This window comes from Bactrocera latifrons, unplaced genomic scaffold, assembly GCF_001853355.1.
Source record: "Bactrocera latifrons isolate USDA-ARS-PBARC rearing strain unplaced genomic scaffold, ASM185335v1 scaffold_92, whole genome shotgun sequence".
NCBI classification, from domain to species: Eukaryota; Metazoa; Arthropoda; class Insecta; order Diptera; family Tephritidae; genus Bactrocera; species Bactrocera latifrons.
Genome location: NW_017537623.1, coordinates 343215 through 411148, shown reverse-complemented (window position 1 = coordinate 411148; position 67934 = coordinate 343215). Strand labels below are relative to the sequence as shown.

At 37.0% G+C, this 67934-nt stretch overlaps 2 protein-coding genes across 9 annotated transcripts; one reads left to right on the top strand and one right to left on the bottom strand.

The window, feature by feature from the left end:
* The first annotated feature begins 11350 nt into the window (after nt 1–11350).
* On the top strand, nt 11351–48280 carry LOC108977609 (alpha-protein kinase 1-like). Of its 8 annotated transcripts, XM_018947374.1 has the most exons (7): nt 12617–12856; nt 14312–14762; nt 16255–17892; nt 27063–27183; nt 42546–42769; nt 45833–46278; nt 47708–48280. In XM_018947374.1, exons 3-7 carry the CDS (start codon nt 16465–16467, stop codon nt 47826–47828), a joined length of 2340 nt encoding a protein of 779 aa, XP_018802919.1. In that variant the 5' UTR covers nt 12617–12856; nt 14312–14762; nt 16255–16464; the 3' UTR covers nt 47829–48280. The 8 variants fall into 8 exon arrangements, with proteins under 8 accessions (XP_018802917.1, XP_018802916.1, XP_018802915.1 ...); XM_018947372.1 differs by lacking the exons at nt 12617–12856; nt 14312–14762 and adding an exon at nt 11351–11463; XM_018947371.1 differs by lacking the exons at nt 12617–12856; nt 14312–14762 and adding an exon at nt 11351–11526.
* Nucleotides 48281–53473: 5193 nt separating this feature from the next.
* LOC108977598 lies at nt 53474–54849 on the bottom strand. Its single transcript, XM_018947345.1, has 4 exons — nt 54311–54849; nt 54035–54242; nt 53860–53973; nt 53474–53787 (listed from the first exon to the last, which is right to left on the bottom strand). The coding sequence occupies exons 1-4, from the start codon at nt 54844–54846 to the stop codon at nt 53515–53517; spliced, it is 1131 nt and encodes a 376-aa protein (XP_018802890.1). The 5' UTR covers nt 54847–54849; the 3' UTR covers nt 53474–53514.
* Between the last annotated feature and the right edge of the window lie 13085 nt (nt 54850–67934).

Below are 67934 nucleotides of genomic sequence, written 5' to 3'. Positions count from 1 at the left end.
AGTACTGTAAAATATGCCGTATTTTCTCTTTATTTTGCTCCATGTTTGCGACGCTATAACTCACGAACGACTTAAAAGAAACGACAATCAATCAAGCACGTGTGAGCTTTCCAAAAAGGAATAGCATGACCCGATGCGACGAACAAAACAAGAACTACGCGCTCTCAGCGCCAATTACCGAAAATACCGCAAGACTTTTTTGACAACCTAATGTATTATAAGTGTTAAGTAAGAACAGATTAATTCAGTTCACTTATGCAATAAAAGAGTAGGCGCGGATATCCACATTGCGCCCTTCAGCCTTGGGTATGACAGTTTCTTAAATTTATACTAGTTGTGTGTTCGGTTCACCACTCTCTTAGTTGGAGAAATGTAATTCTATGTAATCTTAGAAATATTCTTTCGGTTTTGATTTCGTTTACTTCTAATAAATCAGTTTCGATCGATCACTGTTGGCATATGTATATGAACCATATGAACTATATGTAGGATATATGTGTATATATAATAAATGTATATATAGTATATGTACATATGTAATATTTTCTAAGCCTACGGAACTTTTTTCATTTTCTACCGCTTGTCACCGCAGCACAGCGATTTATTACTGGTGAAATGCTGCAAGCTTTTGTCTGGCAATCAGTTTCAATTAAATGTGTGCTTATCATATGGTCGCGAGTTTCATATAATTTATTTGTAAGAACTATTTGTATCTAGAACTTATATCAACGATTGTAACAGCTAAAAAGACACAGAAAATCGCGACAATAGTAAACAATTTGATAGACATATGGAGCAAAATCGATTGGTTACGTGACGGAATGTTTGGCGGTTATAAGAGAGTACGCCCTCGAAAGCAATTCTAGATATAAATGTATGTATTATGTATGTTAGTACATATATATATTATATATGCACATATATGTATCTACATCTGTGCTTTGGCTTTTGTTGAGAAGCCCGCCAACACGACGCATGATGTATGACACGTCGCTGGCTATCGCGACTTATCGACAATTCACGATATCGCCTGACACTGGGATGGTCATGGCACCTCAATCAATGCTCGATTGCATCTTTTAACGCGCATTCACTAAATACATATTTACACGCCGACATTGTATGCGCAGCGGCTGACGTTTCATGAATCAATCCATATTGTTCGCGTCCGTTGATTTGTTTGGAATGCGTTCGAATGTATGGAAAACAGTTGGCTGACGGCAAATCTGCATAAAATTATGAATAATATGTTTAGAAGCAACATGGCACATTGGCAGTAAACAACAACAACAACAACAACAGTAACAACATATTGGCAGTGGCAATGGCTGTGACTGTGTCGACGATTGGCATGTTGTTTGGTGTGACGAGACAAACAAATGTGTCGCAGCAGCATCAGCAGCAGCAACAACGGTACCGTTGACGACGAAGCCGGCAGCTATGTTGGTGGCTAAGAGACAAATGAGCGCCACACCAGCCGCAACACCGGCAACAGAAAAACCATCAATATTAGCAGTGTTGTCACTACCGCCTCGACTGCCACCAGCCACCAAGTGGCTGTGTTGCCACACACACATATATATATGTATGATTGTCTGTGCGTTGCTTCCCAGTGACACTCTATTGTGGGGCATGCAATTTTGAGTAAGTTGTTGCAGGCGACGCAATGAAAATTAATGATAGAGGGTTTATTGTCTGGCAGTCGGTTTGATTGTTTGTGAACCGGCGTGTACATATATACGAGAGCGGGCTGATAAATGTTTGGTTTGCGAAAGAAACGAAGGATTTGTTCGAAGTTTATTTAGGAAACTGGATATTTAATTCTCACCATAGTATCCATATTAATTCGATACTCTTTCCTCAACGATTCTTGAGTTTTTTGATCCGTCTGAAAAGTATCTTTTTGGAGGATTTTGAAAGTAAGCCCTCTGGTGGCAATACCCTCAACCCTAAGCGTCTCAAATTTTTTTGTAACGATACTAACTGACGACTAACCAAACCTGGAGTATCCGATAGATGTTGTTCCCACCACTCTCGGGTTTAATTAACCGGAACGGACCTGTACGCAACAAGCAAAAATCTGTCGGTGGGTTAACAGCTCGTAGCATCATTCAGCGAACTTTTCAGTGCTGACGTGGGCTATGGAGTCCTCATGACGGAAGAGCACTTCTAGACCAATTCGGGTTCAATAATTCGTCTCAGAAAAGCTTTGGAACCTTTTTGACCTTCTCTAAGAATTCCATGTAGATCATACCTTGCGAGTTTTAGAAGACCGAGGCACAATTACTCGAAATAACTTCAGAAATGTGTACCGTCGATACTACAACAAAAATCCAGTAGATGAGAAGCAACAGCTCGTAGAATAGTTCTGCCAAATTTTCAGTGCCGACTGTGGAAACCAATTCAGACCGGTTTTTCTGTATTTCGGATTCAATAATTCACTAAGTATTCCAGTAAGTTTAGAAAACCGTGGTCATCACCTTTATGGCCACTTTTTGACTGATTCTTTTTCTCTAGTGCATACAGATAGAGCCTTATTTGGCTGACAGTCATGAAACGATGCCGAAACTTCTTCAGGTGACACCCAAAATGCGTAAGCCCTGCCGGGAAGCGGTCTCACTATTGCATTTGTTATTTGGAGAGTGCAAGCGCGACTGACAGCCAACGCAGGTTGAGACTAAATATTTATTGGACCACCCTCGTATATGTTAGCATGTTTGTAGGACCAATATTTATATACACAAATGTAAAATATATATTTTTCCGCAGACGTTGGCGGACAGAGACAAATTCTTCGCTATTGCCTTGCTAATACCAACAACACCGACAACACAGCAAAATACACTGTGGATATTTCTTCATTATTCCGCGTTGCTGTTATTGTTGTTGGCTCATTGCAGTGCGCGCATTTGTTTAACAAGTTTATGCAGGAATTCAAATGACACTTGGCTGCCACTAGAGCAAACAGCGTCACTCAAAGGCAAACTAATTTTTGCCACACGGTCCAGTCGCATCGTTCTTTGTGTTCTTTGCCTTGTGGCAATACTCCACACGACGACGCTGACGCAGACGCAGCGTGCTTGCCCTTCGCAGTCTGTGTTGACTTTACATTTGGAAAACGACAAGCGCTCGGGCAGACACTAGCGCGTTAGAAACATTATGCTGAATGACACACTATCACGCAATGTAAGCACGTCTCGCGTTAGACGACAGTGACACCCACAATGCAACAAGCTGTTGATTGTTGCAACAAATTGGCCAACATTAACAATTGACTTTCCACCAAGTGCTGAACAGTGCATACGAATTTCTATTGCTCAACATCAGGCGAAACGCAACTGGAGCGATCATGCTTCAATTTGGGGCATCTATAGTGCTGCGGTATTCACGTTGCCTTTTTCACGTGATTAACAGACAAATCAATTGTGTAAACTTGCCTTAACGAGCGCTGTACTATAGACCTATTTTCATATACCTAAGCGTGTGACAAAAGAACAATCGCTTAAGCATGGTACAACAACAGAAATTCGTTTTTTTTTTCAAGATTTCAATGAGGTTAGTTAAGAAATAGCTCACTTCAGGTATAATTTGCAATGTGGGAAAAATAAATAGCTAAATGATTTAGAATGGAAAATCAACAAGAAACCAAATAATGTAACTGTTTGACATCTGCTACCGTCAGTTAGCAGTGTTGTTTAATATTATAATTTGTTTTAGTTGTGTGTTCTTTTGCAACTCGCTTACAAAAATGGACTTCTTAATAAACATATTTGCAGACGATAACCCAGAAATGGTAAGAAGAGTTAATAACGAAATATTATCAAAGCCTATAAAAATAAAATTTTACTACAAATTCTCGGCACTCGAGATAGCGAAGACATTTTTTGAGCTCGACTTTTTTTATTCACAGCATTTTTATTTGCTGATTCGTTATTTTCGTTTAATTTTTTTTTACTTATTAAGCGCAACTAGATTAGGTTAGATTAAGATACCGATCTTAACAGGGTTCTCAGCTTGGAATGCCAATCCTATAAACTCCTATATAATGGATCATAAGATCCTTCCAAGTCGAAAAAGCTTTCTGAACCTATCATAAATTTATTGAGATGACCAATTTGAGCTTTGTCTACTGGTTCGCCAAGAAGAAACTGCCGATTTGCATCATCCTCATTCTTGCAAAGTCTGTACAATGGAGAGGAGAGTGTATCAGACTCAGATGCATTCCTGCGTTCCATCCTAAGCCAGAAGGAGCTTTCAGTCGCCCAAGAGACGTCAGCCAGCACCTGCTAAGCGGACGAGAAGTCCTTTAGTCCACGGACCAGACGAAAAATGCATTGGCATGTAGAATTATCTTTTTGGACTTGGTTTGTATGAAACTTAACTCTTAAAGCTTACTGATCAATTTCCTTTTATTAAAAATAATTTATCCAACTGCCACGAATGTATGCATAATAAACACCAAATTCATTCATTCATTCATCACTTAAGTAACCAAACGTTTAAATTGGCGGCTTGGTATTATTAATAGACCACTTTGACGGTCATTTGGTATAATTGAACGTTTTGACAGCGATTCCGTGAACAATGAGTTATGAGAATATGAATGGACTTCGATTTCAAGCGGCACAATTTAAAATCGATTTATTTGAATAATGAGTGTTGTATAAACAGTTGATGAGGGATTGCCACAAGGGCAGAATATTGAGATGTACTGTGTGAATCGTTTCAACACGAAACGACCCAAAACACAATTCGAAACCAGTGGCAAATCGGTCAAAATATTAATGTCCTAAAGTGACGAGCCCAGTCGCCGGATCACAATCTTTTTGAGAATCTTTGGTATATAACTAATAGAAAGATAGATAGAGAAGGAGTGAATGCATATTAAAACAAAATGTTCGAAGCTGAAAAACAAGCCTGGTAAAGCCAGTAGCTAAGTAGTTATACCCAATATTATAGATTCTATGCCAAATAGATGAAGTGAAGTAATAAAAAATTATGGTTATGCTATAAAATATTAAATAACAATCATTATTCCAATATGTTTTGTCGCACTGAATATTAAATATTTTTAATTTTTTTCGTATAAAATGGCAAGGAATCAAATAATTTCTACGGTTTTGTATGTTTTCACAAAATAAATAGTTATTCTTCAAATTTGAATAATAATTATAATATATAAAATGATAATTGCGAGAATATTAGATGATACTGTAATTGATATGAGTCCAATATGTTTTGTCCGACATTGTATATAGAATTTATTAGACGGGCACATGTCATATATGTATGTATACGAAATCTATTCGATTTCATAAATACATAATACATGTAATAATATTAATACTAAAACTATATCAGGATTTTTGTGTAAACTACAAACTCTGATTCATCCCAAACTCAACTCGTCCGTATTTTTTACATATTCAAAACAAAATTCACCCATTTAGTGAACAGATTATATACTTGTACATACATATAATATGTAAATAAACACTCATATATTTACTAATCATTTACATATCATGAGTGCTGTGAGCCATTTGATTAATTCTCGGAATCCACGATTGATTTCAATTGCATTTTATGAGAAATAATTGTTGCTATTTTTGTAAACATGCGTTTATAAAAGTTTGTTTTCGGATCGATTTCCTATTCGCACATACTTTTCCCGAGTCTGTATGAAATTATAATTTTTTGTTAAATTTAGAAAATTGGATATAATGGCAAATTATGTTTACGAATATATAAATATTGAAATGCATTATTTTTTAATTGAATTCAAGGTTATGTTTAACAAAGTTAGGATATCCGATTTAATTGAAGTAGGCACTGTTTTATTCTATAACTTAAGGTAATTTCAAATTAATTTGAGCAGGTTCACTCACAAGAACCTTTTTGTTAAAAAACTAAAACAGCCGAGCCGAGTTTCTCACGAGGAAAATTATTTGCCAAAGGCAGAGAGAGTAATCTTATGATGGCAGGTCCAAACTATGAGGTGGATGCATAAGATTATCTCAATCACCACCACACCTACCGATGTGAGTATTGGGAATGCTAAAGTTTTGGAGACACAGTGTTAAAAAGTTGCATCTAGAAGTCAGCTGTGTTTTCAAAGTCGTTTGTCAAGATTTGCCGCGAACTACTCAACTAATCTAAATTAAGTTTTCGAGATGGAATTAATGGCCGCGTTTAATATTTTTTTGTATCTTTGTAAAAATAAAAAGTTTGAATTAAATATTCATTTTCTTATATAAAACCAAATTGTTTAAAATAGGCCACTTTTTGCTTGAGTAAACCCAAATAACCTCTTGAGAGTTTGGCCTTAGCGGTGCAGCTCAAAATAAATTATTTCCTGACAATCCCACCAGGATTATAATAAAACATTCCTGAACGCTAATTCTGGCTTAATCACAATACAACACTTCGATGTTCTCTGATTTAATAATGAGTAAAATTACATATGAAAAGAATGATAAAGTTGGTGAGTTGAATTCTAGATAGTAGAATATGTGGGGCCTCAGCAATGTTGTTCAGAGTGAGCCACTTCGAGGTTCCCTACGTTTTTATAGAAAAAATTTAATGGGGCATGTTTCTAAACATTCAAAAGAACATTTGTTGGCATTTACTTTTTTAAGATTATCTCTTTCCAATATTGACCGTGACTACGTCTGAGATGGTCCATCCGTTTTTGACGGCTAGTTCGACCTTTTTGACTGGTGGTGTGGTGTGGTGAATGACACGCGTTTGCTCCAAGGTCTGAATCGAAGCGATATTGTTCGTATAGACTTTAGACTTTACATATTCCTGAAAAAAGTTTAACGATGTGATACCACACAGTCTAGGTGTCCAATCGGCCGGCATAAAACTTGAAAATGTCTGCTCATCGAAGTGTACTCTCAATAAAGCCATTGATTGATGCGATGTGTGGGTAGTGGCATTGTGTTATTGAAACCAAATGTCGCTGAGATCACAAGCTTYAATTTCAGGCATCAAATAGCATGTCAGTTTGACAACTGACGCTTGATCTATCAAACAATGCTACTGAAAAAAGTACCTGCACTTGGATCACCCTATATATTCGCTAGGTATTCTTTCTGGTACTAATGTGGATTATACTATGTGGTTGCTTTTAAACAAAGTATAGGGTTCCCACATACCCTCATTACGGTGACATTATCGCTTGTAATTCAATTTATATCCGATGAAGACAGTTAATTTAATTGTGACTAGTTAGTTGGTCGATTGGAAACCTTATTTTCTTGTGATTCCATAATAGCGGATTTTTAAGCGATTTTTACCAGTTGTTTGTTCGATTCACGCCTTTATAAAAGTTTAGAAAAAGTAAAAAAATTAATTTTTAATGAAGCCAGTATATGCCATTTATTCCAACCGTCTGTTCGATTCGCAACCAGACAAGCTCAAGCAAATGGTAGAAAATATATTTCATTATGCCTTTTGTTGATATTTATATTTCTATCAGTTGTTTGTAGGATGTGCTATACCGTAAGTATTATTTAATCAAATATATCTATGAAAAAAAAAACTTGCATACTTCATAGTCAGTCTAATTTATAATGAAAATCCGCTAATTAAATGCAAGATCACACTTGGTAAATATACTTTCATATAAGTAGTGTCTCTAAAGCATATTGTGAGGTGTGCATTTTGTCAGGTACGCATTTGATGCTGAATGAAGTTTCTGGTACAAATTACCTTCAATAGTTACATAACTCTTTGATAAGTGCGGATATGAATGCGTATAGGAATGTGGATTAAAACGAATACTAATGAAATAAAACTGATATTCATTTATACAAAAATTGGCAAAAACCAACAAAAAAATATATAAATTTCAAAAAATTCCTTCTACGAAATAATTGCATACTTGCAGCCAGTTTCATGCTCTTGCTTTCAAAGTGTGAGAAAAGTCATAAAAATACACGAAACTAATTTGTAGCAGATAACTCGAATTGCATAATTCCACGTAATGCAGTTCGCTGCGAAAGCAAATCCACTTTGAACTGAAAACCATAATGTTCTTGCCGATTTGCTCCCTCATATAAAGGCCATGCCGACGCACTTAAGCATGCAACACGTTGGGTTTCTGGGAAAAAAAATGATTAATTCACCGGTATGTGTGCGTGTGTGTGTGTTTGTATGAATTGCATACCAACTGACTTTAAAGTAGTGCCACAGCTGTGGCCAATATTTGCCCAGAAATATTTCTATGGCGTCTTTTATGGTGGAAGTGGAAAAGGTGTTAACATTCCCCAAGATTGCACGTGTGAGTTCAAAGATAAGTTCTATGGCGGCATTATGCTTGAATCATTTTAATATCGCATATGTTGCTCTATCTCTATTACAATAATTTTACTTGTCAGAACATACATATATACATTCACATACTTTTGTAAAAATTTCAAATTCCCAAGCAAATTTATTATGGATTTATTACCGAATCGGATTCTTATTTATAGTAGCAAATCATAAAGGACTGTTGATCAAACAGTCAAAGAAAGGAATTCGGTAAAAGTTTAAAAATGGTTTGACTTTTAAACAAAAATTGGAGACGAGTTTTTTTTAGCATCGGTTATCTTTAGTTTTTTTCATTTTATTTGAAATGAGTTGCCATATCGAATTTTTGAGTTATCAGAACCCGAAACTATATCTGTCAAAAACGTAGACTGAGCAATGAATTTTGTTTATGTTTCTTTCTCAAACATACTTGCTGCGATCTCTTTTCTTCAAAAAAAAAAATGCTAAGTGAATAGTTTTTTCAACGAATATCAACAAAAACAAATCGAATCCATTGAAATATCAATTTTCTAAATTTTTCAGTGTTTTCGTGGTGGAAACCCGACTTAGTATACATGAAACAATTTTGCAAAGATCTAATGAAATTTAGCCATGTGTAGAAGTTCGCGCAAGTGAGGAAAGTTCTCTGAGCTCCCATTAGTTTGGGAGGTGCCAGGAATCGATTCTTTTACATGTGACTCAAGCAGCTCACGACTTCCTGTCTTAGACCAAGTATTCTCTGGTTAGCCAAAAAACATCTGGTGTCTTCGCCAATAAAGAAAAAAGATTGATAGTCACTGAATCCGTTTTAGTACCAAAATTACTTCGTTCCCAGTAAGATAGACCATTAAAATATATACGTATTTAAAAGTCCACAAATCCAGCCAGAACCAAAGATTTACAAAAAAACGAAGCATTAGCAACTTTTTCAGAAAATTGTTGCGTCCTAAAATCGATTGTACTCTTCACACATCATTTGATTTAACTAAGTTAAGCTTTATATGAAATTATGATCTTAAAACCTATGTCTTCGGTCTACTATTGTAAAAGAAATTTTTTGGCAAAATTCATTTTTTTATTCCATATAGTTCCTCAAAGGGTAAAACAATTTCCAACTTTTCCATACAAATTTTGTAGTCGGATACGTCGTTTGCTTCAAAGTACGCTTCAGTTTCATCGATCACTTCTTAACTCGACGAAAATTTCTTCCCAACGAACATTCTTTTGAGATCTGCGAACAGGAAATAGTCGCTGCAGTCCAGAAGTGGAGAAATTCCGTTGGTAAAAAAGAACTTTAATATTTTTGTCAATGCGGACGTTTAACGGCGATTTCGTCTCAGACTGTCCAATAATACTAGTCTTTCTAGCCGACTCTTTGGAGCGGGTTCAGCGCTTGCAGTCCACTCGGATGGCTGTCGATTGGGCTTCGTAGTGAAAAAAACTGGGACCATCTCCTCTCCGATCACTGCTCCGAATCATCAACTCGTTGTTGTTGTTGTTGTTGTAACGGCAGAATTCTGCCGAGTTGACAGTCCTTGGCCGGATAAAAATCCAGGTCGGTTCCGGTTTTCGTAGACCCGACTGCCGTGGGAACGGTCATCAACTCGTCGTTGGGTTTGGTCAAAAGAGAACTCATACGACACCTATTTCGTATAAAGCTTTCCCATATCCTAATGTTCGTTAATAATATGATATACAAATGTACAGTTGACATCTTTAGAGCCCCTCCTTTATCGAACAACTTCGCTTTACGGACATCCAAAATTAATTTGTTGTCTTTTATGACCTTTTCATCCAGTTTTTTTTTCAATAACAAAAGTTGCTTCACTCAAAATGCCACAATTCACAAACTAATCATTCGACAGCTGTCAATTTTATACAAGCGCCCTTCGAAGGTTAGGGGCAACTAAAAATCTTATGGATTTAATTCAAGTAGCGCCATCTATGAGTTTTTTGATTTACTTGTTATTTTTCTAGAGCTGAGAATTTTAATGTTTTTTTTATGAGACAACTTTTACAGCCACAATTGAACATAAGGAACACATAAGTAAACCGAATCATAAGATTGAGATCATTCTCTCGAACCGAAAAATTGCGATATTTGGCACGTATGGCAAATATTGGAACGTGATATTTATTAAGTAAGTAACCAAAATTTTAGACTGGTTGTAAGTCATCATTTATGATGACCGCCATTGAAAAAATTTGATGAAATTGAACGTTTGGACGGCGAAATCACGATCACACACAAATAAGGAGCGAGCGTATACATTGAATTAAATTTCAGCTCGTGGGGAATTCCTAATAATTTTGCTTATTTATGAGTAGATAAGGAATTTATATGAGAAATATGTATATAATATATATGTATGCATATACATAGTTGTGTTGTTGTGTATATGTATGTATACACATATATATTCATAAGTACATATAATCACATTGACGTGGAATAATTAAAGGGTGTAAATGCTCAAATTGGAGCAATTCAATACCGATTCATTCATACAACGACTGTCGCAGCTGAACAGATGGTCTGATGAGCTATCAATAAGACACATTCATAAACGCGTATGTATGTATGTATAACGTAACTTCATTATTGAAAAAATATTTTGCAGGATTTCACCAGCGACGTTAATTGAATGAAAAAAGACAATGCCAGCCAGCGCAACAGCTGTATCCACACGCCCTACGACGGCGACGCAGAGAATCCAGCGAAAACACCCGAAAGAGTTAAGACAAACTTAAATAATGCGAATGTTGTTGGTGATCATCGTCGTCGTTGATTATGACGATGACGATAATGATGATCATATTGTTGATTATGATAATGATGGCGATGCGTCAACCGTAAGCACGACGGCCAACGCAAATAACACACAATATTCGGCGACGACGACAACGCTGGCGCTCATACCGGCTCCGGCACTGACTGTGTATGACGCCGGCAACGATGGACGACGACGACACGATCAGCAGCAAGACTGCTAGCTGCCTGCCAGCTTGCGGCAACACATGCGCCGTTGCGACAGACACGCGAGAACAGCGAGCGAGGCAACAACGCGTACAGCGGATACGGTGGAACGCTTAGCGAAATTCGAAATTTATTAAACAAATTTCCCTACATACATATGTATTTAGAGCGTCCAGATTTTTTACAAAGTGTGTCTTATTGTGTTGTTTATGGCACTTGACCAAGACTGGGTGACTAACATATAATACACGGTATTTTGATTCTGTTGTCGAAAGGATTCAAAAATCTTACGGCCAGCTGTCGGGGCTTGTCAGACCTGTGCAATGAAAGTGAAAAAATAATATATGTATGTTTTTTTTTTTTTTTTTGATTTCGTGAAGATTCTTGCACGCGATGTGAGCAATATAAGTGCGCTATATGACGGTATGCGAACGCGTCTATCCGCAGATCTGAATGTGCCGGTTCACAGTGCGAATTCGAGCGATTCCCCGCAGCTGAATGCAAAACTCGTAAGCAACAACTAAACTGATCGTGCCGATTAAAAATAAATAAAGCAATATTGTGTAGAAAACAAAAAATTAAAAAGATTGTAGAATGCTGTGAACTTCACCTTAACGTGCAATAAATATCCGCACATACATACACACACACACAAATGCAGGAATTTGCATGTGCATCAGCTTTGGCGAGTGAACTTGTTCTGCGTTATTATTATGAGTGAATTGATTGCAATAAGCACATACGTATGCATTTAGTGTAATTGTAGTTGTGTTGTTGTAATTTTAGTGCGTCTTCGCGCAACGCACAACGAGTCTGTGACAATCAGGTGGCCAGAACGCGTGGTCAAATTGGCAACGTATGCCGCGGCTATATTTGGATTTCCCACCAACACACGCTGCCACAGTGGCAACTGACGGCCCATTACAAATAGATAAAACAGTTTGAGACTTGCCGAAGATGCCACTTGGTCGCAGTGTCCAGATCGCCTAGACATTTCATAAATAAGTGGGCGTCAAAAGGTGCCTTGACGTGTTCTTCGAACTTGGCAACCGACACGATATCAAAGTGAAAAATTATAATAAATATTTATGTGTGTGAATGTGAAAAGCGCGATGTTCCATAAATAAAAGAGCGCCGATAAAGAACGAAAAGGTTGAAAAAAGCAAAAAAAAAAAAAAAAAAANAAAAAAAAAAAAAAAAAAAAAAAAAAAATGGAAAATGAAATTTTTAAAAATTTACACCAACGGTTATTAGAATTTTTTATTTTAATTATTAAAGCTACAAAAGGATTTTTTTATTCAAGAATTATTTCTTAAAATAGTGTTGCGATGCTCATTCTCTTTTAATTCGTCCGATACATACGTTTTATTTTAAAAAATTGTGCTCCAACTCTTTTAATTCGTCCAAAAATACTTTTTCTTGAGATCTGCGAAATTCTCTGGTTAGTCGAAATAGATCCCAACTTGTGATTCATCGAAATTAGTGACCGTGCCCCATTCCGGCTGATAATTACAGCTTTCACTTTTTTCACAGCAAGTTTGGCGGGTTAAGTCGCCTATTTCGACTGTTCCTTGGTCTCCGGTGAGTACCATTCGATCCAACATTTTTCGACGTTGAGAAAATCATGCAGAAACTCCTTCGTTTAGCACTCAGACACTCAGACACGGCTGTGGTCGTCAACAAAACATGCAGTCACTGGTATAAAATAGAGACCAAGAAAGAAAAATCAACTTATGGTTCCTAGAAATCAGTGACCGCCCCCCCCCCCCCCACCCCCCCCCCCCCCCCCCCCCCCCCCCCCCCCCCCCTTTCCGACTGATAGTGTAGTTTCGCGTTTTTCGGAGTTTCGGAGTTCGCGAATTAAGTACAAGTTTTTTCGACGTTGAAGATCGTCCTATCGGCAAAATCGCCCTAAACCTTTGACAAATCTGCTTAGGTGTTTTATTTTTATTTTTTCCAACCGGATGTTCAAAAGTATGAGATCCGAGATATTTTTGCCATGATACCGACAGTCTTACTGCTTGAATTCCCGTAGGACAGTTTCTAGTTAGAAATCCTACAACCATTTAAAGATTAACCTTGCTGAGAAGGAAGAGTTCCCTGAACCGCTTATGATTTATCTTAGGCCAGAAGAACATTATGACTTCACAGCTGCTGGTAGTAGACCAGTGTTTGCTGATTCGGTCAGAGGCCCGACAGTTCAGCATTGAACCTCAAAATGACACCGGAGCTCCTACTCGATTTCATAACTGTTGAACCTGAAGTACCTATCCTAGCGAGCTGATAAGACTTACAGTTTCCTGCAATACTTTTGTTGCAGATAACCACCTAAACCAGTTTAATCATAAAATAACTCAATATTGAAGATAAGGAGTCTTGTCTCACAGTGGGCAAACTCAAGGCTGATATCGCTCCAATATCACTTCAAGGAGACTGCACTCCAGATTCACGAAACGAAAAACTTTGTCCGCTTGCCTTCAAACATTGTTGTAAAGTAATCTCACGATAGCGCTTGCTGGCCGTAATGAGTTTACACGGCACTGCTCTAACTAACAGCTTATTCATGCCCAATAATTTATGAAAATATGATCAACTCGGTTCTTTAAAATGCCTTCTCTGTCAGCAATTTATTGCACGCTATGTCGGTAGTCTCTATCAATAGAAGATAATGAGATTTTGTCCCGTTTGACTCATCAAACATCGACGTGCGGCAACAATATACGAGTACTACACTTGAGGCTAAGTCATAACTGGACCACCCTCGCAAGAATAACGAGCATATGGCGCCTGCCTTTCTGTTTATTTTCGCATCTTTTCCTCACTCACTGAATAGAAGCAATTAAAAATTAGCCCGAGAGCCGCTATTTGAGTGCAAAAAAATTATTTATAAATTTTTGGTACAAAATATTTCCCAACAAATGTTGGCACATGTTTGAGTGCTCGAGTCAATAAATCGAAAACAAGTCACATATTTTGCATTATCACAACTTGTGTCATACTAAACTTGTTCTACTTGTCGTTTATGTTTATATATAGAAACTAATATATACCGATATATTTACGGGGCGTTTACCGCTGCGCAAACACTTTTCAATCCCAGTCGTGCTAGAACAAGTGTTCCAACAAATACATATGTATATACATACGGAATGTATGAATAATTATAAGCTCATCTGAATGTGCCATAAACAACTTCCAAATGTTTTGATTATCTAATTGCGTGTGTTTGTCGGCCGTGCGCCGAAGATCCCCAGTGCGTTAATACGAGAGCGCAAAACTGATTAATTGGGTCAATCAGCAGCTTCACAGGCATTAGCCTACAGTCAGCCAAAAGCTAGCCGCACTAGCGATAAAAACTATCCATTTGTATTGCTTAATAGCGTGTTAAACGTGAACTGGACGCAACAGCAACAAGAACAACAATAGCAAACTGACAGCTGACGGCTGACAGCGCCTCTGACAAGGCAATTAATAAGGCGAGACTTATGTGTGTACAAACAAAGCAAACGCGTATGCAAATATTAAATGTAGAATAGTAGCCTCTAAAAGTCCACAGAAAGATTGACCGAGCGACCAACCAACCGACTGAACGACCAACCGATCGACCGATGACGTTAGACTCCTCATATATAACTTACATTAGTCGGTGGTGAGCAGTAGCGCTGCTTCACCAAGAGCCAACAACAAAAATGTTAATCAAGTGCTGGTAATTGGTGTTGTTAGACATTACTAAACATTGCCTTAATGGCTGCCACTTAGCAGTATTTAACGGCTGCTGTTCCAGCACCGAGTCTGCATTTTCTCGTCGGCCTAATGGCTTGACCGCTGCAAACAGGCGCAAAAGATAGAAGACTTTATAAAGTGTATTTTCGAACTGGAAACACAGTGAAGTGCACGAAATTGATACAAAACAGACACAACGTAACGAGGGTTGTGCATTAGGTACTTAGTCTAGAAGAGTAGAACGAAAATTATTGAAATTATTATCTGGAGGCCTGTAAAGTAGTTCTCCATGATGGTGTTCTTAAATCAATTTCTTTTTAGCTCGATACTCGTATACTAGGATTCTTCAACTTCTGTACGTCAACTGAAAAGTCCCTTATCTTGAGGTCTGTAAAGTAGATCTCTATGATAGTGTTCTCAACATAGTCGCCCTTTAAGTTGATACTTCGATACCAGGATACTCTAACTTTCTGTCTAGAGAGTGAGTTTTCTATGTATGGAAACAAAATGAAGTTGCACGTAGCCATATCTGGAGAATAGGGTAGTTGGGCAGCAGTTCGTAGCCCAGTTGGACTTATTTGTCAGTGTCTATGGTGGATCTGTGAGTTGGTGAGACGCCTCAGTGGAAAATAGTAATTTTTTCTTTGCCAATTTATATAGTCTTTTCTGGAATTCGGCATCCAGTCGGCCTGATAATTCAGCTTAGTAGAGTGGAGACAAAGTGTTGTAGATTACACTTTGTGAATCTCAGAAAATGGTGACCACATTTCAGTTTCAGCATTTCCGCTGATAAGTCCTCACCTTCTTTGAAGCAAATTCGTCGTGTGAAGTCCATTGCTGCGACTATTTCTTGGTCTTAAAAACTCTTTCCGATTGCTTCAGTGGATCCAAGGTTAGTCGACCGTCATGAAGCGACTCAAAAACTCTTACCGATTGCTTCATAGCACAGTTATGAAGTGGGCTTTCGGTTGCGCTTGCTGACCTGAACGGTCGGCACGGCTAAGTACTTAACGGACAGCACTCGTTAATACCTCACGTATTTAAATTTGAACTCACATCTTGATATGTGTACATAGCACCTCTATATAGGCTGCCCAAAGGGAGTCCAAAACACAAAGAGACAAGCAAATATAGGGACACACAGACCGACAGACTCGCACACAAGCAAACGAATCATTGAACCGGTATAATGTAGTTAATTTTGACATAAAAAGTTCTTGGCAAATATTTAATGTGTACGAACTGTATCCATTTAGGCGGCTTATGTATCCAGTGAAGTGAATGGTGTACGTCAAGTGGCAGCTGGAAGGTGTGAAAAAGTGAAAATTCTCAAACCATTTAAAGTGTAAAAAGTTAAAAGTGAACGAAGCAGCAATAAAAACATACGAAGTAGCGGCAGAAGACGAAACAGAAGAGCGCTGCGCGTTAAAACAGTATTTTCCGCATTGCGTGAAACGCCGAGTACAATGCAAAACCTATTGGCTGTTGTTGTAGTGCTAACCTGCCTGGGCGTGCAGATTGCACAGCCATTAGCCACCAGCTATGATGGGGAAGCGCGTCGTGGCCTGGAATTATTAGAAAATGAAAATCTAGTGCAGCAGCATCACGTGCGGCATAGAACCGCGCATCTGCGCACAGCACACCACAGCCGACACAGACAGCACGCTGACGTACGTGATGCGGCGAAAAGCGAAAGTGCCGCGGCGGCTGCCAGTGAATCAACGACGCCAGCGTTGCCGGATGATGCAACCGAAAGTCTGTACTTACAACGTGGCGCGCACAAACAACAGCAACAACACAAACTAAGATTACAATTAGATCTAGATAATCGTCTAGAACAACAACAACAACAAAAACAACAGAAGCATAATGCGCTGCACACGCATGCGCATCATAGGAACGCGCAAAAGTCAAGGACTACGACAACGACGTCAACCACCACAGCGACGGATAATGACACCGAAGCCGTTGTCGATGCCAGTGCAGAAGAACTGGTGAAGCCGACTTGGCCGCCTACGAAACACAACGAACACACAATTGCCGCTGATGAGGCGAACAAAGGCACGCAAAATTATTATCATCAGCCGATAATACGCCAACAGCAACCTCTAAAACAACAACAACAACAACAACAACAACAGCATCATAAACACCACAAACTGCAGCCAGGGGCCGATTTGAGTCGTACAAGCGCAACGCCGATGACATCTGTACCTCATATAATACAAGCTCCAGCAGCAGCAGCACCAGCAGCACCAACAGTGGACTTGCCTATGAAGACGCACATTAATAAACTCGTGCACGCCAGCAGTCAAATTAACGTAGACACTGATAGCAACACTACGAGCGCCGCCTTGTTGCATGCGCATCATTCAACAGTAGGCGGTCTTAAGGAGCGCATAGCGATTGCCGAAACGCATGGTGCTGGGCTCACGACCGAAAACACGTCCAATGACAAAGACAAGACAAGAGATTATGAGGATGATGATTTGGAGTATTATGATTACAATGCCGATGATGATGAGCCGAACGAGTCGAATGCGGAGCAACAGCCACTTGCTGTGCCCGATATCGGTTATGGCTACGGTTATGACAGTGGCATTGATGCTGGCATTGTAGATGTCGAGTGGCGGCCCGCGCATGTCACAAGCGATTATTTGAGAACGGCACATCATCAGCAATTGCGACATAATCAAGAGCAATGGCAAGCACAAATGCAATTACAAAGGCGTCAGCATTGGTATCGGCAAGAGCAACAGCAACAGCAACAGCAACAGCAGCAGCAGCAACAACAGTATGAAATTGAACACTCGCGGGTGGCACGCGATCATCATCGCGTACAATCGGAGGAGTTGCACAACAATCATTTGGCATATGACACGAGCGCGGATGATGTAAGTCGAAGTTAAGTTTAAGCAATGCAATAAAATGTTGTTTTTTATTGGAATGCCGTCACGACATTCACTTTAAGCCTACTTAGATCCATTGAGGGGGTTCAAAGTAAATCGTTGCGCATACTTTGTGCCCACACGAAGTATTAAAGTGTTATTAACATGGACATATGAATACAACTTAGAAGGGAGCAGACATGAGTAGCTATTTTTAAATCGCCTTAGTGAAATGTCTTGCAGCGAAATAAATTTTATGTAAAGTATCAGAGCTTACAACTTGTAGGAAATGTAATCTTAAAGGGGTCAGTATACTATCCTTTCTTCTTAAAGGTGACTGCTACTTTTGCAAGACGAGGCAGTATGAGCTGTCGATTGTCTGATTTTAGTCTGAAGTATAGCAGTCAATTAGTAGGTTCAATAGGAAAAGTACGAGTTGTGTTCAGAAAATAAAGTGAAGTTTAAAATTTTGCGGGTCTGAAGAGTCCAAATTGTTTTTATTATGTTGATATAAACGTAAACGCCCAAAACAGGTCTATGAGTGGCTTACTGGCCTACCAGATTAACCTAAAATAACCTATGTTGATATAATTTCCACTGCGCTACGAAAAAATTTTCTGTTGTATTCTTTGCTTATTTTTTCGATAGCAGCTGCTAAGGCTGATTTTTATGTGCTTGACGATTTTCGTTTAATAAAAGCACACAATTCGTTGCTTGTTCCTGAATTCTTGGATAAAATTAATACTGTAACGAGGCCTCCATATGCGCCAGACACGACTCTATTGACTCCGTCGATATCTTCCATCTGATAAGCAGCTTCTTGGAGAGACAAGAACGTGTGCAAAATTTTAAATTGATATCTCAAAAACTTAGTGACTGATTCGCACTCTTAGAGGCAGTAAGAATTGATCGATTCGGCTTTGCTGATCATTGATGTATGTATTTCATAGCGTCTCCGAAGCTCGCTTCTTGGAAAGTGCCAACTTCGTGGCACTATTAAAATTTTATTTTTATTTAAATATTTGCTCATGATAAAAAGAATATATTCATAACTCATTAAAGTTTACTATTTTAATTACATTTTGATTATACCAGTTTAATGAATTTATACCAGTTGTTTGTTCCATCCGATATTTTCTAAGTTCCCAGTGCCAAACCAGCATGTTTCAGACTGTTTTGTCCTTTCTTGGGAGGTAAATAGAAAATCTTTTTTTGGCTATATTATATACAAGTACTACACACTTAACCAAAGCTGTATGTGTCTCTAGTTGTTTTTTCTTTGCAATTTCTCTGCCCTCATGTTTGAGAGTTTGACTATCTTATTGAAAAACGTACATAAATTTGATAAGGAAAAGAAAGATATTCAGTACAAGAAAGTAAAGAGTTGTTTTAAGAGAACATTAATAGAAAAGATCAAGTGTATTCTACGTTAAAGTTGCTAGATCTATTTTGGTTCGAGTCACCAAAAATCTACAATTATTATAAATAAACAGCTCGAACGATTTACAGTACTTTGAGGTAACATCTTTCATATCTAAACAACTTATTTGGAAGGGCTAAGTTCGGGTGTCACCGAACATTTTATACTCTCGCATGATAAAGTGATAATCGAGATTTCAGGCGTGGTTGTGAACCGATTTCATCCATATGGTACATGTCATCAGGGTGTTAAGAAAATATCATATAGAGAACCTGAGATATGGTTTTTGGTCCATAAGTGGGCGACGCCACGCCCATTTTCAATTAAAAAAAAACCTGGATGCAGCTTACTTCTGCCATTTCTTAAGTAAAATTTAGTGTTTCTGACGTTTTTTGTTAGGCGGTTAACGCACTTTTAGTGATTTTCAACATAACCTTTGTATGGGAGGTGGGCGTAGTTATTATCCGATTTCTTCCATTTTTGAAATGTATATGGAAATGCCTAAAAGAAACGACTCTATACAGTTTGGTTGACATGGCTGTAGTAGTTTTCGAGATATGTACAAAAAAGTTAGTAGGGGGCGGGGCCACGCCCGCTTTTCCAAAAAAATTACGTCCAAATAATATATATTGATTTATGGCTTAGTTATGACGCCCTAATGCGATCCTTTGTGCCAAATTTCACTTAAATATATATTGATTTATGGCTTAGTTATGACACTTTATAGGTTTTCGCTTTCCACCATTTTGTGGGCGTGGCAGTGGGCCGATTTTGCCCATTTTCGAACTTAACCTTCCTATGGAGCCAAGAACAAGTACCAAGTTTCATCATGATATCTCAATTTTTACTCAAGTTACAGCTTGCACGGACGGACGGACAGACGGACAACCTGATTTCAACTCTACTCGTCACCCTGATCACTTTGGTATATAAGTATAACCCTATATCCGACTCTTTTAGTTTTAGAACTTACAAACAACCGTTATTTCACATAACTAAAACTATAGTACTCTCTTTAGCAACTTTGTTGCGAGAGTATAAAAATTAACTTCGTTAGAGAGGCCTCGAGTTATGGAAGGAAATTTAACTTCAATTGTCAAGTCAAGAGTTCGAGTGAAGAGAACTTCAAGTTATAAAAGTTCGAGTAAGGATGTTCAACTTTATTTTGAAGCTATAAGGGCATATATTTGGCCATATTTTAAGAACGCATATTCAGGAAAAAATTTAATTTTTTCGATTTACACGCAATCTGCTGCTATGATTCCAGCCTTCTCCATCCGTATTGTCCGTATAAGGACCCACGATCGAAAAAAAAAAAATCAAAAATAGACAAAATGACAGTGTTTGAAAATAAGTTTGCATTTTATGCAAAATATTGGTGGCTTTCAGTCAGCTAAAAGCCGATTTTCGAACAGATCAACAAACTGGTAGATCAATGTATGTAATGGATCACTAAGTGCATTCATTGTGATAAAAAAATTACCGGGAAATTGTAAATAAAAAGCAACGTAAATGTGCCTGAAGATAAACTGATTGAGTTAATTGAACTGGCTGCACTTAAGAGGGCTTTACGTTCGAGTGAAGATCGCAAAAGAATGCCTTGATTTCTTTGTATAAAGATATTCCTGGCAACTGTGAAGCAGAAGAACTAGCCAGTGCAGACTTTATTCAAAGAAGGAATCTATCTGCCTGTAGCTATGTGCACGATGTCTAGAAAGTTGCAAATATAAAACTTCTTGAATTGATGAACTTCATCTAAAGTACAGGGTAATACAGAGTACATAATTTAGTGAGTCCCCTCTTGCTATCAGTGCCTACTTTGATAAGAGTGTGGGGATTTTTTTCCAGGTGGTTTCACAATGGGTCCCCTAAAAGCCTAAAAGTCTGTACCTGCCTACGCAAGAAGGCTGTAATTCAAAAATTATTTGAGTTTTCGATTTATTTTTATTTATAAAGGACTAACATATCTAAATATGAAAATAATCGATTTATTTAAATTTTATACCAGGTGTGCGCTTAATATTGAGATTTTATTTTTAAAGGACTAACATATCTAAATATGAAAATAATCGATTTATTTAAATTTTAGACCAGGTGTGCGCTTAATATTGAGTTTTCCTATCGAAAGTAATGGTTCGTTTATTTGCTTCGTTTATTGCCCTTTTATAATTTTAGTGCCAGCGGTAGTAAGTACTTCGACTACTAAAGAAACATGTTTACAGTGTCAAGCAGTCTGTACCTTTGCAACGTTCCGATACACATACATATGTAAGTATGTACATATGCAAAGTTTTCACACTTTCATGCGATTTCTTTTGAACATAAGCGATATAAATGTCTGCGCATTTAGATACGAATGCCTTTGCATGACGAGGCTGTTCTATTCTATGCCAAATGCTTAAATTGCTTCCCACGCTAATGTCTGCACATGTTTTCGCATATATTTTCGCATTATCACTGTTATTATCAGTATTTTTAATTTTCATAAGTGCCATCGTTGGCCCAAACAAAAGTCTTGTTTATGCCATGCCAGAGCATTGTTGGAATGCGTAAAGAACGGCGCGAACGGAGAACGACGAACGCGTAGGTGTTGCGCGCTAGTGGGCTGTGACAGGCGGTGTGAAAAGACAGATACTGTGGCTTTTAGCAAAATTGCGCGAATGCGGCCATTTCCACTGAAGCGCAGAGGTGTCTAATAAGTGCGTTCGTAAACATTAGGTGCTGCCTTATTCTTCGATAAAAATAATATTTGGCTGGCATTAATTGAGTAATCAGGTTCTTAAAGGGTTACAGTTATCTCACTTTTCTCTTTAGATAGATATAAGTAAGGATGTGGAAATATGCTAAGCCACAATCGAAAGCGCAGCTGATTTTAAAAAAATTGCTTAACAAAGGGTCACAGTTGGGTATGCGCTTTCTACTTAAATATTCTGGTAAAATTAGGTGACGTCGTGCCCTAGTGTTCAACAGTTTTCGCATTTGACTGTCAGGCCTCTAGTATTTTAACTAGTTAACATCATACATTCGTGCTAGATAAAGGCTGAATTATAATTTTGGATGTATACTACCTTTAAGTCCGATTTTAAAATGAAACCAATGTAAACCAATGTGCCGAGGAGTGAAAAAAGAAGGTAACGAACCATATGATCCTTTCGTTGAGTCCAATTTTCGACTCGTTCGAGTATTTCGACTAGTAACTGGTGAATATCAAAGGTGGTGTTTTGTTCCAAGGCTTGAATTGAAGTCGAATTGTCTGTATATATTTTAGATTTTATATATCCGCACAGGAAAAAGTTTAACATGATCTTGGTGGTCAATCGACCGCTCACCGAAGTGTTCTCTCAATAAATCTATTGATTGATTCGATGTGTGGGAAGTGACGACGTCTTGTTGAAATCAAATGTCACCGAGATCACGATTTTCAGTTTCAGGCATTAAATAGTCTGTTTTCATGGCGTGATAACGGTCGCCTTTGATGGTTACATTCTCACCGGCATCATTTTTTAATAAATATAGACCGATGATTCCAATGGCCTCCAAACCACACCAAAACCTTTTTTCTGGATGGCAGAAATGGCAACTCTTGAATCACTTCAGGTTGCTCTTCGTTACAAATACGACAATTTTTCTTGTTTACATATCCATGGAGTCAGAAATCGCTGAACAAAATCTAGCACGGAAACATCGGATCTCCTTGGGAAGGTTGAGCGTCTTCAGTTCTTGCACAAGCTGTATTTTGTATTCTTTCTCGACGTAATTTGTTTCAAGGAGTCCATAAGTCCGAGGTGCTGCGAACAGCGCCGAATCGACCCTCCAGCGGTGTCGCGTACAGCTACGGCTCTCTATTTTTTTCACTGTGTACTGGACGTGATCTATTCGATCGAATATTATCCAATAATGAATGCTTGAGGCCCCCAGATGGGTGATGGTGTTGCGAATAGTACACTCAGTAAGCGCCGATCATGTTGACCATAAGTGCAGCGATGTGCGCGTGAGCCATTCCTTATTGAACGTGAATTCTTGAAGTCCCTATTAGTTTTCGGTTTTTTATTTTTATCTAGTACCAAAAAAATCTTGAAGAAATTCGGAGTACATATACTACATGCTCCTTATTTCAATGTATGTTAAGTTTGCCATACAGTTTTTAGCACCAAAATGGCCATCTCGTCTATCCGTCTGTCTATGTATATACGCGAACTAGTCCCTCAGAGTTTGAAATATCGATTTGAAATTCGGCACAGGACCGTTTCTTCCTAAGAGGTCGCAGAATTGTCGAAACCGTAGATATCGGACCACTATAACATATAGCTGTCATACAAACTGAACCGTCCGAATCAAGAGCTTATATGGAAAACTTTTTTATTAGATTAGATATATTTACGAAATTTGCCATGTACGAGAGAACGGTGTAATCTTCGAAGAGATTTTTCAGATTGGATCAAGTTCTTGTAAAGAAACTTTTGTATATGTGAAAGTTGTTATAGTTACAGTTTAACCGAAGTTTATGTTTTCTCTTGTTTTTCTTTCTTTTTTAAACAGTAAAAGTCCATCTCTGCTTTTGGTACTTTCCATCAAATGTCACCTGATCAGAACAGATGTTTCCTAAATGTAAGGGGCCGGTTGGACTCGTCTCACACACAACAAAAGCTCATATTGCATTAAAAGCTCATGTGACAGTACCAGTAAATGCTTTAAAAATGTCACACGTATACTACATATGTATGTATATATATGTGTATATTTGTATATGTGTGTATACATATATGCTACAGTTACAGTTATGCACCTATAAGGGAAATATCCTTATAAGTAACAACAGGTTGGTTGTGCAATTTTCGTTTTGAAGATGCTGGCTTGACTTGCACTTAAGTGCATACATACTTATGCACTCACAGAATCATCAACTACATATGTATGTATATACTAGGCATATGTATGCTTGCAGCCTTTCTCCGACGCTTGGCATTTCGGAATTACCGACCTAGAATCTTAATAAGTCCTAAAAATGCCCTATTGTGTGTCATCATCATCATCATTCCTGCAACAACAATAAAACCACCAACACCAAAAACAACAAAAGCCAGCGCCTATTGCAGCTCCGGATGTGCATACATACATATATAGGTATGTATGTATGTATGTATGTAAAAAGAATTGCAGCCAAAGAATGCCGTCGATTTTTGCTCATTGCTGTGGCAAATCAGCTTGTTGCAATCTTCGCAATTTACAATGTTAATTGCTGTCGCGCACTTTGCTGCACTTTCCCAACTACGCTGCACTACTACTCGGGCGGGCGTCCATCAGTTACATACGTCGCCAGCGTCCTCGTGTTGCAGCGCCGCCAACCGGAATGACGTTCGCCTGAGTGTCTACAGCAATTACGGCGGTGCGTTGTGGCCCCGTTTCGGTGGCCGTATGGTAAAAGCATTAAGCGCTGCAGCAAAAGTGAAACCAAGCAAAGTGTCCAGTCGGCAAGTTGCTTCACAACACACAATCCACATTGATATATCTGCAAGTGTGCGTGTGTGCGCGTGTGTGTATGTGTCGGCTCATATCAAATTGCCGCTGTGGTCCATGTTTAACACAGCTGATTGCATCCTATTATGAGTTACATCAGCCTGCAACATAGAATTTACTCGATTCTAGGTGATATTTAGGGTCTCGCTACTGATTATTATCAAACTTGTTTTGCCTACCAGTCAGCAAATTTGTTGGAAAAGGCGGCGCCAAAATGATTGAGCAAGACTGAGGTGCTACAATTAACTACTTGGACTAATGACTTGCATGGATATATGCGATGCTGGTGGGTCTGCATACACAAAAGTGTATATATGTATATGTAGATATGTTTGCATTTGTATATTTATAAAATGCGCTACATATACAGGGTTGCTCAACGTTTCTTGCGCCGAATCGCTACACTATCGAGTGAAATTTAAGAAGTTAACGATATATTGCAGTTTAAGCCACGTGGCTGCAAGCGAGTGATAAAAACGAAGACACTTACTTTATAAAGTATATAGTGCATGTGAAATCGTGTAATTTTCTGTAGGTTTATTAAAAATGAGTGTGTGCACGATTAAAATAGCTTACAAATGCTTTAAACATTAACAAAACCCGAAATGGAGGAAATAATGCCAGCTGAGATAGACTTCTTTTCTTTCTTAGATACTTTTAGTATAAGTTTTGTGTGAGCTGAGTGAGTGAATGAAGTACAAAGTTCCCTAAAATTTTACATAAGACGGAAAATATTTAATTATTCATTAATATTAATTTTGATATTTTTCAAAGTAGTCCCTACCAAATGTAATACACTTATTTCAGTTCTCGAAACACTTCGTCATAAGCACTTTTTGGAATGGCCTTCAGCTCTTTCAGCGAATTTTGTTTTATCTCCTCAAACGACTGAAAATCTGTTAAATACGGTGGTTGGTCAATGGCATTCTTTTCGTTTTAGGTTTTAAATTCGCACACAATCGTACTCTTTTTGAAAACAAAAAAAAAAAATAAATAAAAAATAAAAAATCAGCTGTTTCAGAATGAGTCGAGCAACAACGCGTTGCACACCCAAAATTTTCACCAAAATCATTCAAACGGACTGGCGATAGATATCGAGCTCTCTTGTCATCTCTCTAACACTTGCCTGACGATTTTCAAGCACCAAATTTTTGACTTTTTTAATATTTTCATTAGTTGAAGAGTTCGAAGGTCGTCCAGAACGAGGCATCTCTTCAACGGTACCTCGACTGTCTTTGAAGGCTTTGTACCATTCGCTGGCTTGTGTTATTGATAAAACTGAATCACCGTAAGCTTGTTCCAACGTTCGCCACGATTCCGCGTACGAAATTTGGTTACAAATTCAAAATTTGAGAAAAATTTTTGGTCGATATTTTTATCCATGGCAAACATTATATCGCGGTTTCTATGTTTTGATATGAAAATTTCGAAAATTGTGACCGCGTTTTACTTTTCTTTTCTATTTAAAGCGGAGTCAAAATTCCGCTGACAAATTTTATTGCTCTGTTGACCTTATGTAATTATACAATGATACCGCGGATTTTTTAAAAAAGTCTACATAGATACATATGTAGAAGTATACTCGTATGTATGCCTGAAACATGAACCCACCATATACGTATGTTTATGCATAAATTTATGAATGTATCAATATCAAAGCGTTAATAAAACCTCATTAAATCAATGAAAGACCTAATTAAGAGATTTATGGAAAACCATACGTTACACGTTATATCATGTACCATGGTCCCATGTGTAGCGTATTGTTGAAATTTAACGCGTTGAAGACAAACAAAATTATAATCAATTTAAGAAGGAAATGATTACGATCTTTTTATTGATTTTGAATTGGGTATTTACTGGTAGCTGCGCTGCAATGAAGAGCCAATACGCGCTTTATGACTTTCATTTCACGTCTTATTCATGGCTGGGAGTGTGGAAGAAAGTCGAGTGGCGGATTAATTTTATAACACATAACAATTTTGAAATCGTATACTTGTTTATATAAATGGAAAATTTGGTATTTTAACAATTGTGTTGTAGTTATGGGCGTACAAATCTGAAACCAAGTATGTAGTCAATTTTCAGTAAGAGACATTTTACGTAAACGCAGCGTGCCTGCAAGTTCGAAAAAATGTAATAAGCACCATTTCATTTAAATAAAATAATTTATTTCACGATCACAAATATAAAGTGCGGTTTTTAAATTACAAACTTCTCTTTCGGCCTTATTTTGCAGGAATATGCTGATGATGAACCTGATAGAGGCTCCAGAGAGCATGAAATAACAGAAAAAAAATATGCCTTGGGTACCCCGGAAGGTGTGCAAAAGGAGCACAATGCATATGTGCAAAGTCAGAGTAAGTATAAAACTCTAAAAAATATATATGTATATATCGATTAAATTTTCTTAAATGAAATATCGATGGCTGAAATAATAAATAATCAGTAATAGTAATAATAAGCATAATAATAATCATAATAAATGTTAATAAATGAATGAACGTGTTTGAACATCATGCTCATTCGGTTAGCTAGCTACACATAATTCTCTTCAAACTTGCTCATTTCCGCCGTGCTCAGTGCTAAGGTTTTACTGTTAGGACTCGAGTCACTTTATATGTACAAGATGCGTTCCAAAGTAAACAGCACTTTTTGAATCTAGCGGGTGGCATCATCTATATGTCGACTTGTGCGTTAGATTCTGCTATCTTTATCGACTGTCCAGTGGGAATTTCATGACATTTCATTGATTGGAAATGAAGTTATTGCGTTTTAAGTGTCAGTATGTTTGTGTTATCGGTGCGAAAATTAGCTTCGAACAAAGAGCCAACATTAAATTTTGTTTTAAAATTGATAAAACTTTTACCGAAACGTTTCAATTGATGAAACAAGTTTATGGCGATGATTGCCTATTCCGTAGCAGAGTGCACGAGTGGTTTCAACGTTTTCAAAGTGGTTGTGAGGACATAAACGACGATCAAAGTGTGGGCCAATCAAAATCCGTGATCACCATAAAATCCTTCGAAACTGTGCATTAATTCATCAAAAATTTGCCGTAATAATCATTGAAATTCATGAAATTGGAATTGAACATCTCCAAAACATCGATTTATCGAACATTTGGGCTTACGAAAGGTGTGTGCACGGTTTGTTCACCTTCCTATACCCGCGCGCATGTCTGTGAGACCGACGAAACAGTTTTCCGTAAATATTTTTTTAGGCTGTTTTGAAAAGACTGATAGCCATTAAATTAATAATTAATTTATGCTAACAATTGATATTTTTTGTTTTATTACATCCTATAATTCCTATAAAATAAAAAAAAGAGGAGTCAAAGTCACGGTTTGTCACACCGTGCGCGGGTATAGGTGTTAAAACATTTGACGCGGGTATAGGAAGGTTAAGCACAAATTGACTGACGACTAAAAATTGGAATCTAACACCCAAAAGGCGATTATTTGACCAAAAATCAGATTTTAACCATTAACCACTCCCGTATTTACCTGGAAAAGTGCATTTGCCCATGAAAAGAAAGCGTTATGCAGACGTAGAGTCCATTCAAAAGGCTTACACCGGCATACTGTCGGCCATATCGGCCAACGAGCTAAAACACTCGTTCGACATGCTTTTGGACTGGCAAAAAGATCTATTGAAGCAAAAGGAGACTATTTTGAATAAAATAATTTGATTTGCCCAAAAAACCATTTGTTCTGTTTTTAAAGTCGTCTTTATTTTGGAACAAACCTTGTATGTTCTGGTTGACCATTTTGTACATTCACGGGCGCTAACCTTTTTGAAAAACTCTAACCTATTTCTGTACATACCCTCCAGGAAAAGCGATATAAAAGCGATTTCTAAATTTAGTTATCTTGTATTCAACGGGCCCTAGTAAATACTATTTCTAGCAAATACAAATTTCTTGGTGCCGATAATAAAATCTTGTAAAAAGGTGATCCTATACCAATTTTGAGAAGAGAGAGAATTTCGACTTCAAACAAAATACAACAACTGTTTCGATATGACCCGTATTTTGGCTATATTAGAACACAAACTAACCGTCATTTCTTTCTCTACTAAGATCTTTGTCTACTTTCCGTAGATTCGAAACATTTTTCAGCATAGTCGACCTTGCCAGCAACGTTTCTTTCTGGTAAGCCGCTCCTTTTTTTTTAAGCAAAGTCTTGACCACACTAATGGAAGTCTTACGGAGTCAAGTCATTGGATATTTTATGGATCAACTATTTCTTGGTCTGATTCCGTCACCCAAAACTCGTACTAACGGAGTGATGGTTTTCGACACTCTATAGCTCTTAGACGTGTCTCTTTAGAAATATTTAATAAATAGTTAATATTCATATTGACTTGGAGAAAAAAGGAACTGCGGATTATTTTACTGTTTAGAAAAGTTTGACCCAATAATACTTTCGATTATTTGCACCTTAAAAATTTATAACTCAATTATAAAAGTTGAGAACGTCACTAAAGTATACTAATAAGACAAACGACGTCATAGTTTTTCACCGCTCTTTTGCCACATCATCATTTAAAGATATACGATCCAACAATGAGTCAAAGTTATTGGTCGTCATAATTATCCTGTTAGTTCAACAATTGAGCCTCTAGTGGAAAAATTTGAATCCACAGGCACAGTACAAAATATTCCCATAGTGAGATAAGGAAAGAAAAGCCCAAATCATTCTCTCATACGTCGTTCTCAAGCGTTGTGGCGTCGTCGTGGCGAATTTTGGGAAAATATCTTGGATTACATCCTTACAAGATCAAATTGACGCAAGAAATGAAACCTCTTGACCACCAGAATCGTCAAGTGTTCATGGATAGGGCTGAGTAAATGATCCGGATTTTCATCAAAAAATCATCTAAACGGCCTTATGAGAGTCTAAAGGGTATTAGCAGGAGTGCTCTGAACATACCCGTTAAGAATACCTCTGTCTATATACGTTGACAGCTGGTTTGACAGCTACCCCTCTAGGAAATTACACATATACGCCCAATCTTAAATAAATATACAGTGAAGCCCATAAAATGATATAGATTTCCAAAAACTCCATTTCCAATGAAAAACATTCCATACTTTGTTACACATTTTCGACATCTAGCCGTTCCTGCAGGGTATGTATTGTAAAACTGAGAAGGAACCAACGTTATACATAACATATAGTATCTCATTCTTTTAAGCTTATGGACATTTATCGGTTTTGCTTAAATCGTATGCACGCCCGTACACAACACATACAAGCGTTTAAACTTGTAAACTTCACCGAACAACTGGGAACACCAGATATCCAGTAGCATAAGTGCATGGCAAATATTTGCAGAATTGCCGCTGCTACATGAAAACGGAATGTTATCGGTGTAGACTTTTGCGAAATGTGTCATTGTGCCGGCAATGATTTAGCGTTCGCCGGTAGTTGGCGGACAGTCGCAATGCAAAGGTTTTGAGAGACCGAGATAACAAAAAGTCAGTTGATATATCCGTGGTACATTAAATGTGGCACTTAGCTACTGAAAGCTAGGGGAGGTGAGTAAAGTCAAATTTCGAGGAAAAGTTTATTGGGTCAATCGTTAACAATTTGCAAAGAAAAACTGTACCAAATTACCTTATTGATAATAATAATATATTTGGTATATTTTTTTTAGAAAAGTATGAAGCGTTCGTATTAGAAGTAACACAATTTTAATAAGTAATAGTTAGCAGTACGCTCCAAGCCGGGCAACGGAGTTGGGTCCCAGTTTTCGCCTAGTATCGAAGCATTTTTGTGCTGTGAAAATATGACGGTGTCTTCGAAGTTTTTCGAAGCGCCGTTATCATATTTCTTAAAATTTCTTTCGACCAATCGACACGAGAGTTTTTCTGAGGAATTATTTGTGATCCAGCGTAAACAAACGTTCATGATTAAATGTATGCCTATAGTTGTCTTAACCTCACAATATGGCCCATGACGATTTTGCAATATCATTTCGGGTATAGCATCAATAGTATTTGGAACAATTAATTTTTGACGACCTTTACGAAACTCGTCTTGGCGTAATTTATGGCCTCAATTGAATTCACCATACTCTTGATAAAAACTAGTTCTTGATAGGCCTACATGTTGCTGAAATAATTCACGTCAAACTCCATCTTACACTTTGGAGTATATATTGTGAAATTCGAATCCCCTGCTTATATATCGGTATTATTCAAAACCTCTACGATTGCTTTAACTTTCTAGTAAATATGTCTGAAATATAAGTTTGAATAAGTGGTAAATTATTAAATTAGTCTTGTGAATACGAGTCAGTTTAAAAATTAGTCTGGTACTGTCTAGTTTATTTTCAAAATAGTCAGCATACTGAGCAACAACAACACCCATCTTGAGTCCCAGGATTATCATTACAGGATAATATGCGACGGAGCAAATATATAGGAGCCGTAGAAGAGAAAGTACACAAAGACCGTGGAAAGTCGAATCGGCACCGTTCAATTCGGACTGAGGTATGGAACGACTTGGCGCATTTTATGTCCAGATGTTAAATCTCTTGAAAAGTTCCAAGAAGATCCACCGCTTTCAACCCCAATTTTGTTCAGCGATGAGAACGTAACCATTAGATTCAATGGATGGACCATCTGAGAGGTAGCCACGGCCAACATCTGAAAGAGATAATCTTCAAAAAATAAATGCCAATGAATATTCTTACGAATGATAAAGCAGGGAGCCTCGAAATGGATTACCCTTTAGCACCACATTTCGGTATCGCTAATCAAGAGATTTAATTTGAGTTGCTGATTTGCCTTCTGACTCCAAGCCTAGTTGAGTTGGTAGTATTAAGCCTAACCCGGCGGCGGCATAGGAGTTTCCTTCACACAGATGATGGAATTATACCGTCTTTGCTCGGTCTTCGGAGCCTTATTAGTTGTCGACAGGCAGTACCGCGGTAGCCTGACGTTTGAGAGGGAGAGACTATGTTTTTGCTTCACCAATCACATAAACCACCAAACCCATTAACGAATATTAAGTAGGGTTTACGTGTTTTAGCTAAAACCTTAACTTAGAACTTGAACAAAGGAAAATAACTGAAAATTTCGCGATTTTTTTTTGCCAAATAGTTGTAATCAAAAAAAAAAAACAAAAAAAAAAAATAAAATAAAAAAATCCTTCGTCCAAGTAAGAATTGTTTTTCAAAGAACTGTGGTTTTTTTCTTGAAGATCCGTTGAGTAGCTCCTGAGAAACCTGGCCAACCGACTTCAAAAACATAGTTTAAAGAACACGCGTTTAAAGACGGTCTCCGAAACTATTACTCGGATCAACTTGAAAATTTAGCACATTTTTCCAGAGGTGTCGTAGAATTTAATAATAACATAAAAAAGTTCGATTTTTTAAAACGCGTAAACCCATGCAACCCCTTATACCAACAATTCGACGACCTTGAATTGTAAAATTTTCAAAACTATCTAATATTGAACCACACCCGAACTCAGCGCCTCCCAGCACGCTTGCCTGGTTTACACAAACATAAATGTTACATAAACCCATAAATTGTTTGCTTCCCACAATTATGTAATTAAATTTAAATCTCCATGTGTGCGCGATAGTCAACGTGACCACCAACAATTTCACGCCACTAACCCAATCAAATAGTTGAGGAAGTGAGTTACGAGCCACCTGTAACACACTGGCGAGGCAGGTAATAATTGCCAGACAATTAAAGTGTTGTCAGCAATAGCTTATGGGCTCATTAATTAATTAATCTTCATGAAAGGTGTGCAATAAAATCACTCGAACTGCGCGCTGACGGTGTTGATTGTTTATTTGCCATTCATCTGAAATATTTGCTGGCGGTACGCGGCGCAGCAGCAGCGCCATAATTGTCGCCGTTTAGGCTTCAATGTGGCAGCGCGTTGCTTTCAATTTGGACACACCGGTGTCACGGTGTGCGCGCGCGCGCGCTCATCAAACCCGTGCAAATATTGACGTTGCTACTGTTGAAGCACGTTTGACGGCTTCACATTGGAAACAACCAGCTTGTGTTTAATAGTTATGCACTCAGCCTGCACCACACATACCTTCATATACATACTATATAAACATTTATATATGCATACGTATATGTACATATTGGTAGTTAGACCATCGCCCGTTTGTCTGCTTCATACGATAGTTTAACGGTGCATCGCCTGGTCTCCGAGCAAATGATAATTATGACGGCAATTGGCCATGACGTCGCCATCACTTTTCTCTCTTGCCATTTAATAAAGTCATATGAACATATGAAACGCCTACAGACACGTAGAAAGCATAGCTGCGTTTGTCGCGTTGTAATGTTACCGCCTCCGGCATGGACTACAACGCCGAGTTTGAGAGAAAGTTGGCGGCTGCGATGTGCTCATCTGCAGCTGTTTCACGGCACTACGGCCGTGCATAAGGCCGGCGCGTGCGCAACCCATCGATCCATTCAATACTTGTGTACAATAAAGAGAATTGCCCGACCGACCACCCAAGTGCAGTGGCAATTTACGTCAGTTCGCAACAAGTTGGCGGCCATAAAATGCGAAGAGAGCGCATACTACTGGGGCAATGCACATTATTTATGATTGACCACAGCAGCGGCAGCGCACGGCTCAGGCTCAAACCTCAGAAGAATGCGCGGCTATTAAGGTTGGCGTGCGCACAATTTTCCGTGTTATTCGCGAGTTCGGGGGCCAAGCACTAAATTAGTATTTTCTTGTGTTGCATGTGTATGGCTGTGGCAATAAAAGAATCGATTAAACTAAGCTTGCCAAGTGCTTGTAAAGAAGCCAACACAGTTTGATTAGCTAATCGTTGGGATTGATGTAATGTCCCACGCGATCAAGCCAATAAAGTCAATCATGTTGGTGAGCTAATTTAATACTTCCTTAGTCAATATTTATTTGTTAATCATTAGTTTACTGGATTATATAAATTTTGTTGTCTCAATAAAGTCAATTTTGTTAGGCCTTATAGTATTATATGTATATTAGGACATCATGAAGTATCTGTTGATAAACCGTAACTCACAAAGCGCTCGCTTATACTGGTCTCTATGATTTTAGTTCTAGAAATTTTTTGAGCTAGTTTAGTATTCAAATATTGCCACCGAAGTTATTTAATACTAAACCCTAAAAAACGCGCTGTTTTAACGATGTTTTGCTGATGATCAACAAAATAAATTCGCGTTTGTGCTAGCATTTAAAGAAGTTTTGAATTTGCAACATTCTTTAAGGGGTTACATGGGTTTCCTCGGGTAAAAAAAGGCTTTTTTGAACAATTTTTTTCACATAAAAAACTTTTTTTTAGTAATTTTGTAATATAGAAAAAGAAATTTTGAAATTTTTCCAAAAAAAAATTTTTCATACTCGGCCATTGCGACGCCATTTCCGGTGACCCCCGCGTTGCCAGCATAACTCCTTACAGGATCATCAAAAGTAAAAAAATATGTATTTCAGTTAAAACCTTAACTTAGAACTTGAACGAAGGAAAAAATAGTGAAAATTGGATTTTTGACAGACATTTTTACAAAAAAATTAAAATTTCGCTACAATTCTTTTCAAATAGTTGTAATCTAAAAAAAACCTTAGTTCAAGTCTTAATGAATTGTATATCAAAGACCTGTGTAAAATTTCACGTCATTGTTAGTTCTCGAGTAATCTTGCAAACCGACTTCGAAAGCACAGTTTCGAGAAAAACGCGTTTAAAGACGGCGAACTTAACCTAGCTAGCCTCGACAAGTTCTCAAAGCTCTGTACTCGGATTAACTTGAAAATTTAGATTAATGTTCTAGCGGTGTTGTAGAATTTGAACACAATAAAAAATTCATTTATTTTCAAACTTATAAACCCATGTAACACCTAATTAACGATGTACATAAATTCGATACGGCAGTATGAATCCTGTCTGGAGTTTAATCGGACATGCATATCGGGATTGAAAAATACTTCGAGTTCCTAGTGGAGTTTTGTCTGGTTTGCTTACTGTTACATTTTTGAAAGTTGTGATTAGTAATATAATGTAATGTAATGTGTTTTAAGATCTGATATTTAGAAATCTCCTGTTTATATTCATTAGGAGTGGGCATGCTTCAAAGATGATGTAGTTTGTACAAGAATTCACTATATTATTCCTGACAGGTCTCTAATTTTTTCATCTGTGTTCATATGAATGAGATAACGGTAATATTATGAAAACATCCAGAGCTATCTTGTCACTGTTGGAAGTTTTGTGTTCCATCACATTTGTAACTTTGTCATCTGGATTCAAACAGATATTTTGAAATTACTATGGAGATTTCACTGCCCAAAAATATGGTGCTCCTTCAAGAGTTTTTTTTGAATATACATAGGTGAATATTGGGGTGGTCAGATCGAGAGATATGTAAAACAAATTTAGAAACAAACGTCAAAAGTATGTTATGAACGATCGTATTTTACCTTATAAATTGCAGATTTTATCGATATTTCATTTTAATTGAATTAAAGTCAAGACTAAATATTCACGAGGTAATAATAATTAATGATAGTTCTGGATTACCCAACCCGACAGAAATCGATTAGATGATTTTGAAAGTGAATACCCATATCCTTAACCTTTTTCACTTCTACTCTGTAAAAAGCTTAAAACTTTTCCTTAGTAACTTCACTAGAATCATATTTACTAACTGGATCAATGAATAATTGCTAGTATTCATTCTTCACTGTAATGAGCCTAAAACTTTGGCCTAGTATATTCACAGGAACCATAATTGCCAACTGGACCAAGGAATATTGTTAAAATTCCGACAGTGAACAACACAAGAATTTTGGATCTTAGGTTTGATAGTTTATATCACATCATCACATATTATTCACATCATATACGATCAAAGTATGGACTCGCAGCAATATCCCCAAGTCGCTTGCTGGCAGCATTTGAGGAAAGGACAAAGAAACGTTGCAGTCTACTTACAGGATAGTCGACCGCTTCGTGTCTCCCCTCCAACACTTATAGGGAGGCCCAGCTGATTTCAATTGAGGAATATAATATACGCCTCTCCAAATTTATTTCTTCCGGAATGTTATTTGGAGAAAATATCCTCAAATGCTTACTTATGTACTTAAAGCAAGATCTTCTCTTAGAAACATCTCTTCTCACTTACAGGATTTTGTCCACCTGGTCTTCCAACACAGTGGAAGTCTTTCTCTTCCTCTGCTACCCTCGGCGGGTACTGCGTCGAATACTCTCAGAGCTGCCGTGTTTTTATCCGTTCGGACGATTTGTTCTCGTCAGCGTAGCCGCTGTCTCTTAATTCGCTGAACTATGTCAATATCGTCGTATATCTCGAATAATTCATCATTCCATCCACTGCGGTATTCTCTGTTTTCAAAATTTATGATCCATCTATCGCATAACCTTTCTTTCGAAAACTCGCAAAGTCGACTCCGCATATGTTGCCATCGTACATGTCTCTGCACCTTATAGCAGGACCGGGATGGTGAGTGACTTGTAGAATTTAGTCTTTGTTCGTCGACAGAGGACTTTACTGCTCAATTACCTACACAGCACCTGTTGGCAAGAGTTATTCTGCGCTGGTTCCAAGACGAAACTATCTACAACTTTGAAGTTATGACAGTCAACGGTGATGTGAGAGTCAAGTCATGAATACAATGACAGTTTGTTTGATAAAAGCACCTGTGCAACTTTATTTTGGATACTGTTGCTGGTTGTTTTCTGCATGCAAAGAGTCCCCGCATGATACTAATCAATTCATTGCATGCCACGCCAAACAAGAACTGGATCTCAGCGTTCAGTTTGATGTCAGTTATATGCTATAGTAGCCCGATATTGACGGTTCCAAAAAAAAACTGCAGCTTCTTGCAAAGAAAAGAATGTGGTCAAAATTTAAGAGCGATATCTCAAAAACTTTACTACTTGGCATATAAACAGTTAGATTGACAGGCGGATAGATAAACGAACATTGCTATATCGATTCAGCTAGTCATTTCGATCGTTATATACATATGTATATATAGTAGTATCTGATGTTACTTTTTGGGCTAATCCAACACACCCAGTTCGAGTGAAAAACTTGCCACTTTCGTGGCCATAATTTGAAAACAAAATTATGTACATATATGCTGCGGCAGTCTAAAGTTCACATTGTTTTCAATATGTAGCAATAAAAAAAATTATTATTTTCGCCGAAATTGAAAGGCAAGCTTTTCATCAGCCAGACCAATGTTGTGGCATTTGCAATTCGTGCGAAAGTGTTCTCTGCGCTTTTATGAGTGAATGTGTCTAAATTTATTTGCGCGTCTATATTTATTTACACGCATGTGTGCGCACATGAAAATTTCTTTGAAATTCCGCATTAATCGATTTCATCGTTAAATATGTTGCGATTTTATGGTTATGCATTTCAATGAGCGCGTCTGCGAATTTTATCGGCATTTCTGCTGGCGCTAATAAAGTTTGGAGGGAGAAACATTTTTGCAAGGAAATACATAAATATTTACATGCCTACATATGTACATATGTATGTCTACTATGTAGTTTTAAACACTTGTGCTACATGCCACACAGTGCAACAAGCAAATATGCCACATTCACTTACATGACGCGTAGGCGCAATGCAACGACATCTACATACATACATACATATGTGTGTATGTATGTGTGTCAATACGTTTATGCATGCAAATATTAAACGATGAGCTATAAAATATTTAAGTGCAATGCTACTACCAACGTTTCTACTCCGGTGCCACGCATGCGAAACACTTTGTTCAAATCGTCCGCTTAAGCGCCACTGAACTTGAGTAGCGCTGCGTCCCACAGATGAACGCACTCCACCAATTGGCGGCCAATGAAATCGCAACTTGTGGCCATGCAACGGTTTATGCACATTCGTTGCACACGCTACAAACGTGTGTCATGTCCGCGTGCATGTGTGTGTGTGTGTGTGCGTAGAACTTTTGCGGACGCAAGTTTTCAATTGCTTGGAATTAGCGCTACAAGCAGTACCAAACAAAGAAGTCAATAATTTGCCCTTGTGGCATGCAACAGCACTAACGGCAATGGGCAAAACAACAGCACTCATGTGTGTACGCGCAACGGCAATAAATAGCCAGACTGGATGTTGGCTGTGCCACAGTTGGCAGACAATTGCACCAAGTGGGGCCCGAAAAGCAAGAAATAAAAGTAATAGGCGATAAAAACGGCACATTTTGTTGTAGTCCACGGACACATGCATGTTGTTGTTATGCACATTTGTATGTGGCATGTCTTCGTGCACGCCGTGGCCGCTATATTGTCATGTGTGTTTGTGTTCGCGAACCCTGCAGTAAATCAAATTACTACTCGATCGGCAGCGACTATTTCAATTAGAGACAATGCTCGCCTGCACTTAATCCCAATGAAAAGTTTACAGCTGTTTTGACCGTTTAATTGAGGAAATATTTCATAAAAGCGAAAATACATTAGAAGCAGAAGATATTACTCCTGTTTTTGTACTTTGTAAGCGGCTAAGTGGTTTGGCCGGAGGTGGACTGAGTTGTTTGTTCGTTTCGGTCGCTAAATCGCAACTCGTTTGACATGCACGGTGCTGTTTTTGTCAATTTAACCCCGCTAAAAGCTTTCCAAGCATCTACTTTCCACTTCGGGCACTATTCGGAAGCTTTTACAGCTTCAGCCGTTAGGTTGAATGAAGTTGTCTTGTCCTTATGATACCAAATATTAATTCAGGGATCTGTGTTGATATCCACATTAAACTAGTATGTATACGAGCGTTACATTTTCATCGAATTTTACCGTTATTTATGGTCCATCTTCGCATAAACTTTCTTTCGAAAACTCGTAAAGTCGACTCCCCTTATGTTGCAAACGGATCAGATCAAAACAGATCAAAAAATCACTAATATCCACTTTCCAGTCACACTTCATCACTTCGCTTCGCCTTTTTGATGATCGAACCGTCTGCATAACATATCACGACGGATTTCATAACTAAGTTCCACAAATCATTGGATTTAAGTTAGCGCAATGGATCCAGATTCATATGTGTTCGATCAAGAACTAGCAAATATTCAGTATTTTTTGAAGCGCCAGCAGACAACTTGGTTTCTACAGGGGGAAGTATTGAGGAAAATTTTTCAGAACAAAGTCTCTAATAGAAAAAAATATGTTTCTAATAGCGTTTGTGTCACAGACACATTCCTACACTTCATTGTATTGCTGTTAAGAAAAGAAAATATAAATACATTATACTGTAAGTGGCACTAAAAGCGATCCCAGCTTATGAGGTTATATCGCTTTTAATAATGAAGTGCCGTCTATTAATTTGCAACCGTGTACACCTGATCTAGGTGTCGGTTCATAAAGAGTTCGCCGACAATGAGTTGGCCGACGAACTAGGTCGCTCTGCGGCAGCATGCAGGATGATGGGGCCAGAAATATGTATTGCGATGAGGCCCCACACTATAAAGGAGTAGCTCTGCACGGAGGAGAGATTGGTGAGAGAACGGCACTGACAGCAGTCAGCAGGAATGCGCTAGGCCAAGCTACTACTGAGAGAGTACAATCGTGCAAGGTTTAGGAATATGATCAATCTCTCCTGAGATAAATTCTGTTTCGCTGTCGCACTCTAAACAGAGCACTGCAGTCGCAGGAAGCTCTTGTACAACATGAGCATAATTTCTTGCGCAAACTGCCGGTTTTGCGACATGGATTTCGAAACTCCAGAACACCTGATTCTAGATCGACAATTTGTAAAAGTAGGCTCAAAGCTCTAGATTCTATCCACGTGGACAGGGATCACATCACCACAGTTACGCACAGCAACTTCCTCGAGTGCTGGATCTTTGTGACCATATGTGAAGTTATAGAGGGCACAATAGACCATAGGACGCATGCAAGGCCTCAATTACCTTCCATATATCGATTTATCTTGGAAGTATAGTATTCCTGGAAGCTAAATCAATTAAGTATGGATATTATAAGAAAAATGCTACCACTTTTTCCCGCTTTCTTTTTTCAGGATAGAGTTCGATTCTAGTTTCTGACTATATATAAAAATATATTTTTTCTAGTATTGGCAGAGCTATAGGCTCATACAAATCCTCAATGGTCGAGGTTTTTGAGTCATTAAAACAATTAGACGGATCGCACCTTGAATTATATACAGCCCTGAATGTATTCGTGAAGGGTTCTAATAGTGGAGTATCCACGGAAGATTAAAACGAGCCCTCGACTTCTAATTTCATATGAAGAATGGGATTCCATACTGATATCCGAACAAAAATGTGCTAATCTAATAGTGGTGGAAGGTCACGACAAGTCCTCAACTGCGAGTTTCGTTATATTCGTCAGCGTGCAGAGTCTTACAATTTGAAGAATTCTATATCTACTCAGAAGTATTGTTAAAAGGATATATTACAATTATGCAAGAATTTAGGTAATTATCAATGCTTTCGTCGAGGACTTTCGAAGACGACTTTCCCATAGACTAATTTTCAAGGAAGAATTTCTTAACTGACATCTTTGGAAATCAAGCTATCGGAAAGCCATCTTCGAACCAACGTTACTTTACTATCAGACTCCACTTAAGAAATCCTTTCTTGGAAATCAGGCTATCGGATTTACGAGATCGAGAATTCGAAAATTCCTAACATAAAGTGATCTCTGTTAATTTTTCTAATGTCACGACGAACTAAAAATGAAGGAATTCAACCTAAAATATAGAGCGATCCATAAATTAACGATAAAATTTCCACTTGAAGAAACTGTGCCACTTTTAACCAATTTAGCACCAGTTCCAGAAGCATGGCGAAGAGGTTTTTATAGCGCCTTAACCGAACCGCAGCATAATTGACTAAACTTAAATATTCAAAGGTCCGCACACCCATAGTAATTCACGCATACATATGCAAGGTTTGTAAGCTTGTGCCGGTCTGTTGTTAAATAAGTGGACGTGTGGCATGTGGCACATCGTAATTTGAAATGCACACCTCCGCCGCAAACTCAAAAGATTTGCAACAAACATACACATACGGTACATATGCCGGAACGCGACGTTTCGTCGTGACGCATGGCCAGAATATTTTAAGTCTCGATTTCGCTACAATGATGCATAGAACAACACTGCAAGCCACAACGGTCCGCTTTAGTCGCAATAATGTGGTTGACTGTTTGAAAGGAACTCACATACTAGTGTGTGCAACATGTGTTTAGTTACGTGTAGTCGCATTCTCGTGCCGATAGTTTACCATACCTGGAAAGTCGTAAATTTACGGGATAATAAAGTTGTTATGTGTTGCGGTCATGCCATGATGCCCGCCAATAATCCACTGACACCGTACAATTTCCGCAATGGAGAACTTGCGGCATATCAATACAGTAGCGCAAACAGTAGCGGTAGCATTGGCAACAGCGATTGTTGCATCAACAAATAGAATGGCTACTTATCAATACATATATCAAACAATTCGCATTAAACTCGGTTATAGTCCATTGATACTGCTTTGAAGAAAATGTATTATTTTTAAGCATAGTAAATAGTACAAATTTTGGTATATTGTATAAGAAAATAGAAACTAACGTTGGCACGATGAATTTTTGAACTCAATTCAGTTGCTCAGTTCAYGCGCATCATCAGTTGGCAACTTATTTATGCTATCATTTGCTCGAAGAAGGACCTATATACTCGTAAGTGTTTTTTTTCGGAGGGATAGTTAGCTACAGCTGTTTTTGATGACATAAGAGCTTTAATGTTGTAGCGCTCTGAAAAAAATAGTTTTTCATGTAACAGTACTTTATACTCGTACTTATACGATTCTAATAAGATATAGTTTTATATAGAAATCAATACTATGTGATATTTTCGATTCGCCACTGCCTCTGCTCCCTAAGTTTGGTCTGTGCTAAGGTTATCTGCTTGAATACAAGAGATGCTCCGTCTAACCGATTAAAGTGGTTTAAATGCTTGTTATTCTCTTTTAATTGATTATACAATTTTATAGTATTTATGCCAGTTGAGTGATCGGTTCGCCATGTTACAAGTCTAGCGAATTATGGGCAACTATTGTTTCGTGGTATTTCCAAATTGCGACTAGAGAATTTTTGTATTATCAATGCATATTTTTCACGGTTGTCGCCTTCTAATGGAAGACATGAACTTTGGTGCCATATGAATTGCAGCCAAGAACCGTAGAAAGACAATTTTTCATATCACAATGGCAGGGAAGATTTGCTTCCGCTCGTCATATCCATGACCTCGTTTTTCGGTTTATGGAAAAAGGTCTATTGAAATGTTCACATAAGTAGAGAGTATCAAAAATTGATTTGATTTATTCTTAACCGTCAAGCCAACGTAGTTTTTTTTGGAATGAAATCCACAAATTGCAAGAAAAATAGGATATTGTTATGTTAGCTCAAGATGGGCATTTTAATTAAGTCTTCTGGCCCAAAAGCTGATTCCTGTACATTTTCAACAACAAAAAATAATGATATCTTCAGCACAAGCCAACTGCGGTTCCCTTTACTAGCTCTACACTCCAACGTTTCCATTTAAATACATAAATAAACAAAAAAATATTTCACTTAAAATTTCTAGAGAAATTATTATAAGAATAAAAAGTTTACTCGTTGTATTGTAGGGATCAAAAAACAAACATTTGCATAAACCTCATTTAATAACTGTGTTCATCTTACAAATTTAATTTCATTACAGAATCGCCCACCCAACTGGCCATCGAGCACTATAATCACATGAAAGTGGCCACTAGATGTCGCCGTCCAATACCGCGCGTCATACACGTCTCCAACTACACTTTCAAAACTTATCATCCCTCCTACACCATTTTGTACCGCTGCGGCGAGGATACGGGCTGCTGTCGCTCGATGGGGCAGACCTGCACTGTCAAAAAGTATGAGAATKTGCCACTCTATTTTATGGTAAGTGAAACCCACCACACCTTTTTTATATGCTATATTGCATAGATGCATTTAAAATGTCTTGCCATAAATTTCCTAGTAAATACCAGCATACAAATATATGACAGTTTTCGTACAGCAATTTTCTCATTAATACAACAATATATGGCGTTATTGCACATATGTGTGTGTGTGTGCTGGCTTATGTATAAATATTATGAGTGCCACAAATGTGCAGGCAAGAAGCAATTAACAATAATTTTGATCGTTAAGCGCTCGGAACAAAAAGACAATCGACAACAGCAACCACAAATTATATTGACTATCAATATGCTAAGCGTTGAAGCTGCGCTTGCTTGCATACAACGGCATACACACTCGCTGGTTAAGCTCTTACGCTTTGCCTGCCGGTGTTTTTGACTAAAGAGCTGTGCGCATGCGCAGAGAAAGTGGGCGATAAATGTCATAATGCTCGGCATTTTCAATTAAATATTTTCTTGAGACGATTTATGACAAATTTTAAGTTATGTACGTTGTTATTACTCAATGACGTATCCTTAGTTGTGGCAAAGCGTTATGTTTTTATAACGTCAGTCTTTGAGATTTGACTATTTTTCAAGTGAAACTGCAAGCCGGCACATACGCAAATGCATTAGCTAAGTTAGTAAGTGCATTTTGTTATATCATTTCTTGCCAACATTTAAGTGAGTGAATGCGTATGTTTTTATAACGGCTGACTTAAGTAGTGGTACTTTTATCAATGACCTGTTTTTGAGAGATCAGCCTGAGTCGTGTCAAGCTGTCATAATGCTCGCTGAGCGGTCATAATTTTTGAAGAAATATAGACCGATGTTTCCACCGGCCAACAAACCACACCATACCGATGACAGCCTGACACGACGCACGCTGATCTCTCAAACGTAACCATTAATGGCGACTATTTGGTGTCTGAAATAGAAGCTCGTTATCTCGGCGACATTTGGTTTCAACAAGATGGCTCCACTTCCTACATATCGCATCAATCAATGAATTCATTGAGACAACACTTCGATGAGCACATAATTTCACGATTTGGGCCGGTCGATTGGCTACCAAGATCGTGTGATATCACACTGTACGGCTTTATTCTGTGGGGATATGTAATCCTGATTCGATTCAGGCCACGCGTGTCATTGCCCGTTACTATATCGCAGGGTTACTAGAATGGTTATTGCCCGTTAAAAGTCGACCAGTCGATTTTGAGAAAATAAACAATGTAAATTGAGCGTAATAGAGTTTCTAGTGATTTTGTTGTTAACATGTTTACATTACTCGCAACCTACTTTGCTAAAAATATTTCCATAATTCTCGGTAGCAACTCCAGTTGACCATTGTAGAGTGGGCTTCTTATATTTTTCGAGTTTATCGGATTCTCATGATTTCTAAGTATTACCAAGCAATACAAGTCTAATCAAACACGTGTTAACTATTCAAGCGATCTCTTGAGTAATTATTCTGACTGGGGTATGCTCGATTTGATAAGGGTCATGCGCTCAAATTTCAAAAATGCCCCTTGCAGAACAACAAACAGATGATATAGTATTTTTTTTTTTTAAAGACCGTCATTTTTTACAAAATTATTTATATACTTGTATATAGTTGGGGTTATTTGTTTCAATTTCTTTCTTTTAGACAAATAGGACAAAACAGTTATGTCTTTTTTTTTCGGGACTTGACTTCCTACCTAATTTAAAAATGAAAAGCAGAATGTTTTGAAAAACTATAAACCGGGTTTCGGTAGTTCTTCACTTTTTGCACTCTTATCTCGAAATATAAAAGGCAACATTTAAAATAGTATAAAATCTTTCAACTTTGACTAATGTCAAATGTTAATTGTTAATGAGATCACTCTAAGTAAAAGTTTAGACTTTGACTTGCGTCTAAGGAGAATGAGACGTTTGCAGTCTAATAATGAACTTGCCTTTTCAGGACTTGAAAGACTTCTAACCCGGAGAGTGAGCTTCTCGGGACGTATTAAGTCTGCTATCGCTAACTTTACTCACAATTTTTAAATAATTTTCGAGAGAAATTATGATAAAAAATATAACCAAATTTATATATGGATCTCTCAAGTAAATTGATCAGCTTTTAATTTATTATGATAACTTTGTCATTCCTCATTATAAATTCAAAAGATCATAAGTTTGTATTATTTTCAATTATTTATCGCTCCACGATAACTCAGCGAGCGTGTCTTCGTAATTCCATATGCTTGTGGGGTATATTTATTTTCACGAGACTTGATTTTATCTTGTTTTAATTTTCAATGGCAACTGCAAAACAATTAAAGTCGGAACACAACTGTTTTATTATAGGAAATTGTTTTATTTATTTATTAATTTTTTTTTTTTCAAATCGGCTTCAGGGTCTTCAGGTCATTGATCTCCTCCTTGGCGACCTCGCCTTTATACATGCATATGTAAAGAATCCCCCAATTAGTTGACTGTATGGTGCAAGTTCATATAGCATTCGTACATCTACAACAACAACAGCGCAACAAATCCGCTTAAATGCATACACACATACATATGTACATATATTTGGATATCAATTCTTCTATACAATTGCTTGTTATGTTATGCCAAAGGTGCCCGACCGAGGTGTGTTGCCGGCAAATCGTGGCACCAGCGACCCATAAATTTGGCGATAAAAAACTCCAATTTGACTGCAACGAAAAACAAGCCGCCGTGAATAGGAATGTAAACAAAAACAACAATTAAACCAGAACGATTGCAGCAAACGAAATGCAAATGCGAAACAATGAATGACTCAGGCGAAAGAAATTTCGAAGGGGCGTTGCACTTTCATATACATCTTTTTTTGAACGGCTTACCTTTTCGCCGGAATAGTTTAGCCGGTAAAACTGCATAGTGAGACGAACGCACGTACAAACAGCAACAACACACAGGCGCTTATGAAAATAAATAAGGCTGTCATTCATAGAATTAATTCAATATAAATATACATACATACATATCTACATATACATATATAGTTAAAAGATATCACTACAGATGTTGTTTGTTTGTTATTTGTGATTTGCAGGTAGAATTGGTGAACACCAGCAACTCGCGCAAACATCCCGAAGTCTTGATGCTGCGCAACGACACCGAATGCCACTGCATAAATCGTACGTACTTGACCTCTACGCCAGAGTTCATCACGCGCGACAAACGCTCTGATCTCGCCTATAGGCGACGCACACGTTCGCATATTACAGCTTTTGATGGCACTATGGATGTGGCGAATCAATTGGAGGAACGCAGTGACCTTGAATATGCTAGTGAAAAGAGTCGAGAGGTCGTCTGTCGCTGTCCCAGACACTTTGATGTCTTCCAAGAGGATATTAGATGGGAGGCAACGCAGCGACGTCATGAATCACAAACAAATGTTGCACGCACCTACAACTGCCGTTGCGACTGTGCGGACGCCAATGCATCGTGTCAGCGCTTCAAGAATGGTGATGAGGGCTTCGCAATGGATGATCGCAGGTGAATAACATATTTACGGCATATTTATAAAACTTTTTCTTACCACAAACTTACCAAACTTTCTGTACCAAGTTTAACGCACATTTTGGCATTCAGCGTTTTATTCAGCTATCTTAATATTTTGCTGAATAAGCGCTGAAAACCAAAAAAACATTATGGGTAGAGAAAATAGTCTAAGTTATGAATTATTGCCGTTATAAAAGTGTCTGTTGTATCAAGCTTCCGGACATTTTGGCATTCAGCGCTTTATTCAGCTGTCATTCTCTTTCGCTGAATAACCGCTGAAAGCCCAAAGACTTTATGAGCAAGGTAAATAGCCTAAGTTGTGCTTATCGTCGTTAGATAAGAATCTGTTGTACTAAGCTCCCACACATTTGGCATTCAGCATTCCAAAAACTTTATGAGGAGGGTAAATAGTGTAATAAGTTTCTAAGTGTCTGTTGAAATCAAAAATTTAAAAGAATAAATACTCCAGAGTCATTAAATGTTATAACATGAAATGAAACAAGAGACTCTTTTTGGAGCCGAGGTGAAAAATTCAGTGAAAGCCATAACGACCGATATGAACCAAATTCATGTAATATAATGTTAACTTGACATTCATATATTCCACTGTAAAAACAAACGAAATCGGACTACAACCATACCTTCTTTCTATATAACCCATTTTTAAGTTCCATCGGATTTATTCACTTCGCAGAATGCAAATCAAGCACTAATGAATGTTTCAAGGTAATACTTTTCCCGAATAGTGCGTTTAAAGTTGGCCATCTCATGACCAAAAATTGTACCTGAACTAATCACTTACCCAGATACCGAATATTTGGACTAAATTTTCAATTGCGAACTTTTTATCGGATATAACGGTCAATCCGAGACATATATTATAGGAATTCGGAGAGAATGCTTTCCTAATAATAGTGTGCCTGAAGGTCGAAAATGGTGGAATCGGGTCAATACTGCCATTAGAACCCATATACCTAATATATAATAATTATAAAGAAAGAATATAATAATATATAAATATATTTGAACATCCGGGTGACTGTATGCCGCATAGATCGACGAATATGTGAGGTAGCTTAACAAACATTAGAGAGAGTGTTTTGCAAATAACGGTGCACTTCTCTTCTAAGAACGATTGGGGTGAAAACTTGTAATAGATCCCATATAACTTACAAGCCTTATGCACCTGAAGGTATTTCCTGTGCTTTGATCCCGACAAGTTGCAAGAGTATGCAATGCTCGGTCAGATCAGAACTTAGCCTTATACGACTTGGGTTTCTTCAAGGATATTACTTAAGTGTAGCTCCGGTACTACTGAAGTTAACTTTTTTTCTTGTTTTTGAGTGCATTTGACGGATAAATACTTAAAGAGAGTGATCTTCAGCTAACATTTTGTTCTCTTCTTCTTCTTATCTCTTTCTAGATGCATTGCGGAGAGGCTGTGTAGTGTACCCAACTGTTCCTTTGGTATTTACAATGAACAAATCGGTCGTTGTCCGCGTTCGAACAGGAAACTTAAACGTCACAATAATGGCTTCGGCTAAACCGTTAGTATACACAAATTTTTACTGTTAAAGTTTTCAGCTAATTATGTTTAAACAAATAAATTATATAATTTTAAGCACGTAGTTTAAAGAAAATTTGTAAATATTAATATAAGTATTATTTAAGGTATTTTATTTGAATGTCAATTGTACGAGTATTACTTATGATTGCTTACAATTACTTAAATATACTTAAATGTAGACTTAAGACTAAAATATGTAATATTAAAATAAATGTTATTGCTTTCGCCGACTGAAATGTAAAGCCATATTGAATTTTCGCCAATAACCAAGTGAATGTGTCCCACAAAAATCAAATGAATTTAATACCAATATGAATAAATACATACATATGTATGTATGTAATATAAGAAACATATTGTATGCAATTTTTTTAAGTATTTAGTTAATGTAATGATGCTTGAATAACAAATGATTATGCGATGAAATGATTTAAATTGTAGTTATTAATTGTTGGGTATCGATTCAGGTTTTTGGGTTTTATGTTTCGTTATCGGTATGTTGTTGAGGTCAGACTCCTACAGAAGATATAAATTCGAGTCTGTACCAGTTAAATACACCGGGTTAATATACTAGGAGTGGTATATATGTATACAAGATAGTATAACCGAATTTAGAAGGAAATTATTTTTTATTGGTAGCCATGTATGGGAACTCATCATACTCAATCATAATTCGTTACCCAATCTGATAGCCGCACCTTTATATTATCAGTTATTTCTAATACATATATCAAAACATAGAGATTAGCGAATCGAACAAACAACTGGTATTCTTAGTATCGTAAACTGGTATAGTCAAGTGAATCTAATTTATAAAGCTGTTAAAACAAAATTTTATCGTAAAGTTTGACTTTTTTATGTTATACGAGTACACTCTCAGAAAGTTTTGATATACGAGCGTTATTTGTGTTGTTTACAGTGACTAAAAATATTCAGTTCGGCTCAGAAAAGTCTGGAATTATATCGCGAACATTTTTGCGCGTTAATTTTTTACAACTTTCGTTTTAACTGTTGAACATGAATGAACTTAATTAAATTTTTGGCAGTTCCATCCAAGGACCAGTGCTTATCGATGGTATAGTGAATTCAATCGAGATCATGGATAACTCAGAGAAGGTTGTCCCTAATAACTTGTGGCTCCGGAAACTATTGATGTTCTATGCAAATTGATATTGCAGAGTCGTCATTTGACATAACGTGTGATTTAGGCAACTATAGGCTTTAGTGGGACCAACACAAATTTAATATTGCATAAACATTTCACCTCGATTTTTTTTTTTTTTGATATAGTAGTTCCTTGTCGTGATCACCGGTGATATACTGGCAGCCATTGTGTTAAATTGTGTGATTAATGAACAGGGTATTATTAAGTTTGCCACGATCGGAATCAAGTTATTGTATGAAAAACCAATTTGAATTTGACAACGTATCTTCGCGAAATTAGGTGTGAGTTATTGCTTATAAAAATAATGTAATATCGAAAGAAATTGTTTAGATCGGCTCACTATGGCATATAGCTGCCATACAAACTGAATGATCGCAGAAAAGTTCTTGTATGGAAAACTTCTGCATTTGACAACGTATCTTCACGAAATTAGGTGTGAGTTATTGTTCATAGAAATAAGATGATAACAGAAGAAATTATTCAGATCGGCTAACTATAGCATATAGCTGCCATATAGGCCGAACAATTGGAATCAAGGGCTTGTATGGAAAATTTTCGCATTTGACGTGGTATCTTCACGAAAATGGATTACTCCGAAAAAATTGTTCAGATCGGATTACTATAGCATATAGCTCCCATATAAACTGAACACATAGTTACCAAAGGAAATACACCTGTGAAGGGTATATTAGCTTCGGTGCAGTCGAAGTTAACGTTTTTTCTTGTCACTGAATGCAAATGGGAGAAATAAGCGCTAGAACAGCTCCTCAGCCTCTGTTCAAACTTACTTACCGAACTAGAATTCGGCTCAGATATCTAGGGACTTCGGAGTTAAAAGTACTGGATGAAATATCAGCGGTATATATTCGCAAACAGCCGCAAGCAATGCGCACTTGCCCAACACAGTACTTGAAGTCATACTGGAGCTCACACCGCTCCATCTAGTGATCAAGCATGTTGCTTATAGCAAAGGGAGCATAAACTACTTTAAAATTAGTCTCGGCAGTAATGCGGAGTGGAGGGGTTTCATACTCGACCTACAGCTGGGGGGCAGAACTATCCAGTGGTACACTGACAACTCGAAGGTATTAGAGCAGGCATTGCGGAACCGCATGCTAAGCTCTCCAGACCACTGTATTAGTATGCAGAAATTAATATTCAACGCAATTAATGCAACCAGCGTATCGCAATTAATGGAGGAAGGAAGGAGGAAGAACCACCTATCAGTCTGCAACCCTGTACACGTGACCTGGGTGTCGGAGCATAAAGAGGTTCTTTCTCTGCGGCGGCTTTCAGAATGATGGAGCCAAAACCATTCATTACTATGGGGTCCCACACCATAAAAGAGTTGCTCCGCACAGAGTAGAGAGTGGGGAGAGAATGGGCAGCAGGCAACAGGAATGCACCACGCCAAGCTGAAAGGTTACAGCTTAGCAAGGTTTAGATATATAAGCAACCTCCGCTGAGATAAGTTCCGTCTTCTTGTCGCGCTCTATACTGGGTGCTGCAAGCTCAAGAAACACTTGTCCAACATGGACACAGCTTCTTGTGAAAACTTGCGGAAACTCCAGAACACCTGATTCTAGTTTTCCTAGCGATTTGAAAAAGTAGACCCAAGGCTCTTGCAACCATCTACGTGGACAGGGATCATATCACGCCCAGCAAGCTCCTGAAATTTTTCAGATGTACATATACAAAACCCAAGTATATACGCACGTATGCATCATAAACCTTCCCAGGTTATTTTAGGACCACCCTAACGAACATAAATATATATACATAGTATTACAAGTTCATAACTATGTAAATACTTATGTATATCAGCTGTATCGCTGATTTAATCGAAAGATATTCAATTTTTATATAGTCGTAAAGGCAATCAGTTTCAATTATCACTTTGTAGAAATTCAAAAAATTCGCCACAGAAAATAATAATAAAAAAATTCGGGTGTTGCGTTAAATTGCTGCGCAAAATTAATTGACTTTCAGCTTTAAATTGTCTGGCTGACAATTAGCCCACTATTGTGGCGAGAAGCATTCACAGATCGTTATCGAAAATTTAACGAGCATCTAATATTCGCTCGACCCAATTGCAGACGACATCCGAACATACAGACTTACATATATACATAAATACATATGAAGATACATAAAATGATCGCCGCGTGGGTCAATGCTATCAGCAAGGAGACCGCCAACGATTAATTTTTCAAATAACGGTTGCATTTCGTTAAGCTGTGGTTAAACTTAAACGCAATTGAACTACAATTGTTCAACATTTGTAAATATTACATTATTTAGTGCTGCCTGGTAGCTCTTGTGATCAAATCGTCGTGTGATTCAAGAAACCCAATTGCAATTGCAAAAATTGACCGTTTGGTGCGGTATGGCGGCATCATCGGGCTTTATTTCTTTCGAAGTGAGGCAGGAGATGCCGTTATCGTCAATAGTTAACGTTATAACAACTTGTTGAACAACTTTTTCCCCTTAATTTGATGAAATTGGAGCGGACGATCTATACTGATCGTTGAAGACAAAATAGTGAAGGATATGATGCTTGTTAGAGAGATAGTAAGAGAGGTCGACGACATCTCTCGCGAGTCCGTATGAAACATGTTCTTACTCGACTCCTTCCGATGAAGCTGATTTATGTACCGTGAACACATCTCTTTGGACATGCTTGATCGAGCGCGTTCCGAACCCACATTCATGGAGAGCATTATAACTGCCGACGAGACATGGGTTTATAAGTTTGACATGCAAAAAAAACAAGAAAAAACATTAACTTCGATTGCACCGAAGCTAAATACCTTTCACAGGTGCATTTATGTTAGTAACTATATGTTCAATTTGTATGGAAGCTATATGCTATAGTTAACCGATTGGAACAATTTTTTCGGAGATTACATTGTTGACTTAGAAAATTATCTATACCAAATTTCGTGAATATGTCTTGTCAAATGTGAAAGTTTTCCATACARGAACTTGATTCCGATCGTTCAGTTTATATGACAGCTATATGCTATAGTGAGCCGATCTGAACAATTTTTTCGGAGATTACATTGTTACCTTGGAAAATTATCTGTACCAAATTTCGTGAATATGTCTTGTCAAATGTGAAAGTTTTCCATACAAGAAGTTGATTCCGATCGTTCAGTTTATATGACAGCTATATGCTATAGTGAGCCKATCTGAACAATTTTTTCGGAGATTACATTGTTGACTTAGAAAATTATCTATACCAAATTTCGTGARTATATTTTGTCAAATGTGAAAGTTTTCCATACAAGAACTTGATTCCGATCGTTCAGTTTATATGGCAGCTATATGTTATAGTGCTCGGATATCGACAGTTCCGACAAATGTGTAGCTTCTTGAAGAGAAAATGGTGTTTGCAAAATTTCAAAACGATATCTTAAAAACTGAGGGACTAGTTCGTATATATACAGACAGACGGNTATATTTTGTCAAATGTGAAAGTTTTCCATACAAGAACTTGATTCCGATCGTTCAGTTTATATGGCAGCTATATGTTATAGTGCTCGGATATCGACAGTTCCGACAAATGTGTAGCTTCTTGAAGAGAAAATGGTGTTTGCAAAATTTCAAAACGATATCTTAAAAACTGAGGGACTAGTTCGTATATATACAGACAGACGGACAGAAGGACAGACAGACAGACGGACATGGCTAAATCGAATCAGCTCAACATACTGATCATTTATATATATACTTTATAGGGTCTCCGACGCTTTCTTCTGGGTGTTACAAACTTCGTGACAAAATTAATATACTCTGTTCAGGGTATAAAAAAACAAAAAAACACCAAAGCCGCTGAAAAATCGTGGTGATGCTCCTTGTTTTTTTTTTCGATATTCGAGGTTTGGTGCATCATGAATTAGTTTCGGAGGGTCAGACGGTCAATAAGGAATTCTATTTGGCCGTATTGAGACGTTTGCGTGAGAAAATCTATCGAAAACGGTCGGAATAGAGAAAGAATAAGTTATGGATTTTACACCATTGTAATGCATCATAGCATCGAGATAAGACCGAATTTGAAGCCAAAAACGCAATGAATACCATAGATCAACCATCGCATTCACCAGATTTGGTTCCGTGTAATTTTCTCTTGTTCACCAAACTGAAATTGCCACTCCGTAGAACCCGTTTTCAGTTGATCGAGGAGATAAAACAAAATTAGCTGAAGCTGAACGCTGATTTCCAAGACAGTTCCATACGACTGTATATAATTTGATATCTTTTAGATTGAGACCAAAAATTTAGAAACAATTTACTACGCTAAAATGTCCAAAAATAGAGGAACACTTCAAAATTAAACAAACGTTACAATAGGCTAAATAACGAATTCTTTATTACAAGTAAAACTACCTAAAAATAAATAAATTTAAGACCAAATGTAATATAAATATAAAGTAAAGAAATTTTAAATGCTTTTCGGCAACAATTCGCACTCGGTGTAAATGCCACTTAAACTTATTTAATGCAATATACGAGATTCATTGGCGCCACCAGCGCCACCAACACCACCGCCAGCGCTGCAGTTGCAGAAGCGTGTGGCGCGTTGCGTTGGTGACGGTGTTGACATGTGCAGCACTTCCTGCTTAACGGTATAGCCACGCAACATATTGTCGCCGCTGCAGCACGTGCAAGGCTCGCTCATGCCGCCATGTGATCTGCCCACCTTACACGCCACCTGCGGATTTCCGCCCTCATCGCCGTCGAACTTGACACAGCGTGTGGTAGGACATTTCTAAGCAAGTAAAAAAAATGTGGAAATATGCAACTTGGCCACAATAAAAGCAAGAAATACATTGAGACGCACCACAACCACCATCGGACGCCCGTCGTCATCATCGCAAGCATCATTGTCGCAAGTGCAACAGTCAATTTCGGCTTGCTTGCGTATGATATACTTCGCCAAACAGCAGATGAGGAGCTAAAAGAAATCATGAAATGTAGCCGAAAATCAATGTGTAGCAATGCTGGCGGGAGCTCACGTCCAATTTGAAGGCAATCAGCACCAGCGCAATCAGCACATAGAGGATCTCCCACATTTTGTTGGTGAACAGCGGCAAACAGCCCTCGGTGTTGATCTGCGACAGCGTCAGGTAGGGTATGCGACTGTTGTCGGTGCGCGGTATATAATTCTCGAAGCAGGTGGCGCACGTGTGCTTGCAACAAGCGTACGGCGCCAAAGCGGTTTCACTAAGAAATCGTTCAACAAAACTTTTCTTTAATTTTTATTGAACTGTATATTTCACGCAACACTTCACCTGCTCGCCGACTGACACTCCGTTGCCTCTGCTGGCATCCAGGAGGCCTTCATCCAATCCTTGTAACTGTGCACGCCACAACATTCCTTATGATACTGTAAACCGTCCCAAAGCAGCTTCCACTCTGGGCATGTGTAGTAGAGATCGATACCCTTAAGTAGCGACATTTCCGCTGTGTTCTCCAACGCATCGGCGCACGTGATCAATGACCAAATGGTGCCGAACCCGCAGAAGACGACCACAAAACAAAAGAACATCCACAGATTGAGTAGCAAATTGACGTTGGGTGAACAGCGACGCGACCACAGCGAGGACCACATGGCAATGCTGCAGGCATACACAACCATTAGTTGAAAACCGAGTATGTAGGTGTTGAAGAATTGACCGCCCAGCATTTTTCGCTCGACATCTGCCATGTAAGCGCCCAGTATGCGTTGATAAATGGCCGTTACGATTATAATGGCCAAGCCGAGCAAGATTTCCGACAACAACAGTATGGTGAGATAGACGCGCGCGCGACCGAACGGCTCCTGCATTTGGGCATCGTTCAAAACAAATTCATAAAACTTAAAAGAAAACTGTGTTTGTGTCACGGAAAGTCAGAATCAAGAAGTCAAAGCGTTGCCTTCTAGACAATTTTTTATTTGCATTTTTATCAAGAAGAGAAAAATTGCTTTTCGATTTTAAATTTTCTTTTGAAATTTTCTTTGTGATATTAAAAGTTTGGCTTGTATGATCTGTGATCGTAATGAAGTGGGTGGCTTTGAATGTTTATTATAATTATTATTAGAATTTATCACAAGCTATTAGTTGTCAGTGCTATCCATAATTATAACTCTAGCCTTAAGGGGGTATTCTACTCTAGAATTTTGAAAAACTAGATTTTTATTCATATATTTAAAGTTTAGATCCTTAAGAACGTATACTCCAAAAGGTTTTTAAAAATTAAAATTACTTTAAGAGCTACAGTTACTTTAGTGACGCGGTACCTAGCCCGGTAGGTAGGTAGACTCACTTTTTTAAACGAGTTTTTCTCGAAAGTACTTTTTTCCACACGGTTACTTTACCTTTTTTTACTTGAAATTTTGTGTGAACTTTCTTTATATAATCCTTTATCCTTTATCTTAATATATATATATAATATTGTTAATATTTTGAAAAGTTAAGAATTAAAAAAAAAAAAAAATAAAAAAACCGTAAAAAATGATTTTTATTTTCAGGCGGTTGCCATTTTTCAAAAAACTTTTTTTTTTCGTGTTCCCTGATATAATAACTATAACAGCATCCTTACTGATTAGGAATTTCTTTTGATTTTTTTTAGACCACCAGGAGAGTCAGGATCAATGTCACCAGCATGCGCCATTTTTTTTTTACACCTGTCTCTCTACCGTAACCTCCCCCCCGTCCCCGCCAATTATTTTAATTTTTAATATTATATAGTAAATTTTTTTTTCTGTATTCTTAAGATATAATATCAATAAAAACACCATAAAAAATGGATAGTAAAAATATTTTTGGTTGTTTTTTTTAAATAGAATTCAAAAAACTGCCCAAAATTTGATTTCTAGAGTAGAATACCCCCTTAAGTTGTAATCAACCCATAATTTTGCTTCGTTAGTTGTTCTATTCAAGAGACCTCACCGTAAACTAACTAGTTGCGTCGCAGACCCAAAATACAGCATAGTCTATGTTCAGTTTCTATACCAATGAAATTTTGCTGAAACTTTAAGCCATCTAGTGTAGAAAACTTTGCTAAGCTTCTCACTTGGGTGCTTGAATTGGCTAATTACATTCCATCAGCATGTTGCAGCAACATAAGGCTTAGCAAGAATTTTTTTTCTCACTCGAGAACAGTTAAAGTAAGGAATAGTTGATTGCAAGTAATTGCGACCTCTATCGGGAAAAATGAAAGCAGTTCAGAGGCGGTTTGTTTAGTTTGAACACATGGCAAGGGCGACATCTGTTGGGTGATAGTGGTTAAGTGAACCAACAACTTGTATTTGAGTGACAAATTATCATTGCTTTATCAAATTGGGTTGGCAAATAGAATAAATAATTAATTAAAAAAACAAAATCAGTAGTTATTTCAAAGTATTTTTCACATAAATTTAAGACCTGGAGAATTTGTAAATATATATTCCTTTGAACCCCAAAAACTCCAAAGAAAATTCAATTTAGAATGTGTCGTAAAAGCCACTGCACCTATAGCGAGCGTTGAAAAAAATTGCGTGACGAAGGAAAAACGTACGAAATCATTGCAAATATGTTAGGGCGGTCGGAAAACTTTGTTACTAATTCTCTACAATAAAAAAAATGAAGAAGAAACTCGTGGTCGTACAAGAAAAACAAGACCGATTGATAATCGCCGTCTACTTTTCAGAGCAAAAAAGGACCCTTTTATGACTTATCGACATATTGCAGCAGAAGCTGAACTAAATGTTGGCTCACGGACAATTCGGCGTCGTTTAGTGAACGGTAATTTACCGAGGCGTAAAATCAGACAAATTTCTCTTCTACGAAAGATCGACATACAGAAGATTAAAGCTGTTGCCGCTGAATAAAAAAGTTGGTGCGGTCTCAACGCAGAGAAAAAGTGGAAAAATACTTTATTCAGTGATGAATTTAAGATTAGTAATTACGGAAATGATTGTAAAAGAACTATACGCGGGCCTATATGTAAGGAATTTTATTGTAGATAAACCATAAAAAAAAATTAAAAATTGGATGGCAACATATTGGTGTGGAGATGTTTCTCCTGGCAAGCAGTTGCTCTTTTATTTTCAATAAAGGACTCAATGACCAACTTTGAGTACGGAAAATTTTTAAAAACGTTATGCTACCATATGGTTCAAGGATGCAAATGTAAACTGTATGTATGTAATGTCACCCTGATCCCAACGCGATTGAGAACTTGTGGAGTGACCTTAAGAGGAGATTGGCAGCCTTTTGATTTCAAAATAAATGGCAATTGTGGTGTTAGTAAAAGGAACTTTAGGATGATACCCTATTGGAAACCTGCCGAAAATTAACTCAATCCATACCAAACCGAATTGGAACATTTATGAAGACCCACGGCGGGTATACAGGTTATTAAAAACCCGTGGACGAACTAAGTATAATTTGAACATTTGAATTAGAATTTTTTTTAATTAGAAAAAAAAACTATTTAAAAATAATAGGTGTATAATTTTGGTCAATGATATTTCTTGCTTTGAAAAAGAGTTCAGTTTTAATATTCCTGGTGAAAGATTTCAAACATATTTAGGTTTAATAAAGTAAAGCAAAGATATAACTAAAACTGTTTTAATTACAAATAATTCAATGTTATCAAGCAAAAGCTGCGTACACTTGTTATTTCGACTATAATTGTAGATTTTTTTAAGCAACCTATTTAAGTACTATGACGACAATCAAATCGATCGACGACAAATATCTAAGTTTTATTAATGAAAAAATTAACATATTAACTTGTAGCTTAGTGGCTAAAATATATGAAATGAATATTTTTATATTTTTGAGAATATTTATTCAACATTAAAATTAAAATAAATTTTTAAACCCTCTGAAGTTTGCAGAGTCTGATTGAGTCATGGCAATAGTTTTTTTCGAGTTTATTTCTGGCATAAAAACTTTTCTCGAAGAGTTATAGGACAATTCATTTTTAAATTTAATGGGTTTTATTAAGTATCATGTGCATATAATGGTGTGTATTTTTGTAAATTATCAATAAATTGGCACTTTGTAATATGATATAATTATATATTTAAATATTAAAATGAAAATAACTCACCAATACACTATAATTCATCCAACCATGCGCCGAAGGATCTATGCAAAAATCTAATCTCCATATTTACGTTATAACATTTTGCCTAAAATTCACTTTAACTTCTTACGCACTTGACCAAACCAAAGAAACGCAAACAAAAACAACGCAAAAACAAATCATCCAGTGCTCAAAACACACTTACTTACATATATTTCACACGAGAAACAAAACATCAAAAGAAACACACACGAACCGTACCGCATCAAGCCGACTTGACGTCGTTGCGCTTTACTGTATGCATCTACCAACAAATTTGAACTAACTTCGCAACAGCTACTGGTTTATTTTATTTTCGACTATTGCTATAAATTCTTAAAATATTTCTTTAATTTCACTTAACACACTTTTTAAAAGAGCAATGTTTCCATTTCATTTTAATAAATTCTCTTTAAACTATTAATAATTACAATCACTTCACTTTTCACTTTACAATTGAATAGGAGAGCTTGCGCTTTTGCCTTTTCCTGCGCACTGAACTATAATTTGGCATCCGCAAAGCAAGGATGCCAGATTAGAATATCTTAATGTATGTGATTTATTTTAATTTTTTTAAATTTATTTATTGTAATTTATTATATTGTATTATTTTCTCTATTTTATGCTAGAATATATATTGGAAGAATTAATTTAAATTCTTCGTACATAATGTATTCTTGAAATAAATTCAATAAAATAAATAAGTGAGTAAAAAAAATATATAATGGAGAGGGAAGTGGATTTTTTATAAAAAATTCATGTGTGTAACTAAACCATCTGCAACTTTTTTGAATTTAATTATTTTAATTCTATTAAAATTTATAAAAGTGCAAAATAAAAGGGGTTTTTAGTTTTTATTTTCAAAATTATATATTTTGCTGCTTTACTAAAATAAGTGAAAAACACACCTAGGCTGCTAAACTCATTTAAATGTAATCATGAAACTACTATAAAAATCCTTAAATATATCATATATCGCCAGCCACTTAAAATGCGAAATAAGTTTACATGTGTAGGAAAACGATAAAAACCACTCATATTGAAACAAAATATGTATTTTGGTTATAAAATGAGCATGAAATGGTTATAAAATGGTTATATATTGGTTATATTTGACAGCAGGTGCTGTCAATTTTATGCCACGTATATGTAAAATGATGTAATGAATCGCAAGCAATAAAAAGCCCAATTTCGAAGATATGCTGTTTTACATTTTAGTTGACGCTTTATTATTTTGTAGAAAAATACTATCCCACATAAGCTAATGAGCGTCGACTGACTAACCATTTGATCAGCATTATTTATAGGCTGAGTGAGTTGGTAGCATCAGTTCTCCACATTGATTTATCGAAAATATTATCTTTAAATATAATAATAACAACTACTTTTATTTAAAATAATAACTATTTTTGTTAATTAAAGTTCAAAATATATATAAAACGTAACAACATTTTAAGAAATAATATAATTAAATGTTTTTAAATTGAATTTCTACGTGGCAACACCAAATGAGAAGGAAATGACAAGCAAAGGAATTAAGCAATAAAGCGGAAAGCGTGTGTGAGGAAACGGAACTGACACTTCGTACGTGCGTCAGTGTTGGAAAAAAGTTGGGTTGTGTACCGGTATTCTGTAGGTTAATAGTTAGGTGTTTCAGTTAAGTGTTAAATGTCCCACAAACGACTTCTGTAACTTTTGCTTATTTCGAAAAAGAAATCATTTTTACTATGAACTGTAAATATTAGGAATATATAAATCGTCACTAAAATGCAAAATAACATAACAGCACTTTTTACAAGTTTACAAGAGAAGGTAAAACGAGTTTTGGTTATAAAATGGTTATATACTGATTATTATACACTCATATTGAAATACATTTTGAGTTTAGGCTAAAAAATAGATATATAAATATTATTTATTGGTTATTATATCTGACAGCGATTTTCCATTTTTTTGATGATATGTTATTTTGCACTTTAGGTGACGACATATACATATGCTTTTTTTTCTAGATCGTTTTCATGTTGCCTTTTGCTTTGAAATAAATAGTAAATACATTTTTTCATAATTTGTGTATAGTAAAGTATAAAAAATTAAAATTCAAAGAAATGTCCATCACTGATGGGCATCCTGTGTATACTATTACAACAAACTTTGCCGCTAAATTGTCAAAGTCAAATCAGCAGCTGATGAGTGTCAAATATTTGGTGTATGTGTGTGTCATCAACTCATTTTGCTTTAGTTTAATTGTGACGTAAAAAAATATAATTTAATTTAAAAAAAAATTAGAACTTGCAAAGTATTGAGTTTCATTGAGTGTATATTGTGTACATTGTGTGAATGTTTCAAACTTGAATTTTGAGTTTGCTCATCATAAGTGCAGCTGGCAGTGGTGGGTATGAAGGCTTTGCGTTTTACGTAAAAGGATTAATATGAAAATATAAAAGAATTTTCTAGTAAGTAATAAATGTTTATATTTGCTATAATACTTAGTTTTAATTAATTGTCATTTATTTAATTCTTTATACAGGTTTTTCGCAAAATCTATTTTGTGTACAGAGGTATTCTCCAAAGCATTTTTTAACATACTACTATGAGCAAAATTTATATAAAATTTTCAAATTCTTAATTAATTATTCAAAGTTTATATCGCCACTTCAAAGTAATCCCGCTTGGTTTCAATACGCTTGTGGCAACGTTTTTTCCAACTCTCGAAACAGTTGTTAAAGTAAATTTCTAGAATAGCCTTCAAAGTGATTTACGTTTAATGACTTCAATTGACACAAAACGGTTTCCCCGAAGCGGTCGCTAGAGTTTGTTGAATAGCCGTAAGTCACATGGAGCTAAATCAGGCAAATTCGGTGGTTGCGGCACGACATTGGTTGAAAATTCGGCGTAAAACTCATGAAGAATCAATGCAGTATGCGACGATGCATTATCGTGGTGAAAAAACCAAGAGTTTTCGGCCCATAATTCCGACTTATTTTTACGTAAAGCTTTGCGCTAATGATACATAACTCTCAAATAAAATAACTTTTTGAAAATTTGGTCGATCGAAAGGAATTCGGAGTGCATTACCCCTGGATAATCGAAGAAAAGTGTTAACATAAACTTGATTTTTGACTTGCTTTGATGTGGTTTTTTCGACTTTGGCCCACCTTTGCCACGATATTTGGTTTCCGAGTCGTAAGCTTAGTCCAAACCTCACCTCCAGTAATAATACGTTTCATGACATCCTAGAAGTCGAAAAGCATTGTTTGAAGGTCATTTGGTACCAGACGTGCATTCACTTCTCTTATGCCCAAATGATTTTTCAAACTGATTTTTACTGATCCTTCCGATATTTCAACAATGAAGATAAGATTTCTAACTGTTAATCGTCGATGCTCAAGCACCAATTCTTTTATTTTATAGACGTGTTGATCATCAGTTGACGTTGATGGAACCGAGTCTTGCGGTACTCCATTCGAAATCGGGTAGCTCTTGGTACTTTCATCAGCATCGTATAATATTCGCCTGTTTCAAAATAATTCATAATAATTTCCATAAGATTTTGGGGAGTGCGTATGTCATGCAAAGCCTTGATTATGTTTTCACACTTTACTTAGTTGATGGCATTCTTCATATCCAGGGTGATCAGTTCGCAATTTTTTTTGTTCCGCCTTTCCATCGTTCGCCAATTACTGCGCATTTCGCAGTATCAACGACATGGTATAGTGCATTAATCAATTCTGATAATCCGCCAGCTTTCTGGATTGCTAACTCCAAGCGATTTCTTACTATGCTTTCGTTCACTTTGCCAATTGTGCCCATGCAAAGAGGTCGATAGGATGAAGGTTCCTCCGGAGGTTTTTTTGGTTTAGGAAGAAGAACCATTCGCTGAACTTTCCATGGATAGGAAGGGAATCATTTTGGTTTCAAAATCATGACTTCCTTTAATTCTCTGTTTGGTATGCCATCTAATCCAGGGGCTTTGCTGTTTTTAATTTTTCCAGCTATGGCCAATATTTCTTCCTCACTAACTAGCAGTGGTGACTCTACGACTACTCGGTTCGTGGCTTAGCATAAGAGATGAGGTAGTGTTTTGGAAACAAAGTTTCGACGGCATTCCTCTTAAAAGTTGCGCTTTTGTGATGTTGAATTAATTTTGAATTTTGACATACAGATTTTGTATGCTGTTCCCCAAGGATTTTTCGTGTGCTTCCTCCCAAACTCTTTCAAAGCAATTATTTTTATTGTAGCCAGTGGCTGATTTCACAAACCTCTTCTGGCTTTTAAATATTTTTCTGAGACTATTTCCATTTTTTCCACATTGATTACGTTGTACTCGGCGTCTAGCTGAATTGCAGAGCTTTCTGAGCACAGATCACTTTTACTTCTATAAAATATTTTTATATAGTACTAACAATTGAAATTTAAGCTTTCATATTATCCATAATTCACGTTTTCACGATGCCCATTACGACTGACGTCTTATTGTCAACCGCACACCGGCATTCCTGAGTGTTTGTTTACTTTCAAGCTCGTCGCGATCTTCCCCTGTGTCATAAGCGGAGATGTGTCGGCGTTACCGCTTGATCACAACACAATTGCTTATTTGTGTATAGTATGTATTCACCAAGTTTCAACTTAACTTAAGTACTGCCGCTCTTTTATATGTATTTTCGGATTCCAGTTCTTCTTTGCTTCGCAAAGCCAATGCTTACATACAAACGTGCAAGACTACCTGTGCGAGAGTATAACTGAATTTTATTGATGCTGTGGCCATCTGTTAGCACACATGCATACATACATGTATGCAGCAACATGATCGGATTTTGGTTTCGTTCTTTTAAAACGCCGATGTTGATATAAAATTTTACGAATTCGCACGCATTCTTTTAGTTCAAAGGTGTCTTTTCGCAAGAGAGCTTCGTCGCTGCGTCTTTTTACGTTGTCTTCAAAATTGCTTGGTGTATGAGAAGAATTCTTTCGTGCGCGAATAACGTAACACAAAGAAACAAACGCATTTATAAACACGTCGGTTCACGCAGCTAGCGAATTCGAGATCGTGGCATGATATAATTGACTTTTCGTTGCGTTGAAAAGTTGAAGCGAAATTCCCGGTAAAGATTAATTTATAATTAGCTGTGATTAATGCGAGACAATGTGGAAGTGTTGAAATGATCGGCAGCATTAATGGAATATTAATCATATGCACACATACATAGATACACATGAATATTCACTTGTTGACCTTGAAAGCTTTCGTTTGGCTCGAACACATCGTGCTTGTATTGTTTATACTTTTGCATCTCAAGAAATATATTATTAATTATAAGTTGAAGAATATGCAAAACATTAAATGAATGGGCGGGATGATGACTCGGGATTCCAAGTTCGTGCTTGCACATTCATTCATGTAATTTTTAATGAAAGCTGTGTTAGCTTTTTAAAAGTGTTCCATATACTATGTGTTATCTTTTTAAAAGTGTTCCATATACTATATATATATTTTTTCAAGTCAATAGTCATGATGGGCTTTAAAATATGTTTCTTCTTTGTAATTTTTTTTTTGTAAAGCGTGATCCATTTGGAGGTTCCCTACTTTTTTAAAGAAAGCATACAGAAACTACAAATTTAATGGCGAATGTTTATTATCACACGAAAGAACATTATTTGGCATTTATTCTTCGAAGATTATCTCTTTCAAATGTTGGTCGCGGCTACGTCTCAGACGGTTCATTCGCTGAGTCTAATTTTCGATGACCCGTTCAAGCATTACGACTGGTAAGCGGCGACTGACACGCATGATATTTTGATCCCAGGCCTGAATCGAAGCGGGATTATCCGCTTAGACTTTAGAATTTACGTTTATTTACGGGAAAAAGTCTAACGGTGTGATATCATACGATCTTTGTGGCCAATCGACCGACCCTAAATGTGAAATTAATTGCTCACCGTAGTGTTCTCTCAATAAATCCTTTGATTGATGCGGTGTGTGGGAAGTAGCGATGTCTTGTTGAAACAAAATGTCACCGAGATTACGAGCTTCAATTTCGGTTATCAAATAGTCAGTTATCATGGTGCAATTACGGTCGCTATTCCCACTTACGTTCTAATCGGCATCATTTTTGGAACTTTTCAAGAGCTCATCAGATATTGCACAAACTGTATTTTGTACGGTTTGAGATTAATATCTCGACGTAAAATGCGCAAAGTCGTTCCATACGTCCGTCCGAGTTGTTGCGAACGGCGCCGAGTTGACACTCCAGGGTCTTCGTGGAGCGTGGGCACAATTATTACTAGAGTATATTTACAAATAATCATATTGAATATTATCATCCAATTATAATCAGAATGTGTGCTTCGTTAAGCTAAGTTTTATTACACTCTCGCAACAAAGTTGCTAAAGAGAGTATTATAGTTTTGTTCACATAACGGTTGTTTGTAAGTCCTAAAACTAAAAGAATCAGATATAGGGTTATATACACCAAAGTGATCAGGGTGACGAGTAGTGTTGAAATCCTGATGTCTGTCTGTCCGTCCGTCCGTGCAAGCTGTAACTTGAGTAAAAATTGAGATATCATGATGAAACTCGGTACACGTATTTCTTGGCTTCATAAGAGGTTAAGTTCGAAGATGGGCAAAATCGGCCCACTGCCACGCCCACAAAATGGCGGAAACCGAAAACCTATAATGTGTCATAACTAAGCCATAAATAAAGATATTGAAATGAAATTTGGCACAAAGGATCGCATTAGGGAGGGTCGTATTCGGACGTAATCTTTTTGGAAAAGTGGCCGTGGCCCCGCTCCCTACTAACTTTTTTGTACATATCTCGGAAACTACTACAGCTATGTCAACCAAACTGTATAGAGTCGTTTCTTTTAGGCATTTCCATATACATTTCAAAAATGGAAGAAATCGGATAATAACTACGCCCACCTCCCATACAAAGGTTATGTTGAAACTCACTAAAAGTGCGTTAACCGCCTAACAAAAAATGTCAGAAACACTAAATTTTACTTAAGAAATGTCAGAAGGAAGCTGCWTYCAGGTTTTTTTTTAATTGAAAATGGGCGTGGCGTCGCCCACTTATGGACCAAAAATCATATCTCAGGAAGTACCCCACTGATTTCAATGAAATTCGGTACATAATATTTCCTTAACACCCTGATGACATGTACCAAATATGGGTGAAATCGGTTCACAACCACGCCTGAAATCTCGATTATCACTTTATCATGCGAGTGTATAAAATGTTCGGTGACACCCGAACTTAGCCCTTCCTTACTTGTTTTAATTATGATAAGTACTCGAAGAAATACAAAATAGTAAATACTTTTTGATTAACTTGGCACTTGATTCCTCTTTTAAATTTTGCTGGAAATGCTAAAGGGCTAGGCAAAGTTTTTTCAACATAGATTTCGTGACGAATACACTGTTTCACCATTTCCGTAATATATTCAAATACGTGAAATGATTGCATAATAGCTTATAGTATGTAAATAGATTTCTCGTATATTTAAATTGTGTCAATTTCTTATAAAAATGTGATTTTTTTATTTTTCCCAATAATCTAAGGCTAAACCTAGTGAATGGTGTGAGCTTTCAAAATATACCTTTCTTTATGTTTTTTTCCTATTGTCAAAATAAAAAGATTAAATTGCAAAACCTCCCACACGAACACGTTTAGTAATCGTGAAAGCTATTCTCAATATCCGTGTTCGGTTTAAAAAATTTTAATTTTAAAATTTTAACCGTCAAATCATCTGCTGTGGTAAATGATATTTCTGACTTTTCGAATACATTAACTCCCAAATTCAAAGCTGTTATATTTAGAGAGTGAATGATGTTAAAGGGTTTCTCCAGTGTCCAGAAAAAGTTACAGTCTGCTTCAAATTGCGCACCAAAGGCCTTACTGGTTCATGCTATTCCTAAACTGAAGATGGAGCCAATGTTATAGTTAATGTTGGGCGCCAAAGCCAAATTAATAATTTCGACTTTTTGATCTTCCGTGTCAAAATTAATCATGTACATGTTAAATAGTTCCATTATTGCTGTCATATAGCGCTGGAAAGCATCTCTTTCTTGGAACGAAAATTTAGTGACCGAGTTTGCTGAATGCTGAGAAGTCACAGGCAGCTAAATCAGGCAAATGCGTTGGTTGTGGCACGATTTTGGTACAAAATTTGACGAAAAACTCAAGAAGAATCAGTGCAGTATACGACGTTGCATTATCGCGGTGCAAAAACCAAGAATTGTTGGTCCATAATTACGCCCTCTTTTCACGACAAAACACGCAAATAGAATTCCTTGTGGTCACTTTGGCCTATCGGAAGGAATTCGGAGTGCGCCAGTCCTCAATAATCGCAGAAAACTAACAACACAACATTGATTTTTGATCTGCTTTGACGTGTTTTTTTGGTTTCGGCTCACACTTTTCATGCTGTTCGACTAATCGATCGTCTATTTCCGGGTCATAAGCATAGTTCCAACAATCAAGAAAGTAGTAGCCAGAGTTAACTTTTTTCTTGTTCTATCTAAATCCAAAAAAGATGGATAAATAGGTTTTATTATTAAATACAATAGTAAAGCAATTCATTAATAATTTATAATGTTCTATCTAAATCCAAAAAAGATGGATAAATAGGTTTTATTATTAAATACAATAGTAAAGCAATTCATTAATAATTTATAAACAATTTTTTTTTATAGAATTAAGTTCTATGATTCCATCAAGTCGTTTTTTTTGTATTTAAAATTAAAGAAGTATTCTCTAGTATTTAGTATGCGCTTAGGCAATCAATTACGTTGAACTTAGGTAACACATCAAAAGTGCCTTTCAAGTTTCACGATTAGTTTTGTACACAATAACACAAACAACAAACAAACAAGAATTATTGGTTTCTTTGAATCACCGTGATTTCTAAGTAATTAAATCGTCTTACGTATTAAACGTAAATAATCTAACACTAACACTAACTAATTACGCCGAAGATGCTTCGCAAAACTTAAGATCATGAATTTTGCAGCATACGCGCCATTGTGCTACAAGGAAGCAATAATGATGTTTTCGAGTTACATACATACATAAGTATGTATATTGTAATACATACATACAAGTACATTATGTAATAACATTTATTTCTAATGTTTATTAAAGTGTATGGATTCTTTTGAATACAGCTTTGTACGCTTGTGTAAGTGGCTGAAAACATACATACATATATTGTATATGTATAAATAGAATGTGCTATATTTTGATTGTACGAGGTGATGGTCAAAATATTTGAATACTGATAATATTGCTAATTACTTTTTCACCACTATTGAGTCTGATTATATCAGGGTAGATAACTTTTGACAAGAAGAAGATAACTTTTGAAAGCAAAAATAGGCATAGTAGGATGAAATCCATTGTAAACGAAAGATAACGTAATAAAAATTAATCGAAAAATATTTACGGAGGATCTGGGTTAAAACGGTTTATCTTGACTAACGGAAAAAAAGGAATGATAACCTTTGGATCAACATATTTTTCACATAACCTTAATATTAATTAATGAAATATTGAAGTTTTTGCGTGTTTTATATTTTTTGTTTACAATTTTTTTTTGCGATATTTGGTGTAAATTTATCTGGTGCCCCAACCACATTATATTGTGTTTTTATACTCTCGCAACAATGTTGCTAAAGAGGGTATTATAGCTTTGTTCACAAAACGGTTGTTTGTAAGTCCTAAAACTAAAAGAGTCATATATAGGGTTATATATACCAAAGTGATCAGGGTGACGAGTAGAGTCGAAATCCGGATGTCTGTCTGTCCGTCCGTCC

Bases quoted from the DNA above. Each gene is read 5' to 3' on its own strand.
- LOC108977598 (XM_018947345.1), bottom strand. From the start codon at position 54,846: ATGCAGGAGCCGTTCGGTCGCGCGCGCGTCTATCTCACCATACTGTTG. The intron at 53,974-54,034 runs GTGAGCTCCCGC...GATTTCTTTTAG, and splicing joins TGATTGCCTTCAAATTGGAC to CTCCTCATCTGCTGTTTGGC. The intron at 53,788-53,859 runs GTGCGTCTCAAT...TTACTTGCTTAG, and splicing joins GGCGTCCGATGGTGGTTGTG to AAATGTCCTACCACACGCTG.